This window comes from Gordionus sp. m RMFG-2023, chromosome 3 (assembly GCF_954871325.1).
Source record: "Gordionus sp. m RMFG-2023 chromosome 3, tfGorSpeb1-WG-v2, whole genome shotgun sequence".
Lineage (NCBI taxonomy): Eukaryota > Metazoa > Nematomorpha > Gordioida > Chordodea > Parachordodidae > Gordionus > Gordionus sp. m RMFG-2023.
This window is the reverse complement of record NC_088777.1, coordinates 49328992-49401080: the sequence shown is the minus strand read 5'-3', so window position 1 is coordinate 49401080 and position 72089 is coordinate 49328992. Positions and strand designations below refer to the sequence as shown.

At 26.2% G+C, this 72089-nt stretch overlaps 5 protein-coding genes and 2 long non-coding RNA genes across 8 annotated transcripts in view; 3 read left to right on the top strand and 4 right to left on the bottom strand.

Annotated features, from left to right (window-relative positions):
- LOC135927075 (asparagine synthetase domain-containing protein 1-like) overlaps positions 1-132 on the top strand; it is a 9642-nt gene extending 9510 nt beyond the window's left edge. The window contains exon 12 of the mRNA XM_065463012.1: positions 1-132. This exon is cut by the window's left edge and continues 39 nt beyond it. Coding sequence (XP_065319084.1) covers positions 1-102 — 102 coding nt within the window. The 3' untranslated portion in view covers positions 103-132.
- A 7786-nt stretch (positions 133-7918) lies between these two features.
- Positions 7919-9064, top strand: LOC135926574 (nicotinamide riboside kinase 1-like). Its single transcript, XM_065462495.1, has 6 exons — positions 7919-8041; positions 8085-8175; positions 8217-8268; positions 8310-8541; positions 8582-8721; positions 8770-9064. Exons 1-6 carry the CDS (start codon positions 8010-8012, stop codon positions 8850-8852), a joined length of 630 nt encoding a protein of 209 aa, XP_065318567.1. The 5' UTR covers positions 7919-8009; the 3' UTR covers positions 8853-9064.
- A 21635-nt stretch (positions 9065-30699) lies between these two features.
- LOC135926106 (uncharacterized) lies at positions 30700-39241 on the bottom strand. Its single transcript, XR_010571782.1, has 3 exons — positions 39222-39241; positions 31129-31206; positions 30700-30908 (listed from the first exon to the last, which is right to left on the bottom strand). It is a non-coding gene; the product is annotated as an uncharacterized LOC135926106 (long non-coding RNA).
- LOC135926104 (Golgi to ER traffic protein 4 homolog) lies at positions 31806-41263 on the top strand. The gene is made up of 9 exons (XM_065461794.1): positions 31806-31921; positions 31965-32043; positions 32086-32167; positions 32212-32370; positions 38500-38638; positions 39034-39177; positions 39231-39309; positions 39382-39457; positions 40991-41263. The coding sequence occupies exons 1-9, from the start codon at positions 31815-31817 to the stop codon at positions 41089-41091; spliced, it is 966 nt and encodes a 321-aa protein (XP_065317866.1). The 5' UTR covers positions 31806-31814; the 3' UTR covers positions 41092-41263.
- Positions 41264-41322: 59 nt separating this feature from the next.
- On the bottom strand, positions 41323-43809 carry LOC135926105 (uncharacterized). Its single transcript, XM_065461795.1, has 2 exons — positions 43664-43809; positions 41323-41747 (listed from the first exon to the last, which is right to left on the bottom strand). The coding sequence occupies exons 1-2, from the start codon at positions 43742-43744 to the stop codon at positions 41439-41441; spliced, it is 390 nt and encodes a 129-aa protein (XP_065317867.1). The 5' UTR covers positions 43745-43809; the 3' UTR covers positions 41323-41438.
- A 3207-nt stretch (positions 43810-47016) lies between these two features.
- On the bottom strand, positions 47017-52706 carry LOC135926418 (NSFL1 cofactor p47-like). 2 transcript variants are annotated; one of them, XM_065462293.1, is made up of 11 exons: positions 52613-52706; positions 52411-52565; positions 52284-52370; positions 52155-52241; positions 51983-52101; positions 50872-51048; positions 49848-49980; positions 48707-48904; positions 48358-48510; positions 48197-48256; positions 47017-47251 (listed from the first exon to the last, which is right to left on the bottom strand). In XM_065462293.1, the coding sequence occupies exons 1-11, from the start codon at positions 52703-52705 to the stop codon at positions 47116-47118; spliced, it is 1398 nt and encodes a 465-aa protein (XP_065318365.1). In that variant the 5' UTR covers position 52706; the 3' UTR covers positions 47017-47115. The 2 variants fall into 2 exon arrangements, with proteins under 2 accessions (XP_065318365.1, XP_065318366.1); XM_065462294.1 differs by having other exon boundaries at positions 50872-51045.
- Positions 52707-64530: 11824 nt separating this feature from the next.
- LOC135925944 (uncharacterized) lies at positions 64531-65368 on the bottom strand. The gene is made up of 3 exons (XR_010571762.1): positions 65294-65368; positions 65076-65226; positions 64531-64669 (listed from the first exon to the last, which is right to left on the bottom strand). It is a non-coding gene; the product is annotated as an uncharacterized LOC135925944 (long non-coding RNA).
- Positions 65369-72089: the final 6721 nt, after the last annotated feature.

Genomic DNA, 72089 nt, shown 5'->3' with positions numbered 1-72089 from the left:
TTATTAAGAACTTTAGGCAAAGCGATGAGCATACCCGAAAATTTATGCAGCTTACCCAAGAAAGCTATTCAGTTTGGGTCGAATATTGCCAAAATACAATAAAATAAATATTAGCAGGAATTTGGGATAATTTATATTTATTTTTTAGTAATAAAGATATTATATATATAATGTAAATCAATAAATCTTCTCCATTTTATTCGATACATGCTATATCCTATTCCCATTCATTATCTATATTTTGCTGGCATTCACCATTACTCTAATTTCTTCATTCACTTCTATCTAATGTCTTATCTGTCTCTAATTTTAACATTGCCCATCCATCCATTTTTTCACCGATATCTTCACTTTCCGTCTATCCAATGTTTATCATTAACTGAGATGCAGTGGCGTAGCTAGGAATTTTTCTTAGAGGGGGTCCATATATATACTGGCCTTCGGCCATCTCACAAATCATAACCATATCTTCGATAATATATAATAAATATATTTTTTAAATGCATCAATAATATGTTATTATAATTTAGTAGACTATTCTCAATGACTTTATAATAATACTATCCAGAATAATTTCAATGTAATATAATATCCTTCCACAAACATCAAAACCATAAAAATATAATACATATAAAAACACTTTTAAGTCTTTTGAACGTTTAATCTAAAAAAAATTTTTGCTCTGGGAGAGGTCCAAACCCGAAAACCACCCCCGTAGCTACGCCACTGCTGAGATGCATTTTGTGAGCTTTTACTGAAACCTTTTTTAGGTGTATGAAGGTAGGAGGCGGAATAAATTCAAGCGTTTTGCCCCCTCCCCCATTTTTTATGAAGACGCTAGCTTCTACTTTTCCATCGCTAAAATCTTATACTCTGCATATCACCTATTTAATATTTTTTATTTAACTTAATTTTTAAAAATTTAATAAAACATTTTACTAGTGAATTTTTAACTCACTCATTCATTTCTCCATAACAAAAGAATCCTAAAATTTTTTAAAAAAACTAACATTTTCAAAAATTATAGAATATTTGTAAACGTCTATAAATGTATTACAAATTGACAGATACAACACTTGCAATATTGATTCATTCCTTTTTTGAATATATATTGTTTTATACTTATTTACGGGGTCTTCACACTCAAAATAAAAAAAAGGGTTACGAGTTTATATTTAATTATTGAATTAGATATATTAAATAACTAAATTTGTTTGTATATTAACACCTTATAATTTTAATAACTCAGTGTTTTTAATAGTTACTTTTAAAAGCAGCGCGTTATCGCTACCTCTTTCAAGAAAGATAATTTATTTATTTTATATTGTATCTATAATAATTCCATACAGTCATCTCTATGTCTATAGCAACGATCAGAAAGTATAAGCTATGATTAAATAAGCGTTCAACACTATCACACAATGCAGTATTAAATATACATATTTTTTTTATAAGAAAATTCATCAAAAATATTTACTTGTACTTCTAAAGCCTTTTCAGTTGTGTTATTAATTATTTCAAATAAATAATCTATAAGTAGGTGGCTTTTTTTTTCTTGTTAGAGTCAGCCTAAAATTATAATAGTAATAGTTAGAATAAAGATTATGTAGGGGGGAAGTATGTTTGCCAACTGGCCAGGCCACAAATGGTTGAAATTGTTATATTTTAGCATGTTTTTATAAAATTTATAAATATAGATGAGTCTTTAATTTTAAGCATTTTTACCATCCAGATATAATAATTTATAAAATATTACATTAAATAGTTGATTTATAATATAATTCTTGATTAATAATTTGTGGTCAAATAAAACATACATGTTTTGACTGGACTAGAAAATCAACGTTCACATAAATTCATCTAACTCAAAAATTTTTATAGATATACCTTTAATTCAAATTTAATGATTGGCTTTCACATTCTAAATCGCTAAAATTTGGAACTTATTTCTCAAATTTTTATAGTAATAATGAAAATAATATTAATAGATGGCAGGAAGAACAAATTATTTAAATTTTAAAAAACCTAAAAATAGAGGAGTATCGTTCCTAACATTTAGGAATCGATCATATTTTTCTCATTTTTTTTAAAACTAACTTTTAATATATGTGTTTTCTAGCCTAGTATTTTCTTTTTAAATTTTCTAGGAGATATAAGCAAGATTTCCATTTTTTTTGTTTTTAGCGATCGGGGACCAAATTTCTTTGATATTACTTTTAAAGGTTTCTCCGTTAAAGCTACTAGTCTTGCTTGATAATAAAAGCTTCAGGAACATCATAATGAAATTTATATCTTATGTTAATTTTTTTTATCGAGATTAAAATATTTTACGAATTCAGAAAAAGGATTTCCATATTATCATCATTTTCTAGTCAATATGATTTGTATCAAAATTATCTTTAATATAATCTCTATGACATTTAAGATTATTTTGAAAAAGTAAATTTTAAAATTAAATAAAACAAGATTATGATTTTAGAATTAATTATAATTATATTCGAGCTACCTCTATCCCAATTTTTTTTAAATGTAACATGCTAATGCCGATTAACAATTCTAGTTATAATATAATATACATTTTAAAAATCATAAAAAATTCAATATAAAATTGATAAATTTAGATATATTAAAAAAAATTTCCATGATCCGACCCGGCCCGATTTTTTTAAAAAACAAAAGAAAAATAAGATTAAATCTTAACATGTCAGTCATAAATGCTAATATCACTAAAATAGAATCTATTTGAATCGGGAGTTCATTTAGAACGTTACACCGGTGTAGGATTGTGAAAGCAATACCCAATGTAGTTTCAATACCGTATTGATATTATCATTGTAGATTCAATACCGTATTGTTTTTACAATATTGTAGAATCAATACCGTATTGGTTTTAAAATACGTTTTCATCGCTTCAAATATATTGGCGGCCATTAAAATTGTAAAATATTTATTATTATACATTTAATTATCGCTTCAAATATGTTGGCGGCCATTAAAATTGTAAAATATTTATTATTATACATTTAATTTTCGCTTCAAATATGTTGGCGGCCATTAAAATTGTAAAATATTTATTATTATATATTCTTTTCATCGCTTCAAAAATATTGGCGGCCATTTTCGATTTGTAAAATATTTATTTTAAATAGATTTAACTTTTTTGAAATTTTTTGAATTACATAGATTAAAATATATATTGTAAACATGTTAAATTAATTTCAGTGAAGATGTACCAAAAGTGACAATTGTCATATTGTAAAATATTTATTTTCTAATCGCGTCAAAAATATTGACGGCCATTTTAGATTTGTAAAAAATCTATTTTATATATTTAATAGTTAAAATATATTTAAATGATTTTCTATTCTTTTATATAATTTTTTTAAGGAATTTATATTTTACTATTCTTTATATCCTGTATATTTTTATTTTTTTACTCATATTTATTAATTTTCTACTTATGGTTAAAATGATATTGTTTGTTCAACTCCATCCTGTAGAAAATTGTAATTAAGAACAATGTACACAAATTTTCTTCATTTACCATCTTATTATTGGGATCAAGCCTTAAAATTTTAATAAACAAGCTTAAGCTAATCACAGATATGAGGGTTTCTATTACAACAAAGGATCTCAATCATTATCTCTATCACTATTATTATGCGATCATTGCCTGTTGGCTCATCTTAAAATCTTCATTCCTATCTCAAGCCTTAAAATTTTAATAGACAAAAGCTAAATTAAGTCAAAGCATCTCAATAAATATCTATTACTGAAATATGTTTTAATCATTTCCTGTTGGCTTCTTAATCGTCATTTCATTTTTTAGATGCATATATAATTTTATTTCTATCTGATTAAAATTACATTTATATTTATGGAACACAAAATATTTTATAAAATCAAATTATGTTTTATATTATTCTTTTAAACTGTAATAACTATTTTTAGTTGTATATATATTTTTTATTGCAATAAAAGACTGATTTCTTAATACTATATAAATAAAAAGTATATATCATTTTATTTCAAAAATACAAGAAAAATATTATAAAAAGAAAATATATCCCAATAACGGAAACATGATTATTACAAATTGAGTATATATTATATTATAACACGATTAAAATGATCAGAAGTCGCATTTATTAAATATAAATTTAAATTAAAATTTTTTATACAGTTATTTTTTAATAATGAGGAGTATGTAATGTATTTCATCTCATTTCCATTTTTGCAATATATAATGATAGGTGTTTGAAAAAATGTGGCAGATGCTACAATATCTAGTTCATCTGCCCACGTTCCAAGTTGATATTTTTTTGTATCAACTATATGTGTGATTATATCTTTTCCAATAAAATCACTAAAAATATCTTTATTTTCAAAATGCATCATATAAGAGGTAATAGACCCCCTTATAATTGCATGGTGATCTTCACTCCCTGAGATTTATTTGCTTAAGCACCGATAAAAACAATTACCGTCACCAAGAACTATCTCAAAATTAGGAGGATAACTTAAATTTTTAGTTTTATCATTGCTTTCTGTTAATAAAGAATATGGGATGCCCAACCTCTTAGCATGATATTTCTTCCATGCATAATTGGTGGCAAGGTAAGGTAACGGAGAAGTATCAGGCTCCTTATATAATATTATCTTAATATCGGTAGAATCTTCTTTTGCCTCATCTCCGTTATTAGATTGTTGGATGTAGGGCTTAAGGTTACACCCGTTATATTTTTGCTTTAATGGTGTATTATCTTTATTACTCACACTATAAATATCTTTATCATGTATTTTATCAATTACATATGGACCAAGCCAAGGATCAGACATTTTTCCACCCTTTCGATCCGCACGACGGGAGTTCCAGATTAGGACCAGTTGTCCAACTTCATACGATATTTTATCCTTTTGCCTTTTTTGATAATCTCTTTTTTGTCTATCTTGGGCAACAATTATATTTTCTTTCGCCTTTTTCCATACGACTGACATGCTCATTATTCTATTTAACAATTCACTCTCGTCAAAGTCATTATCAATATTATTTACATAAGAGTTTTCAGGATCATTATTTATTTCCTTAACAATATCAGGCTTAGTTGTGGAATTTAAGTCTGATGGAAGCTTTGCATTCCGACCATATAACATATAAAATGGGGTAAATCCTGTTGATTTGTGTACACTTGTTCTCATTGCAAACAGTACACCTGGAAGAACTTTAGGCCACTGGGTCTGATCATTTCCTAAAACCTTTAACATTAGGTTTTGAATAGTGCGATTATTTCTCTCAGTTAAGCCATTAGCTTGAGGATGGTACGCACTGCAAATGCGTTGCTCTGTCCCGGTCATTTTATGCAGTCTAGTAGCCATCTCATTTACAAACTCTCTTCCTTGATCATTGATTTGTATCTATATTGTATAAAATGAAAAGTTTATAAGATAGAATTATCATAAATTCATATTTTTTAATCGATATGTATTTATATAATTTGATTTACATTTGCGCAGCCATGGCGGCAAATCAGACCGTATATAAATTTACATGTCTCATTGGCTGTTTTGGATTTCATGGGTTCTGCCTCAACCCATTTTGTGAAATAATCAGAGGCAACGGCAATACACCTGTAGCCTTCTTCTGAAGTGGGCAGGCTGCAAAGATCAATTCCTATTTGAGCCCATGGAAAAGGTGGTACATCTATTGGATGCAAAGTGGAAGAAATTTTGGTAAATCTTACATTAGCCTTCTGACATCTATCACATGATTTTATAAAATCAATAGTGTCTTGAAATAATTTTGGCCACCAATATCTATAAACACAAAATTAAGAATTCTAACATCATAATAAGTACCTTTCAGAGAGTTTAAGTTGAGTTTTATTAATACCTAGGTGGGCACCAATAGCTTTAGACTCTAAGGATATACCTGATCCTTGGTGAATAATAGATATTACTCTTTGTTTCTCTTCTTCTTCCATTATTACTAAAGCTAAAAAATAAATAGAAAATGATTATTTTGTGATCATATTAACTTTCTTTATTCTTTATTTTTCTGTAAAGAACATCATCTTTAACAATAAATTTGCTTGCCATGCATTTATAATTACTTTTTTTCCCTGGATGGTTTTTAAGAAATATAGGATACTTTCCTGTAACTAAATATTCCTTTATTGTATTATATTTTTCTGTTAATGCTTGATATAAATGTATAATTATAATTTAAATGTACCTATTTGATTCATGAAAAATTTTGTGAAGTTCTCTATAATTGTTGATTTAAAGGTTCTTTTATTGATACTGTATTCTTTTTATAAATATAAAATAATAATTTAAATGTACTAATTTGTTCTCCTGTATCTATATTAATTGATATAAATTTATAATTATAATTTAAATGTACTAATATGTTCTCCTGTGTTTCTATATAAGTAATAATTTGTAAACTCTATTTTAGTATTTTAATGGATATAAATATAAAATTATAATAAATGTACTAATTTGTTCTCCTGTATCTATATTAATTGATATAAATTTATAATTATAATTTAAATGTACTAATATGTTCTCCTGTGTTTCTATATAAGTAATAATTTGTAAACTTTATTTTAGTATTTTAATGGATATAAATATAAAATTATAATAAATGTACTAATTTGTTCTCCTGTATCTATATTAATTGATATAAATTTATAATTATAATTTAAATGTACTAATATGTTCTCCTGTGTTTCTATATAAGTAGTAATTTGTAAACTCTATTTTAGTATTTTAATGGATATAAATATAAAATTATAATTTAAATGTACTAATTTGTTCTCCTGTATCTATATTAATTGATATAAATGTATAATTATAATTTAAATGTACTAATATGTTCTCCTGTGTTTCTATATAAGTAGTAATTTGTAAACTCTATTTTAGTATTTTAATGGATATAAATATAAAATTATAATAAATGTACTAATTTGTTCTCCTGTATCTATATTAATTGATATAAATTTATAATTATAATTTAAATGTACTAATATGTTCTCCTGTGTTTCTATATAAGTAATAATTTGTAAACTCTATTTTAGTATTTTAATGGATATAAATATAAAATTATAATAAATGTACTAATTTGTTCTTCTGTATCTATATTAATTGATATAAATTTATAATTATAATTTAAATGTACTAATATGTTCTCCTGTGTTTCTATATAAGTAGTAATTTGTAAACTCTATTTTAGTATTTTAATGGATATAAATATAAAATTATAATTTAAATGTACTAATTTGTTCTCCTGTATCTATATTAATTGATATAAATTTATAATTATAATTTAAATGTACTAATATGTTCTCCTGTGTTTCTATATAAGTAGTAATTTGTAAACTCTATTTTAGTATTTTAATGGATATAAATATAAAATTATAATTTAAATGTACTAATTTGTTCTCCTGTATCTATATTAATTGATATAAATTTATAATTATAATTTAAATATACTAATTTGTTCTCCTGTGTACTAATTTGTTCTCCTGTTTCTATATATGGATATTCAAAAATTTGTAAACGGTAGTAACAATTTGTATAAAAATTTCAATTTGATTGTTATCCTGTTTCTATATATGGATATTCAAAAATTTGTAAACGGTAGTAACAATTTGTATACAATATTCTTAAAAAATTTCAATTGTAAACGGTAGTAACAATTTGTATACGGTATTCTTAAAAATTTCAATTTGATTCGTAAAAGCTGAAGTTCGGTCATAAATTATCAATACCGTATTGTTTTTACAATATTGTAGAATCAATACCGTATTGATTTTAGATGGTATTGTTTCTACAATATTACACCGGGTCTAACTTTGCAAATCTCTACAATTAACATTAAAAATTTCATATTTAACATTTGACAGATAAAATAAATGTCAGTTATTTCATATTAGAAAAGATCCATATATTCAATATTTTTGCATATTTTTTTTTATTTTTCTTGACTTTGGATGCACCTTTAATGAATGAACAAGTTATTAATAGTTGGTATTAGTGGGTAATAAATTTGAAATTATTATGTCTAATTATTCATTTTATAGGGTCACAAATGGTGGTAAATCAACTTTAGCTCTTAAACTGAAAGAACTATGGACCATTTCATCCATTATTCATATTGACGAGCTTACCAAGGTAAAATAATTGTTATTTTTCTATATAATTTAAGATAATAGCCAATGAATAAATTGAAATATGATTCTATTTTGGATTATCATAATTGGGATGGTACATTTTTAAATAAATTGATTTATTATTATTTTTTTTAGAAGTTGAAACTTATGATTGGGAAAGGATTAAAAAAGAAGTGACTATATCTTCTCAAAATTTATTAAATTCTAGTCGACAATTAGCTTGCCTCTTGAATTTTTATAACTTACATGAGCATCATCCAATTCTATTTATTGAAGGCATATTATTATTTAATTCTCCAATTGATGAAATCTTTGATATAAGAATCTTTTTTACATTAGACAAAGAGGAATGCTGGAAGAGAAGAAAGTTTATTATAAATATTTTTTATATCTAAAAAGAAATTAAGGGAAAGGGTATATGAACCTCCTGAACCCCCTGGATATTTTGAAAAATATTGCTGGCCTTTATATATGTTTTACAAATCAGAATTAGAAAACAAAATCAAAGTAGACTCATCTAAATCTTCCAATATTCCATATAATATAAGTACCATAAAATATATTCATTTATTTATTAATACATTTATTGTATTAGACTTCATTAAAGGTGATAAAGCAATTGATGAGACCTTACTTTGGGCTAATAAGGAAATATATACTCATTTGTTAAATTACTAATACTTCTTTAATTTAAAAAATATATATATAATTTTTTACAAAATTTATTTTCTGTTATATATAATTTATTATTTTAATAATTCATTTTAAAAAAATCTAAGCTTAAATATAATAATTTTTTGAATAATTTTTGACTCAATAATTATTATATTTAAATGTATATATTTTTTTTAGCATTTGGTATTATATAAAATATATAACTTTTTATATTTATAATAATTATAATGAATTTAGGGAATTTTTCTTAAATAACTTTATAATTATAAAAAATTCAAGGAATTTTTTTTATATGATTGTATAATAAAGTGAATTTGGATTGTATAATATTTGTTCTTAAATGCTTTTAATTTTATGACAGCAATATACAAAAAAATTACTAGGTAACATATCTTTTATGTAAGATAATTTTTTTTCACCTTTTCTGGTAGTAAGCTCCTTCACTATCTATCTACACTTTTATACTCATGCTATTTTTATCTAATTTATTTTTATTTGTATCGATCACCTATCACTATCGAGGCCAAAGTATCTTGATCTCAATCAATATCGACCAGATATCCCACCGGAGTATCCTCATATCGATTTATCAAATCGACAGATATATCCCAATCCTGATCTCCCCCACTGGATTATCAATCCCGATGGATCTCCCACTGGAGTATCGTTATCCAATTCATTTTATTGGTAGACATTGAGCTTGAGAGGCCCTTGAGGTCACCATTATCCCACCACCTAGCGCTGGCCAAGAAATCTTCATCATCTGGCCCACAAATTCAGCTGGCTCTTTTTTGGTTTATTGGACAAGTATCCTAGCACCTGGCTGTCCAAGCCTGTTGGTGACCAAGGTGGCATTTCTCGACTCAGAAATTTATCATATCATATGTCTAAAGTCATCCGTCATCAAAGAAAACCTCGAAAATTTTTAGTTCCTTGCCAGGATTGAACCTGGGACCTTCGGTTTACAAGCCTACATATCACACCACTGGACCACCACAACGATAACTTTTATGTAAAATAATATCCAGAGATAAATAACATAATTTTTAATTGTAACCCTTTTTTGGTTTTAAATTTGTACATAACAAAATGACGAAAAAACTTATAATTATTGGGGAGGGGGGGGGGTTACCTGTAAACATTTAGAAGTAAATTTTCTGCCTATCTAAAATTCCACATGATTGGATTAAGGAACCTTTTGAAAATTATTAAATTAAGATATGAACCTGAGCCTTGCCCTCTTATTCATTATTATTAGCCCATATATTTAATTTTTTGGCCTTAGTCATATTATGTCCATAATTTGCTATTTTTAAGCCATGATTTTAATTTTAAACCCAAAGCAGGCATATTTTTAATTTAAAAAATAATTATGATCAACATTTTATTTCTCCAATCCACTATATTCTCACATATAAAATACCAATTTGATTTTTATCTATCTATTCTTTAAACCAAATCATAATAAATATTTTCCTTGCAAATAAAAACATTATATTTTTTTACTGTCACAGGGTGGCCTAGTGGGTTTATGATGTACGCTTATAAGCCGAAGATACTAGGTCCAATCCTGATAAGGAACTGTAAAAATTTTCAGGTTTTCCTTCATTACTGATAAAGACATATGATAAGATGAATTTCTAAATGCCACTCCGGTTTTCGACAGGTTTGGGCAGCTGAGTACTAGGATACTTGTCCAATAAACCAAATGAAAGATATAAACATTTTGTCATTTTTACTTAGAATCCTCTTTATTATATTATAGGGTACTCCATTTTATGCAAAAATTTTAAAATATTACCAACATATTTTGTAACTTTTTATTTTTTTGTTGGATAATTAAATTAAACGTAAGGTAAGACTAAATAACAAACCATAATCACAAGGAAAAATTGCTTTATAAATGATTTAATGATATGTACTGCATAATATATCAAATTTATTTTGGATAGGTACTACCGAATTTATTTATAATATATATTTGAAAAATCGTGATTTTTTGGAACGTCAGTAGACTAGTCTACAAGAGCGTCTTAAATTTGATTATCTGGGTTCGAATTCTAGTATCCATCATGTTTTTTTCTTAATCCAACCTTTTGGTTCTTCTGTCCTTGGGGGGGGGGGGGTGATATGTAAGACATCGGACTCAACCACGTGATTCCATTAATAAATTTTAATTGCGTTGACTTGGCAATATCCATCTTTATTTTAAAATAACTGAAGTGTCGGGGCTTCAATTATGGGTAGAATGGAAGGTGGCACGTCTCGATGAGATTTGATACCATTTTATATTTTAAAAGAAACTACAACACTTATATCGTCGATCTAGAATTGGAGTGCTCCACTCGACATTTTTAAAATTTTTGAGTTAGAAGTAGATAATTACTAATTTATTCCCAATATATAAAAATAAATACTAGATTAAAAAATCTTAATTTTTGCCAAAGTTATAGCTCTGTCAATTTTGCGCTATTTGCATATAACGATGTATTTTTTGCTTATGTTATTTAATCACGTGTTGTTTTCCCTCCTATTTTAATTTTTTTTTCTATATTAAATCATAAAATATTTTCATTCCATATCTCTATTCCAAATTAAATGTCAAGGTAAATTTTTTATTATATACAATAATGAAATTTAACAATTTTTTAAATTATGCTTATAATTTAAGTAAATTATTATGCATTACTTGCTCATATAAAAATTGAAAATTAAATTATAATGAAATTTAACAATTTTTTAATAATTAACTTGCTCATAATTTAAATAAATTATTAAGCATTACTTGCTCATATAAAAATAAAAAATACAATCTTTATAATGAAATTTAACAATTTTTTAATAATTTACTTTCATAATTTAAATAAATTATTAAGCATTACTTACTCATATAAAAATTGAAAATACAATCTTTATAATGAAATTAAACAATTTTTTAATAATTTACTTTCATAATTTAAATAAATTATTAAGCATTACTTGCTCATAAAAATTGAAAATTTTAATATTTATAATGAAAACAATTTTTTAATATTTCTAGAAGCAAAGCAAATGAAAGAAAAAGATTAAGGGAATGTAGTGAGGCCTATATCATTATCAAAGGTGATTTGAAAAGAGCAAGGATTGTTCAGAATGATCATTCTAATAAATGTATATTTCAATGTCATCTAAAAGTTTATGCAGATCAGAGAAAAATTATTCATGAGGTTTTTTGGAGCTTAACTGATAAAGCTAAGGGTTTAGCATAATTTATTGTCAGGTCTCCATGTAAAAGATTTTTTAAATTATAAAAACTATTCATACTTATATTTTTTTGAAGTGGAGAATGTTAAAGTTAGAGTTAGCAGACAATTTTTTTTACAAACACTTGATATAAGTAATAAACGAATTAGTTATTTTTTAAATATTTATACCAAAATACTGGAACTTATTTGGCTCCTAGAAAAAATAAAAAAAGTTAAAAGTTATTAACTTATTTGGCTCCTAGAAAAAATAAAAACACTTAAAAGTTATTTCTGATCAGGATAAAGATTTCATCATTAATCACATAAATACCATTCCAAAGGTGCATTCGCATTATAGGCGAAAAGATTCTTCAAAGGAAAACTTTGAGGGAAGTCTCAATTAAAAAATATTTTATGATTTATATTCTAAAAAATATGAGGAATTATCAAGAATTCCTGTTAAAGCTCATTATTACACAACAATATTAAAAAATAATTTTAATATTGGATTTGCTAAAACAGTTAAAGATAGAATTATTTCGATTTCCATTCTTCATCAAAAAAATTCAAAATTAACCATATACCATTCACTAAATTAGTCAATAAAAATCTCAAAAACTGAACCTTTTTATTTGCAATATAGATTATCATTTAAATCCAATAATATGATTAAAGTATCAATTTTACAGGATTCGAAAATACGTAGATCAAATTTTGACCAAGAATTAGTTACAATAAATTTTTCAATTATTAAATTGATCCCGAGAACGAATGGTAAAATTTAGATGAGACTAAAAAAGATATTAGAACAATGTTTAGTTTATGCCCAGAGCTGATAGAGAATATATGGAAAAAATTATTAATTAAATATTAATTTTATTTTATATTCATTTTTATTTATTGTATGAATAAAATAGAAAAGAAAAAAAAGATATAGTTAATTTATTAATAAAATGTAAATGGAGCATTTTGAACATTAAAAAAAAATCATAAAGTGTTATATGCTCCACTTGCATTTTGATTTTATTAAATAAATTTTATATTTCAATTTTTTGAGCAAAATTTTTTTAGGCTATAATTAAGTAACAAAAATGATAAATTATCTCTGAAATTTTTAATTAAATTGAGCAATAAGTTTTTCCTATATTTGATTTTAAACTTTAATGTTGATTTTCTCATTTTAAACATTTGCGCAAGTGGAGCAGTCCAATTCTAGGCCTTTTTTAAATTTTATTTAAAAAAGAAAATAATTAATTATAAAAAATTTAATAGACAATTAAAACAAATAAATTATATTTTTAAGTACAAAAATAATTTTATTTTTTAGTATAATTTATAAATAAAGTATATTTTTAGTATTAAAATAAAATTGGCGCAAAGTGAGAAAAAGAACATTTTTGCAAAAAGGAGTTGTGTTAGTTTTATCTTACATAATTAGGGATAAAACCTACCCCCCTTTCCGAACACCCTATTAAAGACTATAAAATTAAGTAAAAAGAAAACACAAAAACCATATGTTAACCTTAAATGTATTTAAATCAAAACAAAAGAAAACTTTATTTAATTTTTATGTATTTACAAACAAAGGAAGGGCAAAAGAAAAAACTTTATTTAATTTTAATGTATTGAAGACAACCAGAGAAGGATAAGAGCAAACTATTTCTAATTGAAGTTTATAACAATAACATAATATTATTTTATAAATTGTATTGTTATAATGATAAATTATTTTTATGGTAAGTGGTAAATATAGTATTTTTAAAAAACCTGATGTTACTATTTTTAATAAATTTCATGTCTTAATTTTTTGGAACCCGCGATCTGAACCTCACACTTTTGTGTTCCTATGAATATACAATAGCATGAGGATCCCTAAGATTTCTACCATGCCAAGTTTATGGTAGGGCTGTGAACCCACCTAAAAATAAGGGTTGTGAAATATCTCTGAACTAAGTTCAGGGTTCTTGTTCCAGAAAAATTAAGACTTATAAAATTTAATGAGAAAAACATTTTTTTATAAACTTTATTTTACTATAAAGCCTTACCATAAAAATAATATATCATAGTTAGGATTTATGCGAATTATCAGAAATCTTATAAGATTGAGATGTTAAAATTAAAATATCGATATTTTATGAACATTGACAGTGCATTGCAACTTGCAATAAATAAACCTATTTTACCTTGTGATTATGTTTTTTCTTTAATCAATTTTAATTTAATAATCCAACAAATAAAATAAATATTCCGAAAATATATATTATAATATTTTAAAAACGTTACAAAATATGCTTGTAAAATTTTATATAAAATAAAATATAATAAAAAGATTTTCACGCACAATAATTTTCACCAAAAAATGTTTTAACATTGAAAATAAAAAAATTAGTGGATTGTTTTTTATCCTAATTATATTTTTTTTACCCGCAATATTTTGGAATTATAAAAATAGCACATGTTTGATGTTGATTAAAGAATCATGATGAATCTTGTTTTATTTTATTTTGAAGAATTATGTATTATTTATTTATTGTACTTTATAAAAGGGCTGAAATTTGCCAAAATATTAATATAATTTTTATTTTAGAAATAAAATTCAAAAAAAAATAAGTGTCATATTTTTGTTTTAAGGAAAAGTCTTCTCCAGGAATAAGTATGCTGAACGCTACAAAAGTGTTATATATATATATATATTTAGCATTGTTTTTTTTATATTTAATTTTTTAAATATAACTTAATGTTAGTTATTTTAAATATATACTTTAAATAAATGAAAATTTTATATTTTAAAAATGTTATCGAACCCTGAACCCTTCCCTCGGGTTTGGGTTGTTCTAGCTCAGGGTTCGGGTTCTGGTTTACAGCCTTGGTTTATTGTAATTTCCTTAAATAAATTGATAAATAAATTTGTATAAGGGATATCTCGCCATATCATTCAACCAAATTAAAACGAAATGACATCAGTTATTTTGTGTCTTTATTGACGAAATATATAAACTAATATATGTTTATTCTTGCAAATCAGATTTTATGGTTATATTAGTTTAGATTCCAAAATAAAAGTAATCCTTTCCAAAATCAACAAAAGCCCATGTTTATAACGGTATATTAAAAATGTTTTGAGCAGGTGGTTGGCGGAAATGTCCTAGAATATAACATAACTTTAAGATTTCTTTTTTCAAGAATAAAGTAATAATACAAAGGCACCAAATATAAATACAAAGTCCAATTCAATAAACTAATTTTTAATAATTTAATAATTTAATTATCAAATTATATAATAGAATTGAGTAGGGGAATTATCATATACATAAATAAGTTTGGTTATATCTGATCAAACATATATTTCTGAAAAAAATAGGTTGAAGTTTGATCCTCACAGTCAATGCCTCCCCCCCCCCCACCCCCTCCAAAAAATATTTTCCCTGTATGGCTAAGAACCTGACCCAGATTTTCTATTTTTATAACTGCCTCGGATTGATTGTTAGTTTCAGAACAGTGATATACAAGCTTAACATATTTTTAAATAGTTTTATTTATAATAAATAGCTAATTCCAGCCAGTCATGATTTAGCCTTGTATTAAATATATAATGCATTATTAATTCATTCATTTATTCAAAAATGTTTTTACAGAAATCTTTAATTTTGACACGGTCTTGTACCAAATTAAATGCAATATTGTATAACCTATTATTAAAACATAAATTACAAACATATAATATCAAATACCGACAAATATGCGTATCCAATTTAAGATTTATTAATTCAAATTTAGATATTAATACCCATAAAAATCTTGATGTTAATCTATTTATTAATGAATTAATTGATTCCACTAACGATATTAATATATTATCATCTTTTAATAACCCAAATTTTAAAAATGTAATAGTATTATTATTAAATAAGAATATGAAACCTGAGTATATCAAGCAGTTAATGCTTAACCATTATTCCCTTTTTCTAAACTATAAAAATTCTGAAGTATTAGAAGAAAAAATCAAATTTTTTTATAAATATGGATTCTCTATTAATAAAATTATTAATATTTTAGTATCGTGTCCTAATTTATTTCAATGTAAAAATGACTTTATAGAATCAAAAATTAATAATCTACTAGAATACAAATTTTCAGGAACCCATTTACAAAATTTAATCGAAAGTTGTCCAGAAGTATAGCAATTATCTTATTTTGATATTTATATATTTTTTTTAGATTTTAAATTTAAAAGACAATGATATAGATGATAAAATGAATTGCTTAAATCAAATTTTCCCTCAAAGTTATATATTTAAAATTGTCACTGAAAATCCCAAAATATTATGTGAATCAATTGATGATATAACATTAAAAGTTGATTATTTATACCAAACTATGTGTTATGATCAACCTCATATCTTAAAATCCAATGCGTTATCCCATTCATTGCTACATATCTTTACTAGGCATCAATTTTTATTACGTAGTGGCTTATTCACAAAACCTAATAGAGTATTATAAATAAATTAAAATGAATTCAAAAATTAACATAATATGTTTCAAAAATGTTTTTTGATAAGGTTAAAGATTTTTTATTTTGTTAAATTTTTTTATTACTTCCACTTCAAACTTTATAAACAATTTAATTTGAGTAAAAGTTATGAATATTTTTCTTTAACAAGAATTTTCATTGCCCTTTGGAAAATATAATCATTAATTAATTAGTTACCTTTTGAAATATAACATTATTTGTTACTTTTTAGAAATTATGGAAATTACATTACTTATTTAAAATTGATCAAACTTTATTTACCCATCTAACTATTAACTAGCTTAAAAAGCAATATTTTCATAGTGTACCTTTTAACAGTCATTACCATAATCCAAAAGCTTTCAACCTTTATACCACTTCACTCTAATCCAACACCTCCATTAGCTGTTTAACTTTTATGGGGTGAAAACAAAATTGGAGGACATGAATTTGGAAGTTGAAGTCAGTGCAGCCCACAAGCTAGACTGGGCAAATTTTGCACAATATATTTGCTATAAGCCCAAATTTTGAGATTTTTTTTTAAGTTAATTATTATGTAAAAAATTATTACAAGCTAGTGGGTTAGACAACTTGTAAGAGTTTTTAAAGTATGTGTATATATATATTTATAAGAGATCTGCAGAGGTACCATTTGCACAACCTAGATTTTTTTTTAAAAAAATTTTTGATTAAGCTTGGCCTGGATTTGTTTTTAAAAATTTTTTAGCCTGGCCCAAGTTTTATATTTTCAGGCCTGGTCTGAATCTTTTTTATATATATTTATTTTTAATTTAATGGCTACTAATGGTGATTTAAAATATTTGGTTTTAAAATATACTGCCCAGCCCAGAAATTTTTAAAAAAAAATTTTGGCCTGGCCTCCCCATATTTAAAAAATTAAAATATAGGTTGGGCCTGCAGGTCTGATATATATATATAACAAAAAGATGTTATTTTTAGGCCTATACAAAAACTACACACATTAAATAATATTTGAATAATTCTTCTTTTTTCTTAAAATATATATGAAAATATAAATAGAATATTTTTTATTACACATCTTAAACCAAAATATAGTATAATAAAAGACATAGGATCAGATTATTAATAAAATTAAAATGCATGTTTATTTAATTTATAATGCCGATCTAATTTTTAAGATAAAGAATTTTTATTGTTTCCTCTTTATATGACACAATTTTTTTACAGAAATTAATTTCAGCTAAGAAAATCTGTTCATAATGAGGAGTTATAGCTTGTTAATCACATCATCTGTCTATATATGTTATCAATAAAAATAACAATTAAATTTTATCTATTCGTATTTTATAGTGTTGCCTTACAATTCGAATATCTGATTCATTTTTGAATAAGCCTATTGTATCTTTAGACATATTTTAAAAAAAATCAGTTTCTAGATATATATATTTAGTTAAATTTTATTTTTGCTATTTATATTGTATTAAATTTTTAAAATATTTAGTCATATTTTTTGGATTAAATATTTGTCTGAGTTGATTTTCTATTCAAGGCAAGCTTTATATTATACAATGGATGATCAAAATATAGAATTAATCTTCTTATTATAAAGTTTTAAAAATGCTAAAAAACCTTGCAGAAAAAAAAATAATTGATATATCGATTAGTCAAGGTTTCCAAATGAGATAGTCACAGAAGAAAAATAATTTCTTTATCAACTTCAAAAAGGATAAGAATATAAATTTTAAGACATCAAACTTTGAATGAATATTGTAAATATAATTATTGTAATTTTACTGTATTTAAGGATTATCCCTAATTATAAATATATTATTCATGAAATATCCACAAACACTATCTTTTAGATCTTGAAAGATATTAAAATGCACTTGGCCTCAAATGATGAAAATTATGGCAATATTTTATTAATCAAAAGCATATAATTATATTCATAAAATATTCACACTGAATATAAAATGTTTGGTTAACTTCACAATTTTAGTTATAACAAAAGATTTTCAATTTTGGCATATACAAGTCTTACCTGATTACAGAGTGTATATCCTTGAAAATTTATTTTTGAAGAACAAAGATTTTTGATCAAATTTTACCTAATAATTTCAAAATCTTTTCTAATTAAAAGATCTTTCAAGATGAAATAAAAAATTAAAAAACTAGAGTAGAATATTTTTTCAATCTTTGCATGATTATAATATTTAAAAAAATTTATTGACCTAGACATTGGATATTTTCCAGATACTTTAAGAGTATCTTTTAATAAGGTATGAATTGTACAAAAAATAACAATAAACTGGGCTGAAAACCCCTATAAAAAATTTTTGCGGGCTGACCATTGCCAACTTCTAGTTGGAAACACTCTCTAGCCTTATTCATGGCATTTCATATCAAATGAAAAATTGAGATTTTTGTTTTATGATGTGACATTATATAACTCCATTCCTGTATGAATAATATTCTGCCTTATTCCAAAGATTGACATGGGTTAAACTGTTTATATAGCCTCGGTCGATGCCAACGGCATGTATCTGTAAATTTAATAATCAATTGGAGTTCTAAAAGGTGTTTTCAACTCTAACTTTCACTAGCCAAATCAATTTACATGAATGGCGCATTAGACCAAACATGCTAGCTACAATCCCATGACCTTAAGAAAATCTCTCATTTGTGATTTTACTTGCATATTATCCATCTTACCAGCAAATATTACTTAAACAAAATATTGAATTTACAAATTATATGAAAAAAATTAACGAATTCTTTATTCACTCCCACAGTTCATTTTATCCCGTATTTTAAATTTAAAAAAAAAAGTTCAAAAGTAAGGGGACCTCAGGAAGGATACTAGGGAATTTTTATATCTTAGCAAAATATTTTAAATTGCAAGGTTCCTTTTTAGGAACGTAATTACAATATGAATATTTATTTTGATTTTTAGATTTTTTTTTTTAAAAAAAAAGTTTCATCTAGCAAGTTTGTATTGTATATAAATTTATCTATTTTAAATCTCCCTAATTTGTAAATTATATAGGTAAATAACAAGATAATAGGAAGAAAATTTTTATTATCCTTAATCTTAAAGTTAAGAAGAAGAAAAATAATTAACTAATGAATGAAAGAATACAAAAGTAAAGAGGTTAATTTTTTTTAACAATTGATTTTCTTCTTTTTTTTTTTGCTTCTATAAAATTTATTTTACATTTTAAAATATATGTAATTTAATCATGAAAATTAGAAAGAGCCCCAATTACAACCGAGATATACTTTAAAGCAAATCGTTGACTGCGATGATCTATCCTTCGTTAGAAACACCTGTAAGGGGCTTTTGACCCTCAAGGAATATAAAATTTTCCAATATCTCACGAGCACCGAGGAGTTGAAAGTTATATCCGAACAGCAAAACAGCTACCAAGAACATCTCATGAACAAAAATAATTATAAATGAAATTTGTATATATATATTTATATAATTTTTATATAGTGTTATTAATATAATATCACGAAATATATTTTTGTAATTATTAGATAATTTATTGGCCTCTATGGAATGTGCATGTTCTGTCTTATTTGGATATTCGTACAAGCTTCCAGAATTCGACAATCCTTTCCAAATTGACGATCTTGTTATTTTGACCAGTTTTACCTTCGGTCCCTTGAGATAGTTTTTGCAATCGTATAATTTGACCACCCCTATATAAAAATGACTAACAAATCGAAACCACCCCTCTGGTTGCCACTCTAAGGCTGCTTTACCGTATTTTTATACGAAGAGAAAGGGAAATGTAGTAAAATAGGAAGAAAAAAAACAGCAAATAGAATTAATTATAATCGTAGATGATTTGCTTATTTATGGAGAGACTAAGTGATGAATTAGATATCAGATCCATAGTTTTATCAGCCCATCCTTTTTTTAATTTTTCATTAAATTTTGCATACTGAGAGAACGCTATTAGAAGGTATCGACTCCTAAAATTTAGCCTCCTTTTCCTAATAGTTCGTAAGTTATTGCCAAAAATCTATCTTATTTCAAAAAAAAAATACGATTGTTTAAATTTGAGATAAGCTAAAAAGATAATAATGATGGTGAAAATAAAAATTGAGTCTCATTATGTAAATATTTTTTTGAACGTAAAAGCTCCATGTGTTTCGCTGTCTAAATCTTTAAATTCAAAATTTTTATATTCACTTACATTATATCTATTTTTAAATAAAATTTGAAATTTTAGACAACCAAGGGTTTATCAGTTATAGCAAATTATTTTTAATGACGGAATATTTTTTTAGAAAATATATGGCGTTTTCTTGTATATCGCATTTTTTCCCATACATAAAAATTTATATTTTCCAGCATTAATATCTTGAAATGACATATTCATCTACAGTTATAAATGAAATATTAATATTCCGATGAAAATCCTTGCATATTTTCCCATTTTTATCAAATTTATTTTATTTGTACGAGATAACCAGTTCTTTAATGAGCTTTGTTAAAATAAGAGATCCGCGTGGATAAACAAAAAAATTCGCTAGCTCTCTTAGATGAAGAAAATATATTATAATTTTCAACTCTATTTATATCCACTTCTTGAACAAATCCCAACAACCAATTACTTTCTGCTTACACGTCAAATTTTCTAATCAAAATATATTTCTGGATTTACTATGTTCTCCATAATTTAGCTTTTGCGAATAAGAATAAATTTTCTTGTTCCAGGATATTGAGAGACTCACTTGACTTTATCTCTTCTGCTTCATGTATAAGGCATGATAGATATTTAAATCTTTATTCCAGACTTATGAATTTGATCTAAATAAGGTCGTTGTAATCAAATCTTGACGACTTTGGTGTGTTCCTTATGCCGTCACATTCACTTTATATATTGTAGAAGAAAAAAAAACATTCTGACTTGAACACCAAAATCTATTTCATGATAATAAATTTGTTCCTATTTTTGTAAAAGAGGAAAAGTAATATTTTTTTATGTTGTGGTGTTTGTATTTTTATTAAAAAAATTAATCAAGTGCGATTGGAATACAATAGTAATGATTAAGTGATTCTGATATTTACCGCAAAGCTTAAGCTGCTTATTTGACCTCCCATTTTATTTATGAAAATTCTAAATATATGTCAAACCAATGCTGTACCCAAGAATATTATCCGAACCTGGAGTTTTTTGCTCACAGATGTTAGAAATTTTGAGCCTGTGTCTTATTTTTTGGCTAAAATAATGGGCTAGCCGTTTTTAATAGAAATAGAGTCTTTTAACAACACTAATACAATAAATAACTGGCAATATATATTTTCTAGAGAATAGCGTACCCCCTATCTCAAATTTTAGGACTATAGCGCTGAGTATATTTTTAAAAATAAGGAGTACATCTTACATCATTAAGTTGTAAGAGATCTTATATTTAGAGGCCTGAGAATAAGTAAGTGAGCTAAAAGTTTTAAAATCTAAAAAAAAGAGAATGCTAGAAATGTTTGTTAAGACCACGACACGAACTCCTAAATAATAGGCAGTGAATGAAGGGCCATCTCCATGGAACTTTTAGGTAAGTTGGTAATATGAATGCAATCATATTATTTAAGTGGTAAACATTCGTGTAACTAGCTTCTTAACAAATTCCAGTTTTCATAAAAATATATTAAGCTAATAAAAAAAAATTCCCCGTTATTCACCCACCTCCCCCACCCCCCTTACAAAAATATGAATGCTATATATACAAATCTTTAAAAAAAATAAATAGATAATAATTTATAAATAACTAATCAAAATTTTTGAGCAAAAAAAAGTGTTTTTTAAGAAAAAGGAGGAAAACCAAAATTACAAAAGGTCTTAAAATAGGAAGTCTAAAATTAACCAATAAAATTTATGTCCCAAAAGCCTCCCTCTCATCCTATGGCAATATTTTCGTTTACGTATATTGTAGAGGGTAAGCTTTTTAGTCGGCATGGTAATCTGGTGTGTTTCCCTCAGATTATTTTTTTAGTTTTATGTATTTACTTAAATGTTTTTATGTTCTCTGAGACGTCAATTTAATATTAGATTATTATATTATGTTTAATTTATTTTATTGAGAATATTTTTGACTTTACATGTTTACCTAATTTCTGTTTTATGTTCTGAGGCGTCAATTTAATATCAGATAATATTATGTTCAATTTATTTTAATAAGTATATATATATATATATGACTGTATTATGGATACCAATTTAATAAAATTATCGTTTCACAATATATAAATTCGTTCCCAATCTATACGACTACACCCAAACCTATTGTAACAATGTTCTATCCCAGTAAGACTTACGAAAACTTCATAGTGGTGGAAGATGATACTCAGGGGAAGAGATTTGACGAGAAAAGGAGATGCTATGGTAGTAAAAATGTGATGGCAAGACCAAAAGGTAGAGATTTGCGAGAGAGTTATATTTAGAACCAAAAGAAACATTCTATAAGAACAAGTAAGAAGTGTTTTTTATAAATTTTTAAATGGTATTAGGAATGCTTGGAATATGTACGTAATTTTTTTTATTGAATTAGAATAAAGAATAACGAAGTTAATCGTGGAACGATCTCTGCACACGTTTAGTTAAGATTTGAATTTTACCAAGAAGCAACTCCGTTATATATATATATCTTCTACTCCGTGAAAATATTGACTTCGAAACAATCGATTTACTTTTAATGTTTTATTTAATTTTATTTCTACTATAAAAACATTTAATCGAATAAAAAGTGTTTTGCTAGAAAGCCAGATCAGCTTTTATTTATATAAAATCGTCCATATAATTATCCATTTTATTTAAATATTGTTTATTTTTTAAAAATTTACATTTATTTACTTTAAAAAATGAATGAACTATATAAAAATAAATTATTCTCCCTCCCCCCCTTATTCCGACCTAATCTTATTTCGGCCAATTTTTTCATATTTTATGTTAATATAAGCTTGTAATAACTTATTTTCCTACTAAGTAACTAATTCTAGTCTAGTTCTCCGAATTTATATTATTTTTCTTAAATATTCATTTATTTAAAAAAAAACAATTTATTTTATTTATCTTTGATTTTTTTAATTTATCTTTATTTTTTTAAAATTTTTCTATATTTTTTTAAATTTTTCTTTAATTTTTTTTAACTTCATCGAAAAATACCCATATATTTTTAATCAAAAAAGAAAGAAAAAATAAATATATAATTTTATTTTCATTTCCCATGAATCGAAAACTGAAAAATGCCTTAATAATATCGAATATATTTATATTTATTTTGTATTTTAAACAAATACTTGATATAAGATACGATAGAGTATTTATCCAACACGACATTCCACCCTTTGGGTTTCAGTCAGGAGAACCTTTAATTCCCGACAATTTTCGCCATGGCAGTATCTTTGCGAAGCAACAAAAAATACCACTCATTCTCAATGGTAGGGAAAAATTCAAGAAATTATCGGAACTTTTAGGGTTATCAAAGCTCTACCCCATAGAACAGTATCTTACCACGAGTTGCAATCGATTAGCTAGTGATAAAATTGCTCCACTGACTCCTTCCTGTCTTAAGGACCCGATAAAGCCCTCAAAATTTGAAAACGATCAAGACGTTATGATATTTGTACACATTCCTAGAACCGGTGGGTGCTTTCTAAATAGATTTATAACTCAAGAAGTCTCCGTAAACCCTCCATGCAAATGCCAAACCAGGGATTCTATTTTGAGTTGTAATTGTTCGAGAAGGACTTCGGCCGTGCGTTATTACAAGGATGACATACAAAGTAAATACCTATTTCAATGGTACCACAGTGGGGTCACTTATCCTAACAGTTTCTGCGGGCAACATTCTATATTCCCGCACGCCAGGTTATGCGCACCATACGCCATGAAATACATGCCCGTGCTTTCCCGAAATCTTACTCAGTATTTTAATAAGTATGGATTTTCCTTTGATAAAGGGATTCTTGTCGAATTAAAGACTAAAATCAAAGCTGAGCTCCCAAACCAAATCAGGTTATTTTTAATTATTTTATAATATATATAACCATAAGTTAAGGTAGATTTCGAATTATACTTTTAGAGTAACATTGAGTGGCGTGAGACACGTGAGTATATTTTTTAACTATTAAAAGACATGAGAAAAAGCATATAAGAGCCCTTCTTTCTAGTTTGTCGGGAATGGTTTGCTCATGTTTCATTCTATAAAATTATAAATCAATATTATTCTTTTTTTTTTATGATTTCAAGTTTCGTTATTTCAGAAAATATTTGAAAAGGGCTTTCACAAATTTTAGGGGACCGGACCCGCACCCTTGATACCAGCGAGGTAGCTACGGGGGTGGTTTTTGAGTTTGGACCCCTCCCAGAGCAAATTTTTTTTTTAGATTATACGTTCAAAAGACTTAGAAGTGATTTTATATGAATTATATTTTTCTGGTTTTGATGTTTGTGGAAGGATATTATATTACTATTGAAATTATTCTTGATAGTATTATTATAAAGTCATTGAGAATAATCTACTAAATTATAATAACATATTATTGATGCATTTAAAAAATATATTTATTAAATATTATCGAAGATATGGTTATGATTTGTAAAATAAACCAGGCCGAAGGCCGGGTAAAAGGGACGAAGGCCCGTTAAAGGGCGTCTGGGGGCGAAGCCCCCCAGCTTTTATATGTATGGACCTCCTATAAGGAAAATTCCTAGCTACACCACTGCTTGATACTCCACCAGTGACGTTATTGATGGATATTTTGAATCTACCTTCTTGAAGAATTAAAAATTGAAATATATTGAATTCCAATCTCGTAAGGATAGAATTTTGAGAATGGAAGATACCATTATTTTTTTTCGTTTCCTCTGATATTTAGTAGCTTGATAAATAACATTGTGTTCTCTTTTACCTTTTTTTTTAAAAAAATATAAAATAAAATCTCACGCAAGAGAGTAATTTTTTTAAAAGTAGACATTACAAGATATAACATTATTATTACCTTGATTTTTTTTTAAAAATATAAATCCCATATCATGAGGGGATGTGGTTACTATATTTTCCTATTTGAAACAATTGCTTTTAAAATGTGTACCATCATGCAGATTTTATTAAAAGGTTATGACGTAAATCCCCCTCCCCCCTTCTTCTTCAACTCCTTTTTTTCTAGGAGTCAACTGCTTCGGGGTTTCCCTTTTAAAAAATAGTTCAATGAAGCTTTAAATCTCTCACCTCTCAAGCTTAATGAATTTTTATAAAGAAATTTGTGAATTTAGCTGATTCACGGAGCTATTAGTAGGTTAAAAATTTCTAAGCAATATTTTTTTTTTAACTTCGCAAGCACTCCATAAAATATTTTAATAACTTATACGATTAGCTATCCATGTCTTCTCAGATTTCTGGGTGAACTTCTTTTTTTTTTTCAATGTTCATTATTTTCTTTAAAAATATTTAAAAAATTTCTACAGTTTTTAAGGTAGAGTACATGTTCTTTCTCGTTTTTTCCAGAACCAGATATAAATATACATATAAGGTTGAGTGTAAAAATTCTATCACAATCAGTAGGCGTCAAAAGGGGGGCGCACAAGGGCTCAAGTCCCCTTTAGAAATTTGAAGAGCTAAAAAAAATTTGAGCACCCCCCCCCCCCATTACTTTCGAAATTGCATAGGCTTATGACACCGTAACAATATGCCAAACTGAACATTCATTAAAGTAATATGTCATAAAAAAAATTAGGAGAGTGTGTCCCTAAACATTTCTATTTATTCTGTATCAGCTGTATTGAGTAGTGTTGTTAAACGCCTCGATTCGAGCCGATTTGTAAAAAATGGCTAATTAAATATTTTAGCCGGAAAAATATTGCATAGCCTCGAGATTTCGCTGTTTGAATGTCTAGACCTTTGTGCCATCTATGAGCAAAATCTTAAGGCTTTCGTAAATATTATTCTAGATAAAATATTGAGTTAGCCGTTTTATCGGCCCAAATTGAGCCGTTTTACCACTGCCTGAAAAACGGCTAACCCACTATTTCATCCACAAAAATATTACTCAAGCCTGAAGAGGTCTAGACAAATACAATTGAAATCTCGAAACTTGGACAATATTTTTCTGGCTAAAATATTGAAGCCATTTTTAAAAAATTGGCTTAGATCGAAACCTTTTAACAACACTGGTATTGAGCTTAAGCCATTTCCAGGCAGGTCAGGGAGTCATCTTATCGCTAATAAAAGGAAACCGCTTTGAAACTAAAAACGTTCTGTCTGGAAATGGCCTTTCGATCATTTTATTTTGATAATAATTTTATTTTATTGTGACCATTCATTTGGGTTGGGCAGTCTTTTAAATTTTTTTATAATCTAATTAGGGTTCAGAAATCTAAAATTGTTAAAGTTGACTTTTGAGACCATAGATCAAATAGAGACCGATTTATGGACAACCTATCAAACTAGGGGTAATATAGACCTGGGTGGGTTCGGACTTATTTTAGGAAATTGGTTTAGATTAAATTTTTCTTATCTAAATTTCCGCTAAATAGAGTTTATACCCTGAACCCATCTCTGCACTCAGGGTGTCAACAACTTTTATAATCATATTATTTATGCTATGAAACTAGGTACTATAACATAACGATGTTGAGACATCCAGTCACGCGATACGTCAGCGAATATGAAGCGATAAAAGTGGGCGCTCTGAATGTAACTGAGTTCGTGTGTGGAGGAAAAATTTTGAGACAATCTTTGTGCCATAAACAAGTCTTGTCACGTAATATGTCTCTTCAAAGATTTATTAAATGTCGAGATAACTGGGCCAATAATCGAATGACCAGACATTTAGCCGATATGTCAATGTTAGGTTGCGACTATAAGTACGAATTTAATGTCAAATATAATTTTTTTTTTAAAAAAATATTTTAAAACGAATTTTGGGACGTTTTTATTCCAATTTTAATTAAAACTATTCCTAGACTGTAATATCGTTTTATTATAATTAATTGAGATAATTAAATTTTATTAATGATTATAAGTAATACAATTCATATTTTATTTATTTTAATATTCTGATTTAAAAAAATAATAAAAAAATTATTTTATAAATATATAATTAAATAGCATTTTAAAAATTTTACACCCCACGTCGCCATAAAAAAAAATTGGCAGCGAGCTCTGACAGTACGCTTCATCTTAATCGGCCGCTTTTCCGGCGTGGAAAAAATTGCAGGATTAAACAGGAAGCGTACAGGTCTAGGATCCTAAACATGCTATAATACATTTTTTGGCAAAGGCCGATTATTGAAAATGTATATAAATGCTTTTAAACAAATGATTGCGCTATTTACCGTTTTTTTTAAAAAAAAATCAATATTTTCCTTGAAATGTATTTTAGCAGATGTAGAATACCGATCCTCCAATTTTTAGAAAATTTTATAAGATATCATGCAATTCGACGAAGGTATCATGCATATTGACTAATTACACGATCTTACTGTAACATATATATCAAAAATCTGCAGGCCGGGCCCTAATCCCGGCACAAGTAGTCGGGCAGGCCCTTATTTTAATTTTTTTAAATATACCCGGGCCGGGCCCTATATTTTAACACCAAATATTTTAAATCGCGATTATTATCTATAAAAAATTAAAGATAAATATAATATATTTAAAAAAAAATTTGGGCCCCCGAGCCGTTGCAATTGATTCCTCTGAAGGTCTCTGATATATATGTTAGCATCTCAATGTGTTATTTTTACAACTTTAAATTATTTTTTTTAACGCGTTTTTTTTTTAAATTTAAAAATCTGATTTTACCGGAAATATGTTTCATCATGTTCAGAATAACTATCTTATGACTTGTAGACAATTTCGCTGCTAACATTTGAGTCATTTATAATTCAGATAAAAGATATATGAAAAATTTTAAGATTAAAAGTTCACGGAAGAATTATCTGAAATCCATAGGATAGGTATTCCTAACATGACGGCGTACATTTCCTGTGAAATCAGATTTTGACATTTTAAACGTGCTCAAAAAATGATTTAAAGTTTTAAAAAATAACACATTGCCTCAAAAAAAAGCTAATTATCTACAAATCATTTTTAAAAATAACACATTCTCTTTATTTTAGTTTCAAGGACTACGATGAAATCATGCTCGAAAGCGCTAAAATAAATTTATTGTTCGGAATTCAAGCGTTCGGCATTTTGGAGAATCTTACGGATAGCAGATATCTGTTAAAGCAGTTTTTTAAATTTAAGTTAAATACAAATATTGCCACAGATGATTGCATTTCCGAAAAGTCGAAATCAATCGTAGCCAATTTGAATCCAATATTAAAGGCAAATATTGCTAAAGCTAACTATTTGGACATGGAACTTTACGAATTCGCAGTTAAGGTTTTTAAAGAAAGGGTCAAATGGTTAAAGTCAAATCGTACCCTAAATTAAATATAAAATATTTTTTATATAATTATTTTATAATTTATGATTTTAATATACCATTTTTATTAAAAATTATATTTGTTAAAATTTTTCATTTATTATTTATAAAAATAATCAAAAATCGGGAACATGTTTCTAAAAAAATAGTAAATTTAATTTATATTCGTATATTTTCTATTATATGTTAGAGAAAAAAAAAGTTTCTTTATATGTATTTCAAATCAGGGATGTGAAACCCGAATTAGTGTTGTTAAACGGTTCAAGTCAATATTTTAGCCAGAAAAATTTTACCTAGGCCTCGAGATTTCGTTAATATATGTCTAGACCTTTGTTTCTTTTATGAGCAAAATCTTCAGGCTTGAGTAATATTTTTATGGATGAAATATTGAGTTAGCCGTTTTTAAAAATCGGCTCAAAACGAGCCGTTTAACAACACTAACCCGAATTAGAGTTCTGCAATTACGAACTTTATCTTTAAGAAATTTTGATAGCAGGAAAACCTAATCATCCAAACAGATTTTCTGGAAGGAGTTGGAACCTGCCCCAGGTCAATATTACCGGGTTCTATGGGTTATCCATAAATCGATGGTGTCATCTCGAAATGTCCAACAAAACAATTTCAAATTTATCAACTTTATTTTAGGTTCACATCCCTATCTCAAATGATAAATAAAGAATCAATATAAAACAAACAAATCATTTTAATTTAGTAAGTACTAAAGGCTATACGTTATGATGTTAAAAGCTTTAATTTTTTTTAGCCTACACTTTGATAAAAGATTAAGTATTTTGACAATGTTCTCGAGAGGAGATACAATCAATGAATAATATAAAATACTTTAGGTTAGAATAATAATTATTTTATAAATGTTATTTTTCGTTTTAAAAATAAAAATAAAGAAGAAAAAGTGTTTATTCATCAAATTAATTTTAAGGTTAATTGTTGCCTAACATAGTAACGATTATTTATTACATATATTATTTATTATAATCTTCCTGCACTTTTTATATCGAATAAGAAATTATGGGGAATCAAATTTATTAGAAGAAAATGGCGAAATAAGACGATATCCATTTAGTAACCCGAAAATGAGATTTTATTTTTGACATAACTTGTTCTAAGAAAAATGTTTTCCCGAACATACCTGAAATAAAAATTTAATTATAATAGCCCCCCCCCCCTTATCCGCCCACTTAAATAAAAGACGAGAGGCCTCGACTGAATCATGGGAGGAAACCTTTGAGTTAAAAGTTCTATGAAGAGTGAATTACTACTTCACAAGTAACCTCACATACTCACAGTGGCGTAGCTACGGGAGTGGTTTTCGGGTATGGACCTTTCCCAGAGCAAAAATTATTTTTTTTAGTTCAAAAGACTTAAAAGTGACTATATATCAAATAAATACCATTAATATTTATATTTTTTTGGTTTTAATGTTTGTGGAAGAATATTATATTACTATTGAAATTATTCTGGATAGTATTATTATAAAGTCATTGAGAATAATCTACTAAATTATAATAACATATTATTGATGCATTTAAAAAATATATTTATAATATATTATCGAAGATATGGTTATGAAAAGGTCCGAAGGCCCGTTAAAGATGATCTGGGGAGCGAAGTCCCCCAGACTTATATATATATGGACCCCCTCTATGGAAAATTCCTAGCTACGCCACTGCATACTCCTAAATATTACTTGTTTCTAAATAATCAGTCCACCTCCGGTCAAAATTTTTCTTGTGAGTATAACTAGCATATTTACAGGATACCCTAAAATGAATTAGATAAATTTAAAAAAGTACAATATTATACCAACACATTTTTATTAATTATATTTTGACAGGGTTTCATATCGGCCATATGACGTTTGCACCATCATGTTCCATCTACGAATTAATATTGTATTCATTAATATGTTTTAAAATACAATTAATAATGCTTTCAGCAAAATTAATGATTTATATTAGATTTTCTTAAATTTCTCCATATTAAATTTAACGAATTATTATGCTTAGGTTTAATCTGATGCATTTTTTGCCTTATCCACCTTAAAACAAAAAAAGTTATTTCAATTTTATTATATTTTTCTGAGATAAATTCCATTACCATATCCAAATGTTTTCATCTTTTGCAGTATCCGAGATTTTTGTTGGATATCTCCTTCAAAAAGGTACCACTTGTATGCTAAAAAGTAACATTAAATAAAATAGTGTTTTAAAATAATAACGCTTACGGTTAATTTGCTGACTTAAATAGAATTATTGTTATCTCAGTGTCTTTATTTATATTTGAATTGTTATCATGCCATATTACTATATTTAAATGAGCTTTTAAGCTCATATGGTAGTCTTATCTTTGCAGCTAACGCTCATTTTATTGCTGAATCCCTCCTGTCAAAATTCATCACAGAGACTAATGAGTGAATGGATATTTCATAACTTATATTATTATAGGTATGTTTTTGTTTACTAGTTTGTATGAATTAAATAATCTTTGTCTAAAAGTTATGTTTATTTATTTATATTTAATTGTTATTTGTGAATTAAAATTTAATGACCAATATTTGGAAAAATTTATCGTTGTTACACTACTGACAACATCATCGTATATCTATGAATTTTTAAGCATAATATATATTTCTCTTTTTAAGGTTTAAAACTTATGTTCTATTAAAAAACTTTGTATCGAAGTTCTAAATTATATTTCATATAACGGGTAAATTTTATTTTACGATATTTTTGTTTCGATTTAATGCAAGGTATGTTGAATAAAATAATCATATGGCCAAGGAAATGATAAAAAATAATACTTTTAGCAAATTGTTAAGTAAATTGCAGGTAAAGTTAGATGAAAAAGATTTTTACGAAGCACATCAGCTATATAAAATTATCTATTTCAGGTTTATTCATATTAATTATTTAAATAAATTTAAAGTAATCTAGGTATATTACTCAACAAAAATATGAAGAAGCAATGCATTTAATCATAGATGGATCTAATCTACTATTAAATAAACAACAGGTTTATAAATTTTATTTATTACTATGTATATATTATTAATAGATACCAAGTGGTTATGACTTAGCCATGTTATATTTAGAAGGTATAAAAAAGGAATATCTACCCTTTGACAAAATATCTATAGGTAAACTTATTAGTATTATTTTATATTACAAAACCATTAAAAAGATAAACTTGTTACAATTTTTAAATTGTTACCCAAAGAGAGCCTTGAGAGAAACCAATTTCAATGTACATTATTAGACATATTAAAACAATCAACTTCAAATGACACTCAATCACTACTGAATCTTATACATTCTCAGTTTGGTAAAGTTTTATGGGCAGGTATTTATACAAAATCTGTTATTATTTGATATATATATATAACTTAAGGCTGCAGGGTTTGGAGAAATTGTGATTCAAGATTGCATTAGAGCTAGGGTTTTAGGGATTATAATTTAAATAAAATACCCCCTTTTCCCCTTAAATTAAATAAATACTCAGCTATTGTTTTTTATATCAAAAGCTGACATACTATTTGTAAAAATAGAGCAAAATTATAGCGAAGATGATTTTTATAAGAAGAGAAATCAAACAAATTTTTATATTTATTCTTATATTAAATTGCAGGTCTAACTCAATAAAATATTATATTTATTTATTATATATTTTATAAGCATTTTATAATACTGAGATACAGTAAGGAAAGTAAAGATCCTCAAGACCCAGCCCTTACTAAAAATTCTTCAGGTTTGGGCTTAATATTTTTAAATATAATGTAATGCAATTTTGTGAAATAAATAGGTATATTTTAAAATTTTTGCAAGAAATATGATGCCAATATTTTCATATGTAAAATATTATTTTTACAATTAAAAAAATTTAAATTTTTCTATATTTAAATTAATTCTGGCTTGGGTTCAGGGTTGCCAGATGTCATGATTTATCCGTGATTCTCACGATTTCATACCTAATTTTTTACTTACCCACGTTTACTCACACTTCACACTTTTCTCACGTTTTTTGAGTATATTAAAATAATCACACTTAGTCTCACACTTTTTCTCACGTTTTGATATTATTTTAAAATTTTTTAAAAATATTTTTATATTTATTTTAAAATATTTAAAAAAATTGTAGTATTAGTTAATAATCCAACTAACCAATCATATTCATTGATCAATTACTCACAACACATTCAATTTTTAGAAAGTTTATCAAATATAATTATAATATGAATTTAAATCTCATATGGATTTTATAAATCTTATATTAAAGCTCATAAAATTTTAAATGAAATAAATTAATTGTACATACATACACTCACAAATTATAATTAGTTTAATTTAACTTAGATATTGCTAAATTAACAATAAAATTAAGAAATATCTAAAAACATTAATTGCTAGAGTTGATTAATTAGATTCAGGAACATTTTTATAAAATAATTAAGTAAAATTAATTTATAATATAGGTAATATATATTCAGTAGATCAGATTATTATTTTTAAAATATGCTAATTTATAATTTGATTTATTCTGTATCTTCTTAAAAACCTCATTTTATCTAAAAATTGTAATATTTATTTCTTGAACTTGTTACAGAATGTATTTGCAAATTTAAAATATTTCAGGAAGCTCATCCTCAAGTAATGATTCTCAATATAAAAAATTGATATATAAAAAAACAAAAAAGAGGAAAATATATAAGGTAAGTTATAATAAAAGTTGGGAACAAAAATATGAATGGTTAAAGCAGCATTCAGGGTCGACTGTAAAATGTAGTATATGTGCATCACGCTTTTCAATAAGTCATAGTGGAGAGTATGATATAATCAAACATATGAAATCTAACAAACATAAGCTGGCAAATGCAATCTAGAACCAAAACTTCTATATCATAATACGTAACCGAATATTTTAAGAATGAAACCTTGTCTGTTATTGCTGAAGAAACAATATTCATATCATTCCATAAAACATTCCCATAGCTATATGTCGGCTGATTGTTCAAGCAAGCTATTTTACACACTTTTTCCTGACTCTGAAATTGCATCAAAACAATCATCCGTTTTCCTAACAGATGCATAGAATAATGGTAATATAAAAATTTCCCTTATTACTTAGATACTTCAACAAAAGAATGGAATAAACGTTAAATTACTTAAAATTTTTTCGTCTGACAGTGAAACCCCTAAAGATATATCTAGATGCTTGCTAGAAAATTTAAAATTCGCTGAACTTGATATTGCTAATATAACGGCCTATTGTGCAGATAACGCATTTGTAAACTTTGGGAAAAATTAAAGTATTTGGACTAAATTGAAGCCATAATAATAATATTATACCAATGGGTTGTATATGCCACATTCTTCACAATTCGTTTAAAAAGGCCATCATTTTTCTCAAATATGATATCGAGAGTATAGTAATTAAATGCTATAATGAATTTAGCAACTCGACCAAGAGTTACAATTTTAAAAGAATTGGTAGAATGGTGCAATTTAGAATGGTCAGAATTACTTCGCCATGTTCCAACACACTTGCTTACATTAATCTTAGCGATTAAGCGGATGCTTAAGTATTTTTAACCCCTTAAAGAATATTTTTTATCATTATCAGCAACCTAACCAGTTTTGAAAATAATTTTTGAAGATGATTTAGCAGAGGCATATTTAGGTGTTGTCCTTAACGTTGGCACTTTAGTCAATAACATAAATTTACAATTGCAATCTGAAGATGTATTAGCACATGATCTTATCCTAAAACTAAAGAATTCAGTAAATTTAAAAATACAACAAATTTTTATGGGAGCATTTTTAAAAATATTTTACAACATAATAATGATGCAGAAAAGGCAATAAATTTCAAAAATGAATCAGATTTATAAAAAATATTATAGAATATGTAGAAAAACGTTATGATATTATAGAATATGTAGAAAAACGTTATGATATTATAGAATATGTAGAAAAACGTTATGATATTATAGATAATATATGGAAATATCTTAACCCTATGACATTAAAAAAATATCCAGAATGTGAACAATTACAAAAAATTATTAGTAATTATAAAATACCAAACATAGATACAGAAATTCCCTTTGAGAAATATTCACAATTTTATTCCTATTATGAAGAAAAATTATCAAAAAAAATCACATGAATACCTAAGAAAAATGGATGGATTTTCTTTCTAATAAAAACTAAATATTAATAGAGAAAATATGCAATTTTATATTTTCTATTCCGCATTCAAATGCTTCATCAGAGAGAATATTCAGTCTAATGACTATTGCTTGGCGAAAAGAACGTCATCATTGGAAGCTGAACTTCTGGTTAAACAAAATATAACTATTCATGCAAAGAGTTTTCCGCCTATCTCCACAGTGCCGACGGGAAATCTTTATTGCCTCTTTTAAAATCAACCATAAAATATGATAATTAATATTATGCTATATTTATAAACATGAGATAATTATACATCATAATTGTTATTAGTAAATAAATAAAGAATTTTCAGTGTCTTAAAAATCTTGTTATATTAAATATAACATATTAACTTAGATGAGTATTCTACATCAATTACCCCGGCCGAAGGCCGGGCAAAGGCAACCCTGCTTGAGTTGGTGGACAAAAAATTTGTATTCTAATTTTGAGCCAGGATTTTCAAGAGTAAATAAAAAAATTAGACCCAGTGTAGATCACTAATAAAGGAAAGTATTATTTATAAGCAGTAGAAATCTCCAAATTTTAAATATTTGTATTAATTTCCTTAGTATCTCAATATGTTTGTGAGAATACATTAAGAAAAATATTCCTAATTTTTTAGCAATTTATAATATATCTCAAATAATAATACCCTTCCCCAGAATGCCCTGCAATACCTAGTTTTTAATTACATTCGTAATTGCATTTATAAGGGATAGAAATATCCTTAATATTATTTTGCTTTTTTTTTAAAATGAATGAGATTTATCCTTTATTACTCATAAACTGCCAGCTTATATTTTTGCTAAGAAGATTTTAAAAATTAGTGGGTAATTATTTTATTTATATTTCTTTGATAAGATTCCTTTGTGTAAAAAGAGTATTCTATACACCAAATTATACCGAACCTTTTGACGTATATGTGGTTAATTTTTCTGGAATAACGATTTATGCTGAATCCTTAAACATGGGTTAGAAATCTCTCAATCTTAGAATTCCATATATTAGGTTTTGTCTAGATAAACATTATAGGTTGAGTTGTTTTAGTCTTGTCGCATGTGTTGAGGTCTATAAATTGGAAAAAAGTATGTGGATATGATGGCTCTAGTTTTTCTAATATTTCATAACATTTCTTATCGCTTCATCTCTGATTATGGAGCTCTATGATATACAAGGCTATATACAGACCAAACCCACTTGCAAAATTAAGCTGAGATCGGATACGACTCCTGACCTTGAGTTTGCTGACTTAACAATTCATGTTTTTGCTTCCTTCCCCTATAATGCCTATTGTTAATATTTGGTTGGCAGACTTCTTTTATTTATTTGTTTCGTTAATATATGATAGATCTCGGTCTGTATAGCTAGCTTGTCTTTAATCATTTGCAGGTTTTTGATGGGAAGGAACCCATATTTTATCCTTGGTAATAGATTGGTTATTGGGCTATATCTGTATAGATGGTATAGTATATTGTGAAGTTATCTATCTCTGCATGTCAGGAGCCTCGGAGCAGGTCTAAAACTTAGAATTAATATTTTTGCTTTACTCTAAAGTAATTATCTAATCAGTAAGCCTGAGCATTTTCTCATAGCGAAACTGCACCGATCTCGACTATGATAATTTATTTTCCCATGGTATTTGGTGTTTTTTCTATTGCCCCTTTGAGCTCCTGGGTTATTTCGATCCATCTTTCAACCATCTCCCAATACCTATTATAGCTCATTTAGGATTAAATTATTCGATTTTTTTTTGAATAGGCGTAGTTCTGGTCATATCATCAGCTTGATTTCCATCCTCAAAAAGACTGATACTATTATTTCTATAAACGGTTTGGATGAAGAACTGGCACTAAAACCTCTGGTATCATATGCTGAGGTGCCTTTGGGTGTTTTGTAGCTCTAAAAGGGAGTGATGGTTCATTTTTGATTAGATTTCATATCACTTCAGTTGTTGCGTTATCAATTGGCCTTAGCTCTAAGGTATCACTGGACATGAATTGAACATTGCTTGTCTCTATGGTTAGCTCTTGCATTGGAATGAGTAGTGTTATTACTTTACTCGTACTCGTCAACTAGCTGTTTGTACTCTAATTTGAATCTTGTGATACGTTGGTTCACAATTTTTTTAGAATATCAAATCTTTTATATTTAGATTAATTCCATATGAATCATTTAGAAAACCTAAATTACACATTTGGAAGTAATCAATTAAGTTACACTTTTGGAAGTAAACATTTTAAAATGAGAAAATATTTTCTTGAGAATCTATTTAACCAGAAACACATCCATAGTTTCGGGCTACACTTCCGATATTAATTGAAATTTAAAGTATTGGTCTATCTCTATACCATGATTGAGTAATTTCTACATTTAACAAAAAAATTTGCGAACGTTGGAATTTCCCAATTCACGCGATATATGTAATATATGATCACGCTATCAAGTTAAACTTTTATAAATCCGATCATACTGGTAATGAATTCCGCAAGTGTAAAAGTTATTACCCTATGAAATTTCCTCATCAGATATTCCTAAATTTATATTTAAAAAAAAATAATTTACTGCAAAATATCTGATATTTAACACAGGGTACGTATTCTATTATACACAACTCCGAAAATACATTTCCTCAAAAATCGAATTTTTTTTTTAAATTTAAAAATTCATCCTGGTAAGTCGAAACTAAAATTTATAAATTCCTAATTATCACCTGGGGATAGTGTTGTTAAACGGCTCGATTTGAGCCGATTTTTAAGAACGGTTAACTCAATATTTTAGGCAGAATAATATTGTCTAAGCCTCGAGATTTTGTTAATAGATGTAACCTTTGTGCTACGTATGAGCAAAATCTTAAGACTTGCATAATAATTATCCTAATAAAAATATTGAGTTAGCCCCTTTTTAAAAAATCGTATCAAAATGAGCCGTTTAACAACGATAATTTGCGATTCCAGAAAAAAATAATTATCGCATCTTTATGTTTGCCTCATAGTATTTCCTCTTGCGAAATATTATCCAAGTGTTTTTTTTTTTACAATTTAAAAATCTTAATTGCAGAAATGTATTACAATATATGGGGCGTACCCTATGAATTTTTGCCACGAACCTTTAAATCATTTTTCGATAAAAATCAGATAAATGATTTCAAGTTGGAAAAAAAAATAAATAACATATTAGCGCTAACATTAAGCAAAAAATTTATAAAGAAATAAAATTATCTTATATAAATCATGTTTTACATTCCTTTTACACTTTATAATAGAAAAGGATTTTCCACAAGCCAGATACCATTTTATAAGATCGTCGGATTATGAATCGTGCGCTTCTATGTTAATAGATTACGCAGTCAACTATGGTTATCCAAATGAAACCGACCTTTTTATAGCTCAAACTGTCTTTCAGTTAATATTATATTAATAATTTCTAAATATCCTTATTTAAAGTTTTATTTATTAAAATATTAAATATTTATAAATGTCAAAATTTATACTTTCACAAGTACAGTTTATAATTTTTTAAATACTAAAAATAAGTTTAACATAACAATGCTAAAATCCTAAGACATTATTTTTAAAAAACTTTCATTTTTAAAAAATTGTCTTATAGTGAGACCTAATTAAGCGTTTTCGAAAAAAAAGGCAAACCAGTTTGCGTTTTTATTAATGATTATAAATTGGGATCAATTTTCACAGTAACCATATGAAGAAACGCAAACACGCAATTAGGTCCCACTATTATATAAATAAAGTTAGATATTCATTTAAATTTTTTTTTAAAATGTTATTTTTATTGATAGATACCTATGCCTAAAAAATCAAAATACAGCACAAATCGTGTTTTTTTCGTATGTCAAAATGCATCCAGTTATACATAAAGACAATCCACCCTTCCCTTTACCCTTGCTTAATTTTTTGTGCTTTCTGTTATTTGCTATACAAAAGTAAAAAAATTTAATTAACGAATATGATATTATTTTATATTTACCTCATGAAGCAAAGATAAATTGACAGTGTTTTCCATACTATGTGATAAATACGAACGCGCGCTAAAAAGAGACCCATCATTTTTCACCGTAAATTCTTATTAATTAATTTTTTTTTAAAAATTATTTTTTTTCCCCTTATAAATTATAAAACAAAAACAGTATCTGGAGAAAATAGGACAATTATTTTTCGGTCTCAAACCTCGCAACTCTTCACAAAATAGTTTTGGGATGTTTGGTATGAATCAATAATATTATCTTTATGATAGAATAAGTTCTTTTGCATTTACGAGTTGTTACTGAACTCAGATCGGGTTAAATAATCCAGGGATCCAAACCGAAACGAATATCGGTTCAGGTTTGGATAAAAATAACGGTTCAAGGTTCAGGTTTGGTTTGCAAAAAATAAAAATTTCGCTTCAGTTCGAACCTCTAAAAACCGGTTTGAACACTTTTGTATTCAAATCTACTACCGAATTATGTATAGAGAAGAATTTTTTTTTTATTTCATAATTAAAATAAAAAACACATACATAAAACCTTCATTTTTATTAATCTTATATTATAAAATAATGTTTAATTTATAAATTTTACAAATAAATATCATTGATTAATTTTAATATGAACATTTATTTAAATTTTTTATTAAGCCGCACATTTAATATATTTTCAAAATTCTTCTCACTCAAATTACATCTATAAGGAGATAATATAAATTTAATTGTTGAAAAGCATCTTTCCACACTAACTTAGGTAGCCGGCACTTTCAGTATATCAGATTTGATGTATCATTCATTATTAATACTATGGATTTAATTTTTCTCTAGGCATTTTAATTTATAAGCTTAAAATTTAATAAATGTTGCATAATGGCAATATACTAAAGTTTATAAAAATTATGACTGACACTTATCAATTAAATGTGATTGATAATAATCTTTAAAAGAATTCGAATATAATTAAAAATTTTGCAATATATTAGTAATAACTTACACATTATTTTATAAGCATAAAATTATGAGACTCGAGCCGGTTCAGAGGCATTTTAGTGGTTCGTTCAGGTTAGGCTATAAATTTATTTAGAGGTTAAGGTTCGGTTTATGTTTGATAAAAAATACCGGTTTTTAGCGGTTTAATGGTTCGGTTTGGATCCCTGAAATAATCTCAATCTATTTGAACCCCCCTCCCCCTCCTCCATATTGTTATACACTTATATTACCCCATATTAATGTTTTATAGAAAAATCAAGCAGATGAGATAAATAATATGTACCCTATAAAGTATTTGAAAAATTGGGGTCCTTATCTAACATATACCAACCATATTAGCCTACTATTCGGCATTGGTGTATATGTAGATTCTTTTATTTTAACCAATTTGAAATTATCATTTTAGTATGGAACTATTTACCGATATGGAGTTCCGTAACAATAATCTAAAAATTTCGTAGAAGTTTCACGCCAATCAATTGATGCACATATTTTTTTTTAAAGCATGGGGAGTTGATCTAAAACGGCCCAATTCATTCAGAGAATTTAATCGTAAAAATCTACATCTACTAACTAAATTCTTCAAATGACTAGGGCAATTTGGCCCTCGGCTGATTGACAATATTACCCTAAACTTAATTTTATAACTTAAAAAAGTGTATTATTATGATTAATAGTGGTATTTTTTTTTAAAAAAAAAATTCCTTTAATTCAAAGTTATCCTTGAATTTTAATAGAACAATGATATTTAAATTACAAATGATCTTTTACTTTTTTTTTAGATAACATATTTCAAAATCTTATGACAAATTTTCAAGGCATGGTAGCTCCCCAGAATCCAAATATTCCTGATAACTTAGCAGACGAAGATGAAATGGATTAACATATAAAATTTTATATTTTGTATAATTATTCCCGAAAAAAATGATTTTTAAAATTAGCCTATAAATAAGAAAATAAATCACAATTGTATATTTATGGAAAATGTTTTTAAAAAAATAATAAAATAAAAGGGTAAAAATATGCATTATTATTTTGAGATATTCAGTTGTATAAGCAAAAAGCATTTATAATAATAATTATTATAAAAATAATAAATATTATTTTTCTTAGCAATAGATAGCATAAATCGTCCAAGCATCTTCTGTTAGTTTTTTTTTTTGGTCATCATAAAAAATAATTCAAATAAATGCGCTTATTAAACTAAATAATATTTAAGTCAAAAAAAAATTATGCATATGGTTTAATGAGGTAAATGTGTTTGAAGTTGGGAGTATTTTTGGCGTGTCTCAGTTCGATGCGGTAAAGAGGGTGACGCGTGTAATAGTTTACTATTTCGGTCAAATCGTCGAATGTATAATTCCCGATACAGTATTTACGGTTCTTACTATCTGACGAGGTTCCCGTGGGAACTTTGTTGCATTTCGAATTGCCTGAGATTCCGGGAGGCGTTTGTGGGCGTTGTTGGGTAACTATAATAGTTATAGTAAAATGGTACGTCTTGCGTTCAAACATAACCGATAGAACCATACAGTTTTTCTTGTAAATTAAAATCATGGTTATTATTTAGTAAATATTGTAAACACGCATTACTGGTGTGAGCAGTTATTTAATTTTTTTATGGTTCATTTCGTATATTTTATTTTTTCGAAGAAGGATATCTCGATATTTTTTTAACATTAATTTTGATCGGAGTTTGAAATGCTCTTTAAAATAAATAAAAGATCATCAAAGATTTAGATCTCTGAAGATTTTTTTTAGAATGCTAAAAACAAGTTATTTAATCAAATTTTAACTAAAATTACAAATGTTTTATAAGTAAAATTTTTGCGATTTTTATGCATAAAATATCTTTCTTGATCACTCACCACATCCAAGAAACGAAATCAAAAAAAAATTTCTATTGACATGAATATAATTATTATCCCAAGTTCTTATTAATTCTTTTTTAAATAACAATTAATCAAATATCTTTTCAATCACGATGAAAATTTTAAATTGATGGTAAATTACGTAGTAGCTATTTGAGCCATCTATATTTCGATATAATTATTTTTCTACTTCTTTTGTTTGATCCTTTGATAGGATGAATATTTTTTCTGAAATAAAACTTCTTTGACGAAATTGGGATAACAAAAAAAAGCCATAAATATTTGGGCTATGTTTATATTAAAAGTAATAACTTGCAAGTTTTGCAATTTATAACTAAATACAATTTAATTAATATATAATGATCTCTCATTTACGTGAGCATACTATCATTAACTCAATTTTAATATAAATAAATATTATTGGGTTAGTATTTTTGCACAGCCATAGTGTACTATTTGTACATTAAAAAAATGTAAAAAGACCATGCCCAAACATTACATTATACAAAAAAATCATAATTTTGTGAGAGCAGGTGTGGCTCATGAGATTACAAATTGGAACATTAAGGGGCAGAAGGTTATTTTGAAACTGGTTTGAACCCAAAAAGAAAATGATTTTTGTTAAAATATATTTACAAAATGTTGTCAACCTAAGTGTTATCCCAAATGTAAAAAAATATAGAAAATTTAAAAGATTGTATTTTGTGCAACCATTGTAATTAGATAATTGAGCATCCTTAATAAATAAGCAAGTGTATACTTACATATATGGAATCTCCTAAAAGTTGCAATTTAATGATGGTTACAATGTAAAGATATATTTATTAATTCAATATCTTCTGGGCCATGAGAAAATCGCTTATTTGAGATTATAAATGTGCCTCATACTTCCCCATCAATATTAAAAGCTGCCTGCTTACTCAAGTAGGACTAAAAAATAAAACAAATACAAAAGCCTTAGCAATTTCATATTCTCGCCAATAGCAATGTCTACCAATGGGCAGTTCACTCTTATAACTTTTAGTTTTTTTTTTAAAATTAAATCGCAAAGACTTAAACTAAGGGAATTCCTATTCCTTAAACAGAACATGCAAAAAAAATTTTAAATGTACTTTAGGATTACATTTATGTTTATATTATTTTTTGTTTCAACATTTTTATAGATATTATATATAGTAGTTTTAATAAATAAATTTTAAATCCCCCCCCCCCCCTCCACAAAATGCTCAATAATCTAATTGCTACTATGTTTTGTCATAAACTGGAAGTTTTTATCAACAATGTTTAGTTAAAATATTTTCTATATATTTTTTACATTTTCTGTATTTTGGCCCAGGCCAACTTTTTTTAAGATGTCTTAAATAATTTTTTTTATATATTTTGGAGTTAAATCATTATTAATTAAAGGCTAATGTTATTGTAATTTACAACATATTTCATTTAACCAAACCAATTTTATTTAATTGTATTAGCTTCACAATATATTTATAGCCAATATTTTAAAATAGACTTTTAAATTATGTTTTTAAAACCAAACTTGTAAATTTATATAAATTTTAAATAATATAAAATAATTAAATTTACTTGAGAATTGCTATGTCTAACAATAAATTCACCATCTAAACACTTTTGATTTAATAGATTTTCTGCAAAGTGTTTAGACATTTTAGATATGTTTAATTGATCAAAATGATTGTTTATAAAGTCAAACTGAGATTTTTTTGCAGAATTAATTTGCTTGTTTGCATCAACCTTATTTAAAATGTAAATCATGAATTCATATATATAATACTTTGTGGAAAATGGGCATAAAATTTTGATAAGACATGCTATTTTTAATGAGATCAAATGAGGGTACATTTTCATAAATTTCAACTTTATGAGTGTTCATCTTTTTTTATTACATGAAATATATTAATAAAACTGAAGGTAAAACTTTATATCCTGGTTCTATCAGTATACCAGCAATTTGTGAATAATTATTTACATTTTTTATTTTTTGCTTCCTTAAATTATATTACGATTGGGAGTATATAATATTATACTTTGGATATGATTCATAGACATCTATATAATTTAAATTGGGAATAGGCATATACCATTGTGTCATACAATTATTAACACCAAAAAGCACATTTTTCAATTTTAAAATGATATATCATACCCATATTGACGTTAAACCAGCTGATATTTAACAAATATTTTGCTAAACCATGACGGGTCTGACTATACCTAGATAAAAATAACAATGATTATTTCTTGCCCTTCAGTGCAAATACTATCCTCTAAAATGTCATACTTATAAATAAAGAATCCTGGAAAAAAACCTCCGGAAAAAACCCTCAATTTACTGAAGACCACTAATAATATAGGTATATTTTTTTGGATTATAATAAATATACTCATATATGTATAGACAAATTAGTATTTAAGGAAAAAATATAATATATATATTAAATTTCTTTAGGCCCTAATTCATTATTTAAAGGTTACTTATATACCCTCAATAAAAAATGCTTAAACAAGATAAAATGCTGAAGATCAAATTGGTACTGGGAAAAAATATCCCAGTAAAATAACCCATGTTTCTTATTTTCAAGATTATTTGCTATAGTAATAAATACAATATCCATTCTTAATTACGATATTAAGTAGACTAAATTTGACAAAATTTTATAATAAAATATATTTATTTTATTTGTAAACCATGATTATATGTATATAATAACCAGATTAGAAAAACACCAACATTCTTATTGATTATTTGTGTGTTCTTCGTCGGATAGATAGAGTGCTCTGATTCACGTTCCAAGCTTCTGGAGAAAATCAGGCTCAATTCGAGTATTTGGAATTGAGAATTGCTTCTTATGACAAATTTTATAAGTATGAAGAAAAAAAATCAAAATCCAGAATTTTTTTTTCCTGGGGATATATTTTCCGGTTTTTTTTCTTTATTACCATAAATGAATTTGCAAAGAACTATATTTTAAAAATTCCTTTATATTAAAATAAACTATTTATATGAAATTACTGTATAATCATTAAAAAGAGCTAATCACATATGAAATTTAAGTTAAACCACGAATAGAAATCATGATTGAAGTTTAAATGATGATAAGGAAAAAGAGGAAATAAAGAAATCATGACATCCACTATTATGAATTGCACACCTGTGATATAGCTCATATTAAAAATATACTAAATATACGCTAACTTTACCTTGATTATAAATTTTAGGGTTCAAAAATTATTTCACTTAGTACTTAGTAGTCTTTTGGTCTAAATAGAGATAATAACCTATAATTATGAATGGTTAGTCATTAATATATTATCAAAAAATTTAAAAACATTTTTTTTTTAAATTTTATTAATAAATTTTTATATTATCAGCAATAAACATATTTGTAGAATTACAATAGATTGAACAGTAAAATTTATATCACCTGAACCTACAAAAAAGATGTGGACCGGGTTGAACCTTTGGCTATTTTAAATTTTTTAAAGATGATTAATAGTCCGTTTTGACTAAAAAGCTTAAGTAAATTTTTCTATATTATTTGTGCCAACTACCTAAGTTATCATATAGTAGTGTTCTCTACCATTAGAAGATAATTTTGTAAGGCTAAATATTATTTTTTGGAGAATAGTGAAAAAAGCTAAAAAAATATTCTATTTTTATATATTTCTAATATGCTTGTACGTTAAAAGGTCTGAACATGTTTTAAAAGCTCAAACTGAACGGATATAATTTTTATGATAAGAATCTGAACGGTTATTTTATCCGAACCTAAAATGATGTGCGTTAAGGGTTGGATCCTTAAAAATACTCAAATAAATTATTTCAATTTGTCATATTAAATATATATATAAAAAATTGTGGGAATAGAAAAGCAGTCTTAGAGAAGAAATCATATCATACAGATGTAAAACGTATTTATTACATTATTTCATTTCTTATGATAGAAGACATGTGGTTGTTATATTGATAAGCAATATCTCAGCTATATTATTTACTTTGAAATAAGCATAGCGTTATGATGTTAGGCTATTATAACGTTTTATCAGTAAGGTCTAATGACTAGGTCATTGAACAGCTATGCTGACCCCAATTTTAAGCATTACAAATGTCAGTTGAAAATTTTCTGGCGCATTAAAATTTTTTAAATTTAATAAAAATATTTATACGACGATTATATAAAAACTTATCTTTACCTCCCTGTAAGATATATGAAAATAAATCGCTCTTAAAAAATAAAGCAATGATTAATAAATTTGAATTTATAAAGAAATTTAGTAAAAATATAAGATATGTATTGAAATAACGAAATAAAATATTAAAGTAAGGTGTAACGCAGTGAAAAAATTATTCATTTTTTTAAAAATCAAATTTTATGGATTAATTTTTTATATAGAAATATATATACCATTTTTTTAATAAATTTATTTTATAATGGCTTAAACAGAGACAAAATATCATCCTAGTTATATATATTTGTTTATTTAGTTATATATATTTTGATATAATGTTTATTTAATTAAAAACAAAAAGAGTTGTATGTATCTATTTAAAAGATATATATTAGCGTTGTTATATAAATGTTTATTCCTACTTTTCTGCGGTTATATACGAAAGACAATTATTTTTCTTGTTATATAAGGAAATGTAAAATTATATTGCAACACATATGTCATTGTATTACGTAAATAATTATCTTTAATTCTTGTCTAACACAATACTTTAAATTCCTACACATTATTTTAATTTCTAAGAAAAATTCTTACAATCTTAAATTTCCTCGATCATTATATTAATGAATATATAATGTTACTGAATTTTTACATTTTATATTTTTCTGATCTTAGTTTCATTCTCTTTTAAAATAACCCCAACTCGAAATATATAGTTTATTGAACAAACTTTAGCATAAATTGGCATATTGTACATTTAAAAATAATAAATAAATTAGGAAGAAAGAGTTATATTATAAGTTACATCTTTGAAAGGTAGGTAGCTGACATTACAATATAGGTAATAATTATGAAATAATCTTCTGAATTATAACGCTATTAATCAAATTTGCTTGTTCAATTGTAAGATTATCATCATCTAGATTTAATTTAGGAAATGATACAAGTAATTTGAAAACCACGCTATCGTATTTCGGAATATACCTAATCATTTTTTCATTAAAATATATAATTAGATTTCATATAATAATTTCAGAAGATCTTCGGAGTGAGCGACGGGTTTGAAATGATATATAATATTTAGCCGCTCGAATGTTGGAATGTTTAATTAGAGATCTGCAAGGCTAAGCCTCTATTTAAAATAATTGGGTTTGGGCCAGGCCTAATATTTTTATAATGAATTCAGGCCGGGTCGAGCCGGACCTTGGAAATTATTTTAAATATATCTAAATTTATCAATTTTATAATTGAATTTTTATGTCAAATAAAAATATATGATTTTATTAATTGAAACTAAACGGCATATAACATGTCTTTTATTTTGAGTAATTAAAATTAATTTCTATATTTAAATAAATTCGGGGCAGGCCGGGCCGGTAAATTTTTTTAAAATAATTTTCGGGATCGGGCTGGCAAAATTTTTTTAAAAATATTTCGGGTTCGGGCCCGTCCGGCAAAACCTTTTTAAAAAAAAATTCGGGCCAGGCTGGGCTTGATAAATTTGGCCCGATGCAGATCACTATGTTTAATTAAAATTTTTGAAAGTGATCTTCAAATAATTTCGAAGAATATATTTAAAGGGAGATTTTTGATAAAATTTTACCTAAAAATGCCAAAATCTTTCAAAATTGAAATCACAAATTCAAAAATTTTTTTGTTCAAAATGATTTTCATTTGCAGACCCCCCCCCCCCCCCTAGTACACAAGGTACTGGAGGACCAAGATAATTTTAATATAGTGTCATAAATTTTTTTAAAATTTTTATATTGAAACTTAGTCCATTGTCCTGTAACACTCCAATAATCGAGCGTGAATATATTATCTGAAATATTATTTGTTAAGTTAAATATATTCCATATTGTATATATACTTTCTCCCACCCTGCAAGATTTTATAACGATATAACATATGCATAGTGTTTGTTATTACTTTACAATGGCCTTTCTGATATCACCTATGGTATGTTGCAAATTGCATTTGAGTGAAAGTCTGCATATTTAAAGAAAAATTATTATAATTTTTAATTGATTATATAGTGATGAATGATTAGATTTGCATAACATTAACTTTATAGAACAAAAAAATCTTACTTTGTACCATCTTCGAGTCTAATCTGTATTTTAGTAGCAGGTTTGTTGACGTCGAATTCAGAGAGTGTGGCATTTTCTAAGGTTTGTTGATGATTTCCACCTTTCAAAATACCGGAAACGGATGAAGTAGCTGTTATCACACTAGGACTCGGACTGATAAAAAAAATATATACAATTTCATTTTGATTTAATTAGTGTTGAAAAAAATAAAAAAATGTCATGTCAAATCATTTTTTCTCGAAAAAACAATCAACTTTTATTTAAGTTATATGTTTTTGTAATGGGATGGGGAGTAATGGACCCTAAATTTAAACAAATAAATAGATTATAAAATTTGTATTTAAGTAACCTTCCAAGAATATGACCCGCGCCAGTAAAAGGCTTCGTTTTGCGATTAGAAGCTTTGGCGGAAGTAGAACAGCAGGAAGAATTGAAAAGATTCGACTTTTTGGTCGTCTTTCCCTCAAAATCCGTTGTTCTATGATCCTCCATTATTAGATTCAAATGTCTTCCAGCCATTTTTCTCGATAATTCGGGTGGTATTTCGCTTTTAAAAAAATCAAATTTTTTTTAAAAAAAAATATTATTTTTTAAAGGAGTCCTTCTGTCCTACTAGATTAAAATAGAAACTGAGTGCCAATAGTCGAATAAATTTAACATATATTTAGTTAACTAGTCGACTATTAAATCTAAAATGAAATTGGAAATAAGGAAGTTAAGGAGGGGGGGAGGAGTAATTTTTTAAAATTATTAAATTAAATAAGGTTCCAATTCTAGAGCAATTCTGATTAAAAAAAATAGAAGGTAAACCGTAAATGGGGCAATTTTGAGCATGTTAATTTTACCCTGTGTTCATAGTTTAAAAATTTATTTAATCTAAAAATAAAACGTAAATGAGATTCGTAATATTTCATCATTTATTCGTTTGTTATAATCATCAGCTTTCTAATTTTTAGTTGTATTCTAAACTTTAATGTTCCCCAAGACATCAAGTCCCTGTAATTCATGATTATATTTTTTCTTCCTGCACACTACTAGATTCTTGTTTAATTGGATTTAATATAAAATTAATAAAACGAAACTCAAAATTCTATTAAAATGATATATAAGATAAAAAATTTAAAAATGATAACTTAATAAAGGAGTAATTTATTGTAATATTCTATTTACATATTATGAATTATATTCGTCATTTAGATATGATAATATAATTAATATAATAGGTGTTGGTTAACTTCGTAATAGATTATTGACTACACATATACTATTGCTATTTCCTTGTATTAGGATTGATAAATAAAATGTAAATTGTGACTGAATTATTAAAAGTGAATAAATTGTAAATGATGACTAAATTACTAAAAAAAAGATAAAGGGCAATAAATAGAACATCGAATCATATATATTTTTATTAATATTTAGATAAAAAATCAATGATATAAATTCACTTTGCTCTTTCTGGACTTAAATAATAAGAAAAAAGTATTTACCTTCTCAAAACGGAATTAAGGAATTCTTGATTTTCGGGGTTTGAATAACTCCTTAAATCACCTTCTCCTTCATCGTCCTCCTCACCATCATCTTCATTCTCATCGTTATCATTTTCCGTGTCAATCGTAAAACCTTATTTTGATATAAAAATATATCATACAGAATAATATATATATATATGAATAATTGGTATGTTATATAATGTTAAAAAAAACATGGTGGTATACTAAAAAAAATAAATAAATATTTTCATGTTATTATATACAGCTTCTTTTAATCCACAAAAAATGTTTAGTGTCCTCCTCTATCAATCTAATAAAAGGAGACCCAGAGTTTGATAAAAAAAAAGAAGACGTTATGAACCGGACCAAAAAAAGGATTCTAGATCTGTTACTGAGATTTTTTTTCTTTAAAAAGTGAGTGTTTCTTAAATTTGATGCTGTTCTGAAATTCCAGGCTAAAAAAAATATAAGCAATAAATACCCTAAAATGAACACAGTTTAAATAAAAATCTTCAAAAATTATGAACTAACAATCTTTGGAGATCACAACATTAAATAATTTATTTTTTAAGAAAAATTTGTGATTCTAATCATGAAAGATTTGTCTTATGAATAAAAATCACAAAAGATTTATTGTTTGGGCATTCCCAAAAATAAATCTCAAGATCGAAAATTTTTGAGAGAACATTTCAAACTCTGGATCTAGTTCTTATAAAATGAAAGGGTTCGAGAGTTTGGTTCCAAAGTCTGCTTATAACACAACATATTACTAAATATTCTAAATATTATCAATACAAAAAAATATAACTCTGACAGGATTCCATTACATCATTCATTACTATATATATTACATGTTTTTTTTTCTCCAAACTAAACATTAAAAGAATTTGAGAATATAATTTTTTGTATAAACTTTAAAATTTAGCTGATGTAAAATCTAATTTTCACCATACACAAATTTCAAAAAAAAGGTTCAAAGGATAAAAAATGATTTGACAGGTAAATAAATAATGATGTATACCATCTCTCCAAAGTCTCAATACTATGCAGGAATTATCGTTTGGACGTTGAGAAGCTGGAATGGCTGATGAAGATAAAATGCGACGATAAATATCATCTGCTGTTTCGAGGTGTAAGGAATCGTCTGCCATGGGGGTAGAATCGTCTGTATTTTTTTGCTGCCCTTCATGATCACCTTCTTATCGAACCAGCAACAAAAAAAATGATTTAAAAAAAATTATCTTGACATTTCTCCTTTGAAAATAGAAAATTTTATCTAATTATTTAAAATGTAATCATTTATTTTTAAAAATTTATTATTGTATTCATTAAGATAAAGAGAGGGGAGGGATAATTTTTATTAGTTTAAAATGCTATTTACAAAAAATTTGCAAACTTCATAAGATGGAGATTTCCATTTCCCACTTTATTATATGTCACTTATTAAAAATGATCAACAGATTTAATTAGGAAATAGATGCATGATATTTGGAAGAATAAAGGACAGCAATTCTTGGCATTTTATTTTTTTAATTCTCTGAATATGCTTATTCATAAAAATTAATCATTTTAATATTGTTTAAAAAATATATCATTTTTATTATTTAATATTTAAAAAAAAGTATTTAGTAGAGGTGAAATGAAAAAATTACACAATAGGTGGTGTCCTTTTTACCTCAATTTTTAAAGGATAAATCTTAAGAATTTTTTAATAAAAAAAATTTTGGTCAGGGCTGGGCAATTTATACATAAAAAATTAGGTGAGGCTTAGCAAAACTCTGATTTAAAAAAATTAAACAAATTAATCTTTAAAAATCCACCAAATTAACTTATAGAATATTGCAGGTTTAATGGGGTGCTACTTTTTAAATGACAGAATGACTTTTGGAACAAATATTTGATAGTAATTTATTTAAAATGAATTGCTAAGATATAATCATAGACAGTGACATACTATAAAAAATAGTAAATTGATAAATTAAAAAATATGTATAAAAAACAAAATCAGGTTTATGATAATATAAATCGGCAGTTTCCAACCACTGGTATCAATACATTATTAAGTTTTTCCTTTAACTGGAATCAACAGATAAATTTAAATTGTATATCTTTAACATAAAATATGATTAAACCTCCTAATACATATCCTTTACCACTAAATGCCTTTTTGTTGGAGGAAAAAATACTAGATGGATTAACATTTTTAAGAGCATCTGTGAGGGCAGAAGGATTAATTTCTTTAGCTCCATTGCTTATTAGATAGAATATTTATATTTTTTTAGAGCATATTATACAATATATTACTCTAGTGCAGTTTTAAAAATATTTTCAATAGCATTGTCTATTCCTTTTTTGTCTTTAAATGAAGATGGTCCAAGTATCAATTGCCCACTATATATAAAAATAATTGTATTTTTTTTTTAAATAAAGAACCTTTTGTCTGATCCACCTGCATAGAAGGCTTGAGCACCTTCGTCTTCATTTTTATTATCCTTTAAAATTGAATCTAAAGTTTGGATTCTAATATAAGGTTAAAATGTATAATAAATCTATAAAAAACTTATGTTCCTTTTGAATATTAGATGTATTATTAATTTTAAAATTTTTGTCAACATGGCCAGCAGATTTATTCAGCTCTCGAGTTTTTTCAGAGGAATTAGAATTTTTATTTTCTGGTTTATCAGAGACTTCCTCAAAATAATGATATAACGCATCCTAAATATATTTTTTTAATCATATTGTATTCTAAAAAAAAATTTTACTTCTAAAATCCATTCATATTTGGATAAATATGATAATGCTGTTTCTGCCTTACAATTTGTCAATTCGGTAAATTTTGTCACTAGATCAGACATTTGAAACCTTACTCAAAAAGGTGTGATAAAAAGGTGTGAGAAATTTATTATTATGGAGGCGAATGAGTTGATTCATTAATTCATTGATTCATTCCTTTAATCATTCATTCATTCGTTCATTTATTTATTAATTCATTCATTTATTCATTCAATCATATCTCAGTCTTTATTTATAATTATTAAATGATCAAAATAGATGATGGATACTAAATATGGAATGGGATTATCTTCAAAGTTGGATATAAACTAGTATTATTGATTACTGTATTTGCACTGGTATTAGTACTTTTTTATTTAATCATATGTTTATTTCTTGGTTCTCACAATTAGTGTTGTTAAAATGCCCGATTTGGGTCAATTTTTTATTACGGCTCGATCAAGATTTTAGCTAAAATAACATTATCTAAGTATCAAGATTTGGAAAATAGATGTCCAAACATTTCTGCCAGCTATGAGCTAAATCTTTAAGCTTGAATAATGTTATCTTGGTTATAATCTTAATCGGGGCCGTTTTTTAAAATCGACCCGAATCGAGCTTTTTAACAACACTACTCAAAATGCTAATTAAATTAAAAAACAACATAGCCAATATAACCCTTTCATAATCAAATTTTTATTTAATCGGCATGGGCTTTTTACCTTAAGTAAGTTGCTTTACTTCTTGCGCGCACAGGTAACTGCAACCTACCCAAAAAACGTGGATGATCCTCTTTATTTCTCTGATGGGGTTTTCATGAGAGAACTAAGCGTTGCTCTGTATAACTCTGTTATATATAAGACGTTTAGAGCTAGTGCACTTAATATCACATCTTTCATTCATTTTAAATATTAGTATAGTCGAAGGGACAAATTATAAAAAAAATTATTTAATTTAGGAAAATTCACACGGGTAAAATATTACAAATGACTTTAATTTAAATGATTACATTTTTATATATGAATTTTTAGTTATATTTTGATCATAATATTTTAATCAAATATAATTATATCTTTATAAATTATTTTAATTATAATTAATTTTATCATTATAAATTATTTTAATTATAATTAATTTTATCATTATAAATAAATTTTAAGTTAATATGGTACAAATTAATATAAATATATTATATTAACACACATTTACACAAAAAACAAATATACAAAAAAAAAGAAAAAAGTGAATGAAAATGAGAAGGGAGGGGAAGATACAAGTGTGTCTAGGAGAGAACAATGAGTGGATAATTAGATTGAGCGCGTAGAAAACAAGGAATAATATATTAAGACAAATGAATCGACAAAAATTGATTATAACAAATGATCAATAGAATTAAAGGGTATTTTAGATAAAAGGATCAAGAGAATGAGAATATATGCTAGGACTAATAGAATAGAAAATATAATAGAGATAGCAAGAAAGATGAGATAAAAGAAAACCAGAGATGATAGTATAATTAGATTTACGAGGAAGGAGATACATGAAGCTGATAAAACAAGAGAAAGGGAGTAGAGGACATGAATTAAAGAGAGTGAAATAGACATGACATAAAAAGAAAAGCAATCTTGATAAAATTTATAAATAGAAATGAAGAACAGCAAAGGCAATAGTAAACAACAAAGAAAATTACAAACAATTATAGGCAATGGAGAAGAAAAATTCAAGGAAGCGATAAATTCTAGCTCGAAACGAATCTAAAGATTGAAACAATAGTAGTGGATAAATAATAAAAGGAGACAGACAAGACGAAGAGCGAAACTAAGTTAGGAGAGAATATAAGAATCTAACAAAAATATATATCATGAATAAGAGAAAACAACAAGATTCGATTAAAGTAGGGACTGATATCGCACAACAAAGAATTGATGAAGGACAAAAGGTTGGAAAAGTACAATTAATAATTTGGAGACAAAATTATACAAGCCAGAGGGAAAATGAAACAACAAATAAAACTGATAGAGAAAAAGTAGAAAGATAGGAAAAACGGAGGAAAAAGAAATAAAAAATATTATAAAAACTGGTAGAATAGGGAATACAACCGAGTAAAGATAATTGAAAACAGATGATAAATGATATATGAAGTTAGAAAGGAAACAGACAAAGTAGGAGATAAAATGAAAATAAAATAATAGGGAAGAACAAATAATAAAAATAACATATATACAAAGGAGGAAGATGAAGGAAAGAGAGAAGAAAGGTAAAAGAGGGATGATTCGTAAAAGAATAGTGGGATGGTGGCCATATATTGGTAATATATGATATAAATGGTTAAAAAAATCAACCATCCGAAAATAGGAAAACCCTGAATGCTCATTTTTCTTATGTTCACTTTTATTATTTCCGACGTACTTTATTTTATTTTAGAGGAAATAATTATTAACGATTATGATATGTTTCGAATTGATCTTAATTTTATTGACAACGAAGACCATTATTATTTGTAAATTGGAATTGCAAAAGTATTATATTAATAACATTGTAATTGTTGTAATTTTGATATTATATTGTTAAGATAAAATTTGTTACAAAACGAGCAATTTCATTATTTATCAATAGATATAAATAATTATTAAATAAAGTAGATCTCTGATAAAAAATATTATATTTTGTCAAAAATAAATTCTAACATTAAAGTTTAGAAAGTGGGGATAGAATATAGATTGGTTTTAGAAATACATAAAAATAATCTGCCAAAGATTGGATTAAACGAGTAAATTAATCTTGAAGTTCTTTCTTCTTCTTATATAAATAACTAAATTGCATGGATATCTTTTTTTCTGGCACAGCTATGTTATTCCTGGCAGCACGGCGAATTGTGAGAAGAATTTACTTAACTATCGAGCGAATTTTTACTTTAGCAAATTAAACATTTTTTGGCTTGTGTTCAATTTTCAAAATTGTATCTCGACATTGGTATAAAAAAGATTTGGAATCAAAATTAGGACCCACATCCCAACTCAAGAAAATTTCATGGAATATATTTTGCTATAATATTTTAATAATAATATATATTCTTTTTATTTAATATTTTCAAAATAAAATTAAGGCTCCCCCTACCCAACCTCCCTAGCCCAGACCAAATTTTTAGGCATTAATTTTTTTTTTCCATAAAAAATGTTTATTTCCCTTTACTATACTACATAACATATACATGAACTTATTAATAATATATATTGAAAAAAATATTTAACTAAAAAGTTATCTTAAATAGATTAGTAAATAATACATTTTGCAACTAATAATATTATAATCTTATTAATTGAACTTGAATTCTTATTTTTTTTTAAAAAAAAAAAATTTATTAAACAAAATATTATATTATTATTTAATTACACGCGAAGACGAACTTATCAATAAAAACTAATCTAAATATTTAGTGAAACATCCAATAGGATCAATAAAGTAATTGAAATAAACATTGAGATTCGATTCGATTCATCGCTTTGTAGCGTTCTTAGCAGGAAAATCAGAATTCAATCAAACTATTACCTAATACACATTTTTAAGTTCGATAATCAAAACAAACTAACATATATAGAATCCCCGGCTGAATGTGACTTAGCTGTTTATACTTTTCTTATTGTTTTTATTAATATACAGTGCATTATTTATGCTCAAATGATTGCCCTCTGTTTTTTTTAAATATTAAAAATATGGGAATCAATCTATTTACTGGAGAAATCTTCAACATTAAGTTTGGAATAACCCGGGATCAAGTGGTAGACTAGGCATCATATTTCCCTCTAAAAGATATTATTAAGGACCACAAGATTCATGTTAGATCTTAAATCTTAATTTTCCACAAGCTCCTGGCACTCTAGCTAAATCCAGGACTCAAGTTATCTTTTAAGAGTAAAATTGCTCTACTAAAAGATTATGTATTCGTGACATAGTAAGACTAAGGCTAATAATTCCTAACATGATTACTCGGCTGTAATACAGTTTAATTAATGCCTTCCCTTGAAGTTCGCCATACATTTATGCATATGATGCTGAATTAAGTCTAAAAGAATATAGGTTTATAAGATTTTCAAAAAAAAATTTTGACATGGAATTAAATTTAAAAGATAACATTTATTTATAATTTTTTTTAAAATATGAAATTATTTGCAATTAGCAAATTAGTAATTTTTTAATGAGAAATATTGATGTAATAAATAAATATTTATTACATTAAAGCTGCATTTATTCGGCACTTTAAAGTTTTATATAAATAAATTTCTATTAAATAAATTGAAACCATCGCATTATCTAAATAACATCAAATTTTCTGTATAAACTTTATTCCCTCTATAAAAGGGAAAACATATGATCATACGAAAGCTCCGAACTGACCGTCTCAATAGTTTTAACTGTATTATAAGAAAAATCACATGTCCTATTACCTATCAAATATAAACTCGTCCGATTGAAATATTCGAAATAGAAAATTAATATCTTCTTCCACACAACAAAACAATCTAAACAATTTCACGTTTGAAGAGTAATAATAGTACTATCCCCTTATTTCTCCCATTTTCAAAGATGCCTTAATGCCAATTTCTAAATATTCTGCAAAATTTAGAAGAGTACTGATAAAAATTTTCTCATTAGGTTAGAATTGGAGCCTTTAAATCCAGGTTATAAATATTTAACCTCGTCAAACAATAGGTAATTTGAGCATCACTAATGATATAGTCGTTGGGTCTGCGAAATGAATTCAATCTTAGCAAGGTATAATATTATTCGAACACCCTACTCTAAAAAGAGTTAAAGATTCTTAAAACAAGATACACAACCATTTTAAAGTTTCAAGAATAAACTAATTCTCCATGAAAGCGGATACTATATTCCTAATTTTTACTACTTAAATCTTCATATTTTGTTTTTTTTGGAATTGAAATTTTGGATTTTAATAAAATTTGATAAAATATTCTCTGTTTCTAATTTGACTATATTCTCAACAGCACAACACAATACTAGTGCTCGTTAACAACCGAAAAATTATTTTTATTTTATTATATGGGTCAAGAGACGTGATGTGTGCCTTTTGGATAGATATTATATATGAATGAAAAGGTTGATGTTGATAAGGGAGTTTACGATAAATATAATGCTAAATTTCACCATTTTTAAATTTTATTAAAGAAAAATATACTTCTTGCCTATGTTTGATTCCACCCAAAATACATATAATATGGGGTTAAGGTTAGGGTTATAAAATATTGGCGTATATATATCACCCTAAAATAATATTCGAGCATGTAATATTTACCGACCTGATTGCCTCAGTTATTGATTTTCAGGTTATTTAGAATCTGCCATATTTGTCAGCGTTATTTTCTTATATACAATATAAAATAGTGTATATGAAAAGACTTGTGATAGAAACAAATACTTTGATTTAATGATCCAGTAGATAAAAAAAATTTTTTATATTATTAGTTGAAATTATAATGTACAATGTACTTTAACCTTTTACCCAAATTTAATTATATATTTTATTTTGATGGTGGGTTTTTAGCGTTGTTTGCATAATACAAAATTAATTACTAGTTGATAGGATATAAATAACCATGTTTAATTCTTTATTTTATAGACGTTTAAACTTTTATAAGAGGTATAAAAAATTATTATCAATATTTTTCTTAAAAAAAATTTTAAAAAATTAATTTTTGAATTACGATATAATGCAATATAAATTATCTTAAAAGAAAATAAATATTTTGAAGCATGTTCGCCCAACTTTGTATATTATCTTTGCTAATAAAATTAAATAAACCATTATCAGTGTCGTCTCAAAAGAAAAATCATGAAGAAATCTCCGAAGGTAAATTATAAATATATTTTATATAAAATAAGAAATATTAGGGAAAAAACGGGGCTGGGAGGAAAGCTCTTTTGACCCTTTTTTTGAAACAGATGACTTGTTTTTATTTGTGAGCTAATATAATGGGACTTGACATTGTGTTATTAAAATCTATCGCATATATAAGCTTTTACTTTAAATTATTTAAAAATTTTATTATTTAAAGAATTACTTTCAGTGGCAGTGATAGCAAGACATGGTGCTCAATACGAACGGACAAAATTAAATCCACCCAATTATCATTATATGCCGCGCAATGAAAAGCATGGTGAATTATCACCTAAAGGTTATGAAGATAGTTACGACTTGGGTAAGTTTATTGTGAACAGATATTTCAATGGAACGGATATATTAAACGAATTGTTGAAATTAAAGTTTTACAGCGATGATAGAGACGAAACTAAACAAAGCTTAGGAGCTTTTTTGTTAGGTGTTCTATCGGAACACATGAATAGTCTGGGGTATGAGATAATAAATAAATCCGATGTTAGGGAATTGGAAAATATTTTATCACATCCTCTAAATAGATCCAATGGCGCTATGTGCAATGACAATGGTCAGAGACTTTTCCATGAGCAGGATGATATAAATATGAAAACATACTTTGAAAATCTGCTCTTATTTATGGTAGGTTTAAAAAGAATCGTGATCAATAATAGGTTTTTGTACGACAAGCATTTCTGGAATTCACTCATGAGCCGACATAAATATATAAATAGAACATCAACATTATCTGGGAAAAATGTGTCTAAAATAAGAATGGAGAATCAATGGCAACATGAGCAGAGAAAGGCATTCGAAGAAAAAGTAGAAAATAAGGAACTTTTAAATATCACATTTTTGAGGTTAACGCTCAAGCAGCTTGGATTTGTGAGTGAAGCATTGAATGATTCATTGGAGTTTTTAAAGATTTTGCCTAATATATCTGATTCCATATCCGCCATAATAGAAAATGAGTTACCTTTGCCACCTTGGGCCAATAATCAAGTATTAGTTCAGCTGGAGAAGTATGAAATGTTTCTGATGAAACTTTTTAATACGAACAGATTGTTGCAAAAGAAGGTGGCTGGAGAGATGTTCAACCATGTTAAAAAATATTTTACAAATATTATATCCAAAATGAATGAAACTCTACCAAAAAAAACTGTGAGCATATATATAGCTCATGATTATAATTTGGTGGGATTGATGAATTTATTGAATGTAACTTGTATGGCTAAGCCAAAGGGATCATCGGCTATAATATTAGAATTATACCGCGTGTCTGTTTCGAACTACTCTATTTCGGATATATCACCAATGAACACTTTACCACACAATTCAAGTTTTCCAAAAATTATGTTGTGTCACAACCCAAAAAACATTAATTACAAATTAAGACTTTTTTACAAGGCTGGGTCTAGCGACTTAACTCCCTTGAGAAGGGACGCGACGTTAGACGAGTTGTAACTACGTTAATTGTTTGGTTTTACATATTTCAATCCTATATTTAATAGGTTATTTCACTTTAAAATTTAAAAATGTTTATAAAATCTATTCTCTGTGGAGATATTTAGTTTCAACATTGTTATTTACTTTGGTTAATATAAATTCCAACATATTTTAAATGGAGGTTTTAGTGGGTAAAGAAAAATTTGATAAATGAAATTATATATCAAAAAATTAAAGCAGATGATTTAATCATTTCCCTCCAAAGCTTATATAACTGTTATTTTTTAAATTTTTAATCATTATTATATCAAAAATTCACAATAAAAAAATCTTTATAGTCTAATTTGTCAATTTTTATTTAATATATTTATTTAAATATATTTTTTCAAATAAAATGACAATCAAGAATATTAAGAAATGAAAATTAATTTAAAAAATAGCAAGAATAATTGAAAGCACTGACAATGAGATATATATCGTTCTTTACTGCTTCGTTAGTAGAGGTTAGTGCTTCGATCACTTTTGTAACCGAAAAGAATAATTATTTGCGAAATAATTAAAAATAAGCAAATAATAACTAAAACAGTAATGAACATCCGGTTTGAGCCATTTGTACTTAAATAATTTAAAATTTTGCAAGTAATTTGATTAAACTCTTTATAGAAAAAAAGGTTATAAACTATAAAAGTTATGACATTACGATTTAGGAGTGAGGTTGGCCGAACGATTGGAAGCACTAACGATGAGACTTAGTGCTTAGTTAGTAAAGGTTAGTGCTTCAATCCGTTTAATAGCCGAATTTAAAATAAAAAAGTTATTAACAAAATAAACAAAAAATATATCAACGACAAATCTTATTTTTACAATTATTTAGTGCTTAATTAGCAAAATTTAAATTTCTTAATTAGTTTGGTTAAAAACCCTATAAAATGTCACAGGATGCATTGTCCTTCTGCACTTTAGCCTATCAATTGTTTTTGAAGATCATCTACCATATTTGAGTAATAAAATGTTTCAGAAGCTTATATATATATATTAAGGTGACCAAAATCGATGAATAGCTATAACATAGTCACAAAAGATTATTTCAACTATTGCCTAAATGGGTCCATTGAGCCATATTCTTTATAAGTGTTTATTTATATAATTTTTATCGGTTTTTATTATTTTATTGGTAACAACTCCATTTTCTTTCTCCAACATCTATTATTCTAAGGTGTCATTGAATGATATAATTAAAAACATTATCTGATTTTTTTTATTATAATTCAAATAGTTTCCCTTTACATAGTTTTATTTATGTAGCAGAATTAAAATTATAAATAAGGTCAAGATAGTGTTGCACTACTCGGGGGTAAGTTGCAATCGGGTTTAAGGATGTTAATTATTTAATTCAAATAATTTTATTCAAGAAATTTTATGATAATATCTATGTGTGAAAAATTTCTGTTTTTTTCTTTTTAGCTTTCAACCTTTTTCTGGTGATAAGCTTTCAATATCTCTCTTACTCATGCTATTACTTTTTATCTAATTTATAGATATCCCACCAGAGTATTCTTATCGATTTCATTTGGATCTCCCACCAGAGTATAGAAATCGAGGCCATTGTATCTTGATCTCACACCGAAGTATCAAATTAACAGATATCCCACCGGAGTATTCCATGCAAAAAATATCATATATATATATGTAAAAGAAATTAATTTCCTTGTTCTATTTAAACTCAAAAATGAACATAATCTAATGTCCAAGTCACAATTGAACAAAAATACAAATATAAAAATATCGCCTTAGACAGCGATATATAAAAATTAAAACACAACAAAATAAAACATAACAGATAGGAATTTCTAAATAGAGATAAGATAGAATTAGAATATAACACAAATTTTTTTAAAAAAATATGATTTTATTTTTTCTATAATGACATATTAAAATAATATTATGAAATATATAATTGATTTATTAATTACATATGGGAAATTTTGTGGTTAATTCAAACTTTTATACATACTGAATCGGGGTAACTATCAGAATCGTTGTATTCCTGCATAATTATAAAAATGTGATGTATGAATAACTAAAACATTATGATAGAAAAATTTAAATGCATGATTTTTTCGGATAAAATAAAAATCCAAAAAGGTATATTTTGCCAATCTTCTAAAATATTTTATGGTAACCGACTATAAGGGGTAAAAGATAATATGCATTTTTTGATTACTTGCTAATTTTTATAGGGTGTTTAACCAAACTAATCGCGGAATTTAAATGTTACTAATTGATCATAAATAATGATAAACATGTTTGTCGCTGCTAGTGAGCCGCCATATTTTTGTTTATTTTGTTAATAATTTTTATATTTAAATATCGGCAAGTTAACTGATTAGAGCACTAAACTCAACTAAGAAATCCCTAAAGAATTCTATAAGTTTCTTCGTTAGTGCTTTCATAATTTTTTGGCCAAAATTTGACTTTCAAATATTTATCACAGAGTATAACAATTTTTTTCATATAGCGGTTAACCAAATTAACTACGGAATTTTAATTTACAAATTAAGCACTAAATATTGGGGAAAACAGGAGAGTAGTATTATAGTTTTTATTAGTTGACCGCCATTTATTGTTTATTTTATTTCTTCGCAAATAGTATTATTCTTATGTTTGGCTACAAAAGTGATTGAAGCACTAACCTCTACTACGGAAGCCCTAAAGAATGATATAAATTCCACCGTTAGTACTTTCATAATTTTCTGGCCAAAATTTGGCCTCTAAACATTTCTTTAGCTTATTACAATTTTTTCATATGACGGATAACCAAATTAATTACGGAATTCAAATTTACTATTTGAGTAAAATTATGGCGAAAACCGGATGTTAAATACTACTATATTTTGTTTTAATTAGCCGCCATTATTTGTTTATTTTTGATTTTTTCGCATATAACTTTTTATTCTTAAATTCGGCTATAAAGGTGATTGAAGCTCTAACCTCTACTAACGAAACACTAAAGAATGATATAAGTTTTATCGTTAGTGCTTCCAATCGTTCGGCCCTTTACGCCTAAATCGTGAGGTCATAATATGATGCTTTTATAGTTTTTATTCTGGCACGTCGCCATAATTTGTTTATTTTTGTTTTTTTCGCAAATAACTTTTTATTCTTAAATTCGGTTACAAAGGTGATTGAAGTACTAACCTCTCCTAACGAAGCACTAAAGAATTTTGTATATAATTCATCCTTAGTATAATGTATAATAAATCTTTAAAAAACCTATGCTCTTTTTGAATATTTGGTATATTATTAATAAATAAATTTTTTTCAACATGGCCAGCAGATTTATTCAACTCTTGAGTTATTTCAGGGAAATAAGAATTCGTATTTTTAGGTTTATTTTACTATAAAATTATTTTAAATATATTAGTTAAAAAAAATACATTTTTCAACTAATAATATTACTATCTTATTAATTGAACTTGAACTTCTTTTTTTTTAAATTAAAAATGCTGAATATGAAAATATATTATTAATATAATTTTATATAATACAATATATTATATTAAAATACATATTATTATTTAATTACACACGAAGACGAACTTATCAATAAGAAAAGAAAAAAACAACAATCTAAATATTTAGTGAAACATCCAATAAGATCTATAAAATAATTGAAATGATCCTTTAGATCGATTAATCCTTAGATCTCATTTTTAGCCGGAAATCAGAAATCTCCTATCTAAACTTTTACGAACCTAATACACATTTTTTAAGCTCATTAATCAAGACGAACTAAATTTACACATAGAATACCCGGCTGGATGTGTTTGCACCTTGCATGTTTCCTTTTGATTTTTAAAAATATACCTTGCATTATTAATCTCATGACTGTCTCAGTTTTTAAATAATATACTGGAATCAAGCCATTTACTGGCGAAATTCACAACCTTAAGTTTGGATAAACATCTTGGACTTAATCTTTCTCCCAACAATATAGACTAGGCATCATATTCCCCTCAGATTTAAAAGATATATTATGGAACCACGAGATTCAAATGAGATTTTAAATTTTGATTAACCATAAGCTCCTACCACACTTTAGCTAACTCCTTTCAAGATATCTTTTAAGGGTAAATTTGCCTTACTAAAAGGTTAGGTATACGTGACATTTTAAGATTACGGCTAATAATTGAATTGACAGATGCATGTCATAGATGTTTGCCTTCAGCTGAATATGCAGTTTAATTAATGACTTCTCTTAGAGTTCGCCATACATTTTGTGCATATGATGTTGGATTAAATTTAAAAGAACATAGGTTTATAAGATTCTCAAATTTTGACAGAGAATTAAATTTAAAAGATAACATTTATTTATAATTATTTTTAAAATATGAAATTATTTGCAATTAGCAAATTAGTAATTTTTTAATGAGAAATATTGATGTAATAAATAAATAATTTATTACATTAAAGCTGCATTTATTTGGCACTTTAAAGTTTTATAGAAATAAATTGAAGACATCACAATATCTAAATTACTTCAAATATTCTGTATAAACTTTGTTCCCCCTCTAAAACAACATATGATCATATGAAAGCTCCGAAACTCACAGTCTCAATAGTTTTAACTGTGTCTAGACATGCGGACCGACTGGTGGCGTTTCTTTTTTAAAACGTGTAGGATGGCGCGCCGGCATCAAATATTTATCTAATTTAAAATTTTCAAATAAAATTATAAATTCATTGGAAACACTTTTAAAATAAAATTTATGCTTTATTATTTTTATAACTATAATTTAATGATTTTATTAAGTTATAATTATCATGTATAAATATTATTTTATTGATATTTATAGGACATAATAATAATATTTTAGCGTTCAGAGTGAGCACAGTTATGGAAAATACACACTCGCTGGATGTGCTCGTAGCTGGAACGCACAGGACCTTTCTAGCTAATATTAAAAGTTTAAGAAAATCCAATGCCCTTATCTTCCAAAAATCGAAGACATTTTTTATATCTAAATTATAAGACGAAAATAATAAATAACAATTTTTTTCTAGACTAGTTAAATAGTCTAATGACTTAAGATAATCGAATTAGAAGCAACTACCTTCGTTTCACATTCGGTTAATTCGTCCGTTTAAGGCAACACAGAGGTAGCTTGTTGACATAAAATTGCACCGGAGTAATATTTTTCTCCTTTAAATATTCATTTACTATGTTTATAGATTGAAAACGAGATCCAAAAGTGCTCCTAACACCTAAGTAAAAAAAATAAAACAAAGAGAAATAATATAAAAAACTAATTTATGTATTTTAAAATACTACCTGAAGATCGGTTATTGGAAATCTATGACCAAATTTAGTAAGCATATTTTGTTGGGATGCTATGGGGAATTATCATATTCTTTTACAATTAAATGATTTTTAAATTTCAATACAATATAATAAGGATAAATTTATAATAACTACTCTTTGGACGCATAAAAATTCAACAGTTTTTTTGATATTTTAAAAAAATTTAAAAGTTCATGCACCAAGTCCCAATCGGAGTTAAATAATTTGAGATTCGGCTTCCACATTCTATTTAATAATATTTATAGGACTTTTATTATTGTCACTCACACTTTCCAACATTATTAAATTACTAAGCCAACGTGTAGGCACATTTAATTTTAAGGTTTTATGTTTTTTTCTCATATGATTTTTGATTTGCACTATTATCATCAAACCCCAAACGATCTTCATAAAAAGAATTATTATTATTCAAATATAAAATATCCGATGCAAATGATATAAATTCAAAACACTTCCTATTTTCCATATCATTTATATTTTCAAAATCCTATCTTTTGAATCTTAAGGCAACTATCTCTCATTTTTTTAATGAGAATTTCTATTTTATTAACTTTTTTTATTCCAACGTCTGTCACTAGAATATATATTCCATGCCCCAAACATAAATGATAGACCTATTCTCCTAGAAGAACATTTTTTTTTACACTGGGTCCTGCATCCGTAACCATGTTTCTTGAACCCTAAATCATTTTCATTTCAACTTTTTCTATCTCGGAAAGAATAGTATCAGCCGGTATGTTTTTGGCATAAAATGCAATATTAAAATTATTATCTATTTCGTGATGTAAAGGTAATATAATTTCGCCGTCTATATTTGTCGGCCCACATATCAAAAGTTATAGCACAAAATTTTGTACCTATATTAATTTGTTGACATATTTATGCTTTCACTAAACCACTAATCCACTCCTGCTAAGTGTTGTTCCATCTAGTAAATCTTTTGTATTTAAAATAATGCCATATTTCTATATAATAAAAAGTTAATAATAAAAAACATTATGCTTTAAAAAATTTTAAATGTGAGATGAGATCAGTTTTATTTTAATATTCTATCATAAAATAATTATATATTTTAACAGTTAAAATAAAAATTAAGATTGCCCTATAAAAAATTATAATTAGAAGAGAATGGCATTAAATCCTTGCAACACATGAGAACATAATTCTTTACCAGAATCCATTTTTTTATCTTTTATAAGGTCAGTTGTATCTTTTACAATGTGTTTGAAAAATAATTTCAAATTTTGCTTAAATATTTTCTTTACATGAATCATGTTTATAAATTAAATGTTTTATTATGTTTGATGTGCTAATATTTTTTAAGAAGATTTGATTGGATAACTAATTAAAAAATTCACAAATATTTTAAAAATAATCAAAAAAATATACTCTAAAAATTAATAATTATTTTTCACTTCACCACTTTTATCAAGTGCTATTTTCAAGCTATATTACAAAATATTTTATCTGCAGCTACACCTGGTTTTCTTATTTCTACTGTCAGTTTTTAATATGAAGGATCCAAAATGTTTCCATGCAATAAAATGTTTTGCTTGCAAGGATATACTGTATTTTGTTATAGGGTATTACAATGCTGGATCCATTATAATTGTTTTAGTCCTTTTATGTTTATATATGTTATATTGGCAATAAAATAAAATCATTAATTATAATTTTCATTTATGATAAAAAATAAATTTTATATGATGAGTTGTAGATTGCATTAAGAAAATATTGTATTACTTCTTATATAATAATTGAAGGTCTTACAAAATATTTGAAACATCAAAAATTAAATAAATAAAATATATAAAAATATTTCAATACCTTTTCTGTAAATTACTAGCCTAATCTTATCTAGCACGTTGGTCACAGACCTGCCCAAAATGAGCGAAGGTGTATTATATGGATTGTTACAAATCAAATCAAATGTTTTTATAGAAAATAATATTTATCAATTTTAAAAAATAAAATCGCATTTTTTAATAATTCAAAAAATATTTAATATTATTTTTCTTCCATTTACAATTCATAAATAATATATCAAATATTAAAAAAATATGTATCACGCCACCACGCCGCATTTTTACATCGGCGGCCGTTGGCGTGGTCAAAAATTACTGGAGGCCCATATGTCTAATTATATCAAGGAAAATCACATGTCTTATTACCTATCAAATATAAACTCGTCTATTTCAAATATTCGAAATAGAAATTAATACCTTGTTCCACACAAAAACAATCTAGACAATCTCACGTTTGAAAAGCAATAGTACTATCTTTTATTTCTCCCATCTTCAAAGATGCCTAAATGCTAGTTTCTAAATCTTCTAAAATCCATTGAATTCTCTATTCTAAACTTTAAGGGATTACTAGTAAAAAGTTTCTCTTTTAGGTTTGTATCGGAGCCTTTAGATATAAATATTTAACCTAAACTAAAGATAGGTAATTTGAGCATCACTAATGAATTGGTCTTTGGGCCTGCGAAATCAATCTTAGGAAGGTAATATATTATTCGAATATCCTACTCCAAAAAAAATTAGATTCTTTTTTAAAAAAAACACAACCAGAGCATTAAACGTAAGTTTTACTTTCATATACCAGCCTGCTCGATTGCATCATTCACATGGTCAATATTTTAAATTTTTAAGTATAAACTAATTCTCTATGAAGGCGGATACTATATTCCTAATTGTACTACTTAAATCTTGTGTTAGTTAACAACCGAAGAATAATCATTTATATTTTAATATATAGGCCAAGACACGTGAAGTGTGCCTTTGGGCAGACAATATGAAATGAAAAGGTTGATAAGAGGTTTGCGCCAAATATAAAATGCTAAATTATACAAATTTTTAAATTTTTTTAAAGAAAAATATACTTTTTTTCTATGTTTGATTTCACCCCAAAATACATATTTTAAGGGTTTAGGCTAGAGTTATATTTTAAAATATTGGCTTATACATGTCCCCCAAAATACTCAAGTATGTAAGGCTATTTACTAACCTGATTCATTTATTGATTCCGGGTTTTTAAAATCTGCCATATTTATCAGCGTTGCATTTTATATTTTATAAATATAAAATAGTGTGGCCTAATATTTAGATAAGATTTGTAATGGGGGAAAAGGGGCTTTGATTTTAGTGATTCAGAAGGTAATAAATTTTTAATATTGTTTGTTATTATTATAATTTACAATGTACTTTAACCTTTTACCCTAAAATTCAAATAAACACTCGTTTATAAGATATAACTATATATATATTAATTAATTTTATAGACGCTTAAGTATTTTAAAAAAAAACAAATATAACTTCATAAAAGGTTTAAAAAAATTATTAACAAATTTTTCGCAAAAAAAAATTTAGAAAATTAATTTTGAGTTACAAATATAATGCAATATAAAATAAGTATATAAATATAAAATGTCAGTATAATATATATATCTTAAAAGAAAATAAATATTTTGAAGCATGTTCGCACAACTTTGTATCTTAATTTTGCTAATAAAATTAAACATACCATTCTCATTGTCGCCTCAAAAGAAAAATCATGTGGAAAACTCTGAAGGTAAATTATAAATATATTTTATATAAAATATGAACAATAAGAGAGTAAGGGGGGGGGGAAGCAGTGGCGTAGCTAGGAATTTTCCTTAGAGGGGGTCCATACATATAATTTAGTTGATTATTCTGAATGACTTTATAATAATACCAGAATAATTTCAATAGTAGTATAATATCTTCCACAAACATCAAAACCAAAAAAATATAAATATTAATGGGATTTATTTAATATAAAGTCACTTTTAAGTCTTTTGAACGTATAATCTAAAAAAAAAATTTTACTCTGGGAGGGGCCAAACCCGAAAACCACCCCAGTAGCTAAGCCACTGAGTGGAAGCTATTTTGATCTTTTTTTTGCAACAGATGACTTGTTTTTATTTATGAGCTTACAATAATATAATTGGGTTTGACATCGTCGTTATTGAAATCTATCGCATATATAACCATTTACTTTAAATTAATTATATAATTTTTTTTAAAATCGTAAAGAATTACTTTCAGTGGCAGTGATAGCAAGACATGGTGTTCAATACGAACGGACAAAATTAAATCCACCCAATTATAATTATACGCCGCACAATGAAAAGTATGGTGAAGTATCACCTAAAGGTTATGAAGATAGTTACGACTTGGGTAAGTTTATTGTGAACAGATATTTCAATGGAACGGATATATTAAACGAATTGTTGCAATTAAAGTTTTACAGCGATGATAGAGACGAAACTAAACAAAGCTTAGGAGCTTTTTTGTTAGGTGTTCTATCGGATCATATGATTAGTCTGGGGTATGAAATAGTAAATAAATCCGATATTAGAGGATTGGAAAATATTTTATCACATCCTCTAAATAGATCTAATGGGGCGATTTGCAATGACAATGGCCAGAGAGTCCATGAGGAGGATGATATAAATATGAAAACATACTTTAAAAATGTGCTCATCTTTATGACAGGTTTAAAAAGAATCGTGATCAGTAATAGGTTTTTGTACGACAAGCTAAATTTATGGAATATGCAACTGAGCCGACATAAATATATTAATAGAACATCAACATTATCTGGAAAAAATGTCCATAAAATAAGAAGGGAGAATCAATGGCAACATGAGCAGAAAAAGATATTTGAAGGAAAAGTAGAAAATAACCAGAAAGAACTCTTAAATATCACATTATTAAGGTTGACTCTTAAGCAGCTTGGATTTGTGAGTGATACATTGAATGATTCAGTGGAGTTTTTAAAAATTTTGCCTAATATATCTGATTCCATATCTGCCATAATAGAAAATGAGTTACATTTGCCACCTTGGGCCAATAATCAAGTATTAGTTCAGCTGGAGAAGTATGAAATGTTGTTGGTGAAACTTGTTAATACGAATAGATTGTTGCAAAAGAAGGTGGCAGGAGAAATGTTCAACCATATCAAGAAATATTTTGCAAATATTATATCCAAAATGAATGAAAGTTTACCAAAAAAAACAGTGAACATATACATAGCTCATGATTATAATTTGGTGGGATTGATGAATTTATTCGGTGCAACGTGTAGAGCTAAGCCAAAGGGATCATCGGCTATAATACTAGAATTATTCCGCCTGCCTGTTTTGAATTACTCTATTCCGGATATTTTGTCACAAAGGAACACTTTACCAAACAATTCACGTTTTCAAAGAGTCATGAAGTGGCCCAACCTAGAAAGCAATAACATAACTTACAAATTAAAAATTTTGTACAAGTCTGATTCGAGTAGGGACCTAATTCACTTGAGAGATGCAACTTTAGACGAGTTTTAACTATGTTAATTGTTTGGTTTCACATATTTCAATCCCAAATTTATTAGCTTTAAAATTTAAAAATGTTACAATATTTATTCTCTGTGGAAGATCTTTAATTTTAACTAATGTCATTGACTTTGGGGAATATAAATTCAAACATATTTTAAATAAGGGTTTTAGGGCAATAATCAAAAAATATTTAAGACAAATGATTTTATCAGTTTCCTCCAACGCTTAAATATAATTGTTATTTTTTAAATTTAAATATCATTTTTATACCAAAAATTCACAATAAAAAATTTATCTTTGTAGTAATTTGTCAATTTTTATTTATATTTTTTATTCAAATAAAATGACAATCAAGGATATAAGGAAATGAAGATGATTTTTTAAAAAAATGGTAAGAATTAAGCAATGTAACAAGAAATTTTTATGCCTTTAATTCATTAAAAGAGATTAGGTTCCAGTTAATTAAGAATGAGATGAAACTCTGATATACTGTTGCTAAAAAGCTCGAATTAAGTCGATTTTTAAAAAGGGCCAATTTAAGATTTTAACCAAAATAACATCATGTGAGCCTCGATATTTGGCAAATAGAGATCTATGTATTTCTGCCATTTATGAGTATAATCTCGAGGCTTATACTATATTATTATAGCTAAAATCCTATTCAGACCCTTTTTAAGTATCTACTCAAATCGGGATTTTTAACGACACTATGATAATTGTAAAGATTTACTATAAACGCTAAGTTATCGAATCAAATTTATAATATATTTTATATAACTTAGTTAATAATTCATTATAATAAATAACCTTAAAAAATTTTTTTTTAATAGAATACCTTTTTAAATACCTTATTTTGAATCTGATTTCATTGGTTTATTAAATTATATTGTGTTTCGCATTTATGGATTAAGCAGAAGTTATATTTGGTTTTAAAGATTTGTTATTTTATATTTCAAAATTATACTTGATATAAATTTATTTTTTAAAAAAATATAAGCATAACTTATTCAAATTCTTGTATTAAATCGGACCCAATTTATTAACATTGTAATCCTTTTATCAATTACATTGTTTGCTATCATTTACACTCTATAACTTAAAATAAGTTATCCCATTCTGGTATTTTATTCTCATAGATTGGCAAATTCTCCTGACAAAGAATCTAGATACAAATTGTCATAAAATATGAATTAGATACAGTTACTAGTATTTTTTTCAAAAAATCAAAAAAGATACAAGATATGAGAGTATATTAAATACATCATGATACTTTTATAAAATTATTATTATCAATTAAATTAGGATAGTTTATAAAATATAATTTTTATTATTTATTGGAGAAGCGCATATAATAAAAATTTGCAATAATTAATAAAATATTTATTGACGAGTTAATTTAATTATAATAATTTTTAACTTATG

Bases quoted from the DNA above. Each gene is read 5' to 3' on its own strand.
- LOC135926574 (XM_065462495.1), top strand. From the start codon at position 8,010: ATGAACAAGTTATTAATAGTTGGTATTAGTGG. The intron at 8,269-8,309 runs GTACATTTTTAA...TATTTTTTTTAG, and splicing joins GGATTATCATAATTGGGATG to AAGTTGAAACTTATGATTGG. The intron at 8,542-8,581 runs GTTTATTATAAA...AAAGAAATTAAG, and splicing joins GAATGCTGGAAGAGAAGAAA to GGAAAGGGTATATGAACCTC.
- LOC135926418 (XM_065462293.1), bottom strand. From the start codon at position 52,705: ATGTCTGATCTAGTGACAAAATTTACCGAATTGACAAATTGTAAGGCA. The intron at 52,371-52,410 runs GTTTTTTATAGA...ACCTTATATTAG, and splicing joins AATATTCAAAAGGAACATAA to AATCCAAACTTTAGATTCAA. The intron at 48,905-49,847 runs GTAAATACTTTT...TTTTTTTAAAAG, and splicing joins CTTAATTCCGTTTTGAGAAG to CGAAATACCACCCGAATTAT.
- LOC135926104 (XM_065461794.1), top strand. From the start codon at position 31,815: ATGATAAAAAATAATACTTTTAGCAAATTGTTAAGTAAATTGCAGGTA. The intron at 32,044-32,085 runs GTTTATAAATTT...TATTATTAATAG, and splicing joins TACTATTAAATAAACAACAG to ATACCAAGTGGTTATGACTT. The intron at 39,178-39,230 runs GTAAAAAAATTT...TACCTCATGAAG, and splicing joins CTGTTATTTGCTATACAAAA to CAAAGATAAATTGACAGTGT.
- LOC135926105 (XM_065461795.1), bottom strand. From the start codon at position 43,744: ATGTCTAAACACTTTGCAGAAAATCTATTAAATCAAAAGTGTTTAGAT. The intron at 41,748-43,663 runs GTAAATTTAATT...TTAATTTACAAG, and splicing joins TTAGACATAGCAATTCTCAA to AAAAACTGTATGGTTCTATC.